Here is a 71,879-nt window from a genome sequence, read left to right as displayed (position 1 = left end):
CTTATATGAACTGTGACTCTGTAAAATCTTTGAAATTGTTGCATGTTTTGTTTACATTTTTGTTCAGTATATTAAGATGGCAAAGGGGTTAATTTAAACCTTTATGATTTAAAGTCGTTACACTTAATTGATATGCTGTTGCTTTGGTGTTGTGCTCATTGCATTAGAGTTGAATATTCAGAGCTGAACAGCAATTGAGTTAATCACTTTTATATATAGCCCACCTCAATACTCATATCAGTCCACCGCTAAGCTTCATATCATTGACTTGTTATGAATAATTATGGCTCCTGTTTATGGTTTGAGTTGTCATGCTGTATGGGTGGGTTATAATGCTGCTGCGGGAGTGATTTCCCTCAATGGTTCCTACCCAGTTGAATAAAGGATAAGTCAATGTTGTCTTGCCATAAATGACATCTAACTTTTCTCCGTCTCTGTCCAGGTAACCTGCTGCAGGACCCCATAGCACCCACTAACTCCCAGTGCCAGCACTATGTGTGTCGGGGCTGTAAGGGCCAAAGGATGCTGCTAAAGCCGTCCTGTTCCTGGTGTAAAGACTACTCCCGCTTCCAGGAGAACAGGCAGCTCTCCTTATTGGTCCACTGCTACAGGAAACTCTGCCTCTACATCGCCCAATCACCGCTCGCCCCGCACATCGCCAGTGCAGCCAGCGATTCGCCCGACCTCCTCGCCATTCTTAATGAGGGCCTTTCATTGGCCGAAAGCGGGCAGGAAGGGGAGGACACTGCGAGCCAGTCTCCCCCGACGGCCCCCTCAACGTCTGGCCTCAGACCTGATGAGGCTCTGGCTGAAGAGGAGAGGCAGGAGGGCCTTAGCCCTATGGGTGGGGTTAATGGGCTGCATGACTGTAACGGCCTGACCAATCAGGATGTGCCACCACCTGTTACCTTAGCTACAGGGGGAGGTGTTCTGAAGCAGGAGAGCTTGGGTGAGGAGCTACCTGTGTGTGTTGGCATGTTAGGTAGTGGGGAGGTGGGACTTTGTGACATAAGCACATTTGGGGAGGAGCTTAATAAACATGGCGGAGATACGCTGTTGTTGAGCGTGGAGGAGGTTCTTAGGACCCTGGAGCCCGAACCTGAACCGCCTGACCCCCAGCCAGACTTTCCCTCTGTTCCCCCCCACAATGGATCTTACTGCCATCCTACCCGTGACTCCCCTTGCCTCACCCCCTCCCTCCCCCCAGAGAACATCCCTAGACTTCCCCTGCCTCTCCCCCAGCCCATCCCTGTTCTCTCCCGCCTACCCCCTCGCTGCCACCGCAAGCGTTCACGCTCTGAGAGCGACAGTGAGAAGGTGCAGCCCCTCCCCATCGCCAGCATCCTCAGAGGCTCACCCCTGAGCACCACCAACGCCTCTCACCTCCCCAACCCAGCCACCACTGTCAAACGGGAGCCCAAACTTCACTCCGCCATCACCCCGCCTCACCTGGCACCCGTGCCCAACGGCGGGCCTCCAAAGTTGGGAAAGACAATGCTGGTGTCATCCAAGGGCCTGAAGAAGAGCCTGGAGCACCACGGGGGCCCTAAGAAGGCCTACTCCAAGGCCAGGCAGGGAGTCCCCAAGCCCCGCGCCCAGCCCCGTGACCGCCTGCCACCCCACGGCCATGCTCACCCTCTCTCTCACCCTCCCAGCCCCTCCAAGCCCCTGTACAAGAAGCCGGTGGAGAAGAAGGGCTGTAAGTGCGGGAGAGCCACTCAGAACCCCTCTGTTCTCACCTGCAGAGGGCAGCGCTGCCCCTGCTACTCAAACCGCAAGGTGAGTTACTATGGCTTGGTCTGAAATGACATTGTTCCCCTGTCCACATTTAGTTCACTGATTGTAAATTATAATAATATGAATATTTCTACTCCAAGGCATGTCTGGACTGTATCTGCCGCGGCTGCCAGAACTCCTACATGGCAAACGGGGAGAAGAAGCTGGAGGCGTTTGCGGTTCCAGAGAAGGCTCTAGAACAGACGCGGCTCACACTTGGCATCAACCTCACCTCCATCACCGCTGCTGCCCTGCGCAGCCCGGCAACCAGCAACACCCCACATGGCAACCAGCTCATCACCACGGCAACAGGAGCATCTGGGGTGACGGGAGTGTCCTTCCTGTCCAGTGTGGGGGCGGGTCATGAGGACAGGGGGTTTGATGATTCGCTGGACATGAGGTTCGACTGTTGAAGACATGTCCTCCTCAGACATTATTGACCAATGGGCTGTGAAGAGGGACCTAGAGGGGCGGGGTTAAGAATAAGGCAGCTACTGTGACGGGCGGGAGAGGAAGTGTGACTAAGAAACACATGCACACTGTCCAGCCAGCGCCCGGAATGTGCTTTTGGTCTTACGTACTGATGATGGAGGAAGAGGGATATCGTTACTGTATGTTCAGAGATTTAATTTTGTGAGGGTTAGAAGTTTTGTTTTGTACTATCAGTGATGTGTAGGGCATGACATTTCGGCCTGAGATGGACTTGTCGCACTCTTTGTCAGAGGGGTGGTTCAGTGAAAAGTGAATGTCCCAAATGGCATCCTATTCCCTAGATAGTACGCTATTTTTGGTTAGGGCCTCAGTTCACTAGATGGGTAATATGGTGTTTGAGGCTGGCCCTGGGTTTGCAAGACCCAGACACAGACAGACATCCATAGACTGGCTGTAATTTATGAACTTTTGTTTTTGTACACAGAACTTATCAAATTCCATTTAAAAGGACATTTTATGATATATTTTATAAGTTACATTAACAACAAACATTTGCAGTATTTATTGGAGGTCACCTAACCTGGGTAGTGGTTGGCCACACCCACGCCAGCTGCCAGCCTATCAGATCCAGTGTGGGCGGTTCGTCTAAATTATGTCGCTGTCCTGTTAGTGCTAGTTTCTGCTGTCTCCAACTGTCCTTTGGTTTCATTTTCCCTCTGGGCATTCAAAAACCTGTAATATAAGTGTAACATATTTCCACAAAAAAGAAAATCAAAACCTAAGATGTGTCTCTCTTTTCCACACTCAAACAGAAATCATATCAGACTATTTCAAGTCCAATAAGATAATCACAATTCACTTTACATTACTTAAAGGAAATAGTTTCATTAGTACACTGTTGATAGTCACAGAATATTAAGCATGTCGGTAATTAAGTTAACTATATCTACAACCAGTTAGCAAGTTGGACATTTCAGAGTTTCCTAGTTCCGACTAGCATGTGAACGCACCATAAATATCTTTGGTATGACCCTCTGGTTCTGTTGAGTCAGCTGCAGTCTTCAGTATCAACACTAGTTTGCGATGTTTAGTGATACACTGCCTGCACAACCCACATGGTTGCAGCAGAAACTCGTAAGCTTGTTACCAGGAGGTACATGATGTAATGTCCACTCATAACAGACAGCCTTGACCCAGCTGTTTTGTTGTGCTAGACTGTTACTGAAAGACTAACCTCTGAACGCTTTCAACTGTGTCTACTATACAGCTGTGGTAGCCTAATACTATACAGTACCAGATTTAACTAAAAAAACAAACATTTTCCACCATTTAGCAGACATACATTCTTTTCCAGAGCAACTTACAGAAGCAATTAGGATTAAGTACCTTGCTCAGGGGCATGTCGACAGATTTTTCACCTAGTTGGCTCTGGGATTCTGGCCCAACGCTCTTAAACGCTAGACTACCTGCCGCCAAAGCAGCTATGGTAGTGTACTCGTGTTGAGAAATGATTAGAGTGCATCCTTTTCATTTGTACAGTGTCTTTATTGTACACACATACTTACAGATTCCGTTCTACATTAGTCAGAGTACTAGTCGTTTTAGCTAGCATTCCACTACTTGCCACATGTCGTTTACCGAAAGAGTATGCCCCTCTTTGGCAAATTACACAGAGCACAAGACGTGGAATGAAATAGCTGAAAAGAGACAGCAACCAGGCTAATTCTACATGAACATGAGAGCAGTTGTACTTGTGCATGAGTCTGATTCATATTGATGAAAGATTTAGTGTGAGTCTCCATGGTAACCGTCGCCTACACAGCCCACACAAACACTATCTGGAGTCATGATTGTAGGGGCTGTGAAAACAATTCTTCCCCAAAAACATCTGCATATAATTCTCCTCTATTGAAGCGGCTAAACTGACAACCCTATCCAGACCCCTCTCTCCCCCTCTGTCTCACTGCATACTTGTCTGTTTGTATCTACAGATACATCTATATCAGTTCACCTGTCTGTCGGTGGGAGAATCAAGAAATATTTTAGTAAAGTCCTCAACATTACCCATGTCCTAGCACTGGTTCCAATAGCGACGGTAGGCCTGGGCTACAGTAGGGCCTCCTGGGTCATGGCCTGAAACATTTAAACTGAAACAAAAGTGAAAAAGTGCTGAATTGAACATGTGGTTGCAGGCAGTGTTGCTCAGGTGAGAGCTTGGGGTTGTGTTAAGAATGTAAAAGTCTACAATCAAGCAACATACATTCAATGTATTTACAGTTATAACAGACTCACAACACAAACACCCTACATTCAAATATTACATTAAAACCCATCTCTGAGAGTAAAAAAAAACAGGAAAAAGAGACTCATCCTTTTAATATGAAAAGAGCAGTAAGACAGTTATCCACAATCATCCCCTCGCTGATTCATTGTCGGTCAGTTGTCCTGAAGTTCTAAAGCAGACATTGGCCCCCGACCTCACGCCACTCATCTGCTTTTCATCTAATCAGCACAGGCCTGCTGGCTTCAGGCACAGCTAATTGGATGAGCCATGAGGGAAGGCTAGGCCATCGGCACCAGAGTGGAAGATAATAGGATAACCACACCAGCTCTGCTCACGCCTCCTCGCATGTCCAGCCTAGCAGTCACAGAGCTTAAAGCTTTGTACATCTGTACACCCATACAAACACACATGCTCACACACAGCTCTCAGAATGACCTGTCTGTCAGTACACACACACATATGGCTCCCAAACAGTGAGTATGCTGGTGTCCGTTAGCCCCAAACCATCCAAGCCACCATATAGACTAACCCCTGACCACTAGCTGATCAGGACAGCCCCGAAAAAGCTGCTCCTCTCATCCATGTCGATGGCGGAGGCGTTGCTAACGGTGACGAGGAGGCGGTCCCCGGTGGCCAATGGGAACAGCCCTCCCTGGTGGGCCGAGTGTAGAGAGAACTGGGAATCCCGGGACCAGCAGGAGGTACGGCTGGTCTTCATTAGCAGGATGGGTACTGGATAGGAAGACACCTGGAAGAGGGGGCACACAGCACCACCACTATACAGTAAGATATAACTGTTGAAACTGGAAAAACGTATTGGACAAGTTCAGATGGCACCTTAATTTCAAACCATTTTCTTGTTTAATGTCTACAAGCCCCCTGAACATGACCCTGGCCCTGTGAACTCACTTTCTTATAAACATACTGCAACATGGGCCTCCCCCTCTGCTCCCTCTCCTCTTCCACCTCTTCCTCCCCCTCCTCTCCCCCAGGGTGGGTGTGTCTGAAGTAGGTCTGGGCATAGATATAGTAGAGTCCTGGGCAAGGAACCACCAGCTCCCCATCAATCAATCGAACGTCCTGAAGGAATGCCAGCCCTTTATGCCCCTCCCACCACGAGATCTTCTGCCCCTGCACACGCCGCCCGGGAGAACCTGTGGCCAGACAGGAAGGAGACAGGTGTTAGTAGGCAGGGTCAAGGGTCAGGATTTAGACAGGGTTGGGTCTTAAGACAAAATAGAATCAGTTAAGAATAATATAGAACAGCTCTAGTGAAGTAATATTTGATATATAAATATATATGCATACCTCACATTCAACCCATAATAAGACTGTAATTAATACGATCAAAGTATTAAAATATTGATTTGACTCCATAAAGATGATTTAGCAATGGGTAAACAGGACTATTGTTGAGTTACATAAATGGTTTATCAAGAAAGGTTGGAAAGTTGATATTATCAAAGGCAGATATTTCATAACTTTGTAATGAATGAACTCACACAAGGCATAAACTTAAGTTACAAGGCATTATTAATCTGGGAATGATCAGAGAGATGGATACAAAGAATCCATGGAAAGAGAGAGAAGTCATAGCCTGAAAGGTCATGCCCCAAGAGTCCCTGGGGTGGAGAAAGAAAGTGCAAGAGTGTATCGCACCAGAGCAGATCAGGAACAAAGAGAAAGAGTCAATGAATCTGAGACTCCTTTATAAACATCTGATTGTTTGGATTCAAAAGCTGAGTTGTTAACCGATAGCATTACTGTAAAGTTAACATCTAATCAGATAGAGCTACAGGATGTTATCACAACAGAACCTCTGCTTCACAGACGTGTGTGACAGAATGGGGGTGTCAAGAGCAACACAGAGAAGGCTGATTTCCTGAGAAGACAATAAACCCTCTTGCCTACAGTAGACAGGGCTGGGTCTTAAGACAGAATAGAATAGGTTAAGAATTGAACAGCCTCAATCCCCTGAATACCTACTGTATTATGGAAAGTGTGCTGCTCTAAAATGCCATAGAGCTCAGTAACCAGAAGGTTGCTAATTCAAAGGTGTTTAAGGTGTTTAAAGTTTAGGGTGCCAAGTTCAAATTAAGGTCACAGTTATGAAAACGCAGGACACTAAAGAGGCCTTTCTACTGATTCTGAAAAACACCAAAAGAAATATGCCCAGGGTCCCTGCTCATCTGCGTGAACGTGCCTTAGGCATGCTGCAATGAGGTGTGGCTAGGGCAATAAATTGCAATGTCCGTACTGTGAGACGCCTACGACAGCGCTACAGGGAGACAGACAGCTGATCGTCCTCGCAGTTGCAGACCACGTGTAACAACACCTGCACAAGATCGGTACATCCGAACATCACACCTGCGGGACAGGTACAGGATGGCAACAACAACTGCCCAAGTTATGACAGGAACGCACAATCCCTCCATCAGTGCTCAGACTGTCCGTAATAGGCTGAGAGAGGCTGGGCTGGCAAAAGTGCTCTTCACTGATGAGTCACGGTTTTGTCTCACCAGGGGTGATGGTCGGATTCACGTTTATTGTCGAAGGAATGAGCGTTACACCGAGGCCTGTACTCTGGAATGGGATCGATTTGGAGGTGGAGGGTCCGTTAATGGTCTGGGGCGGTGTGTCGCAGCATCATCGGACTGAGTTTGTTGTCATTGCAGGCAATCTCAATGCTGTACGTTACCGGGAAGACATCCTCCTCCCTCATGTGGTACCCTTCCTGCGGGCTCATCCTGACATGACCCTCCAGCATGACATTGCCACCAGCCATACTGCTCATTCTGTGCGTGATTTCCCGCAAGACAGGAATGTTGTGTTCTGCCATGCCCAGCGAAGAGCCCGGATCTCAATCCCATTGAGCACGTCTGGGACCTGTTGGATCATAGGGTGAGGTCAATACCCCCCAGAAATGTCCGGGAACTTGCATGTGCCTTGGTGGAAGAGTGGGGTAACATCTCACAGCAAGAACTGGCAAATCTGGTGCAGTCCATGAGGAGGAGATGCACTACAGTACTTAACACAGCTGGTGGCCACACCAGATACTGACGGTTACTTTTGATTTTGACCCCCCCTTTGTTCAGGGACACATTATTCCATTTCTACTAGTCACGTCTGTGGAACTTGTTCAGTTTGTCTCAGTTGTTGAATCTTATGTTCATACGCATGTTAAGTTTGCTGAAAATAAACTCAGTTGACAGTGAGAGGACATTTCTTTTTTTTCTGAGATATTATAATCACTTTGAAGCTCTCTTCTCACTGTAGTGTACACACACACACACACACACACACACACCCACACCCACACCCACACCTGAAAAACATAGCACACACAAGTGTGAGTCTAACCTGCGTTCATTTAATACTCATCATCAGTATTCAAAGGGTTATACACACACACCCACACACATAGTGTCTCGAGTATGAAGGATGTAAACTAAAACATGTCTCACCTCCTCCCTCCCTCGCTGCTTTTGGAGCAAAGCTGCCAGTGACGTGGGCAGCAACTTTGGGGCGAGAAGAAGCCTGGTCCTCCATTGCCAGTGAGGGCAACACCCTGGACATCTCGTCTGACAGAGAGAGACAGAACATCAGTTAGCGTGGTCATCAGTCAGTGATAACAGCATAGAACTTGTAAAATAGACACAGGGAACAAGGTGCTGTTTTGCTCCAGTTGTATGACTTAGTTCTATAGGTCAGACAGGTAGTTACACTATATATACACAAAAGTATGAGTACACCCCTTCAAATTTGTGGATTCAGCTATTTTAGCCACACCCGTTGCTGACAGGTGTATAAAATTGAGCACACAGCCATGCAATCTCCATAGACAAACATTGGCAGTATAATGACCTTACTGAAGAGCTCAGTGACTTTTAACGTGCACAGTCATAGGATGCCACTTTTCCAACAAGTCAGTTTGTCAAATGTCCGCCCTGTTACAACTTCCCTAGTCAACTGTAAGTGCTGTTATTGTAAGTGGAAATGTCTAGGAGCAACAACAGCTCATCTGTAAAGTGGTAGGCCACACAAGCTCACAAAACGGGACCGGCGAGAGTTGAAGCGCGTAGCACATAAACATCGTCTGTCCTTGGTTGCAACACTCATTACCGAGTTTCAAACTGCCTCGAAGTAACGTCAGCACAATAACTGTTCTTTGGGAGCTTCATGAAATTTGTTTCCATGGCTGAGCAGCAGCGCACAAGCCTAAGATCACCATGCGCAATGCCAAGCATCAACTGGAGTGGTGTAAAGCTCGCCGCCATTGGACTCTGGAGCAGTGGAAACGCGTTCTCTGGAGTGATGAATCACACTTCACCATCAGGCAGTCTGAAGGACAAATCTGGGTTTGGCAAATGCCAGGAGAACGTTACCTGCCCTAATGCATAGTGTCAACTGTAAAGTTTGAGTCTGTTTTTCATGGTTTGGGGTTGACCTCAGTTCCAGTGAAGGGAAATCTTAACGCTACAGCATACAATGACATTCTAGACGATTCTGTGCTTCCAACTTTGTAGCAACAGTTTGGGGACGGCCCTTTCCCTTTGCATACAGAAATGGTTTGTCAAGATCGGTGCGTATGAACTTGACTGGCCTGCACAGAGCCCTGATCTCAACCTCATCGAACACCTTTGGGATGAATTGGAATGCTGACTGCGAGCCAGGCCTAATCGCCCAACATCAGTGCCCAACCTCACTAATGCTCTTGTGGCTGAATGGAAGAAAATCTCTGCAGTAATGTTCCAACATCTAGTGGAAAGCCTTCCCAGAAGAACAAAGGCTGTTATAGCAGCAAAGGGGGGGACCAACTCCTTTATTAATCCCCATAAATTTTGAATTGAGATGTTCAACAAGCAGGTGACCACTTACACGACATGACCAAAAGTATCTCACCTCTAACTGCTGAGGAGATCTCCCTCTGATATCGCTGAAACAGAGACTGGAGAGAGACAGAGAGACAAAGAGAGATAAGGATAAGATACAGGCAATTTGTTTAACACATTTCAAATAAAAGCACAAAACAGTACTGCACAAACTGTGTGTGTGTGTGTGTGTGTGTGTGTGTGTGTGTGTGTGTGTGTGTGTGTGTGTGTGTGTGTGTGTGTGTGTGTGTGTGTGTGTGTGTGTGTATGGGGTCTGTGTGTCTCTGGCCAGGTGAGTACATTCCAGTGCTGATTAAACCACAGCGGATCCCATCCCGGACGTCACCATAAAGACCCCATTGTATGTCTGAAACTCTGCTGAGGGGAGTGAAGTTGCTGATCTTAGGTCAGGTTTGCGTTTCCCCCCCTAATGGTTAAAGGCCCAGTGAAGTCAAAATGGTGTTTTTTCCTGTGTTTTGTAGCATATTGTACAACAACTGATGAAACTAACACTGTAAAAGTGTGAAAAATGATAGCTGTTATTACCTGATAGATCCTGGTAGAAAATACAATCTATACTGAACAAAAAATATAAACACAACATGCGACAATTTCAAAGATTTTACTGAGTTACAATTCATGTAAGAAAATCAGTCAATTTAAATAAATGCATTAGGCCTTAATCTATGGATTTCACATGACTGGGCATGGGTACAGCCATGGGTGGGCCTGGGAGGGTATAGGCCAGACCACTGGGGAGCCAGGTCCAGCCAACAATAATTTGTTTTTCCCCACAAAAGGGCTTTATTACATTGGAGGTAGCTTATGGTAGAGAAAGTAACAAAATTATGTGAAAAAAGCTCTGTTGGACATTCCTGCAGTCAGCATGCCAATTGCACACTCCCTCAAAACTTGAGACTTTAGTGTTGTGTTACAAAACTACAAATTTTAAAGTAGCCTTTTATTGTCCCCCAGCACAACGTGCACCTGTGTAATGATCATGATGTTTAATCAGCTTGTTGATATGTCACACCTGTGAGCTGGATGGATAATCTTGGAAAAGTAGAAAAGTAGAAATGCTCACTAATGTAAACAAATTTGTTTTGGATTTTTTTATTTGAGCTCATGAAACATGGGACCAACATTTTACATATTGTCCAGTGTACACAGGACTTTCTAATCAGCATATTTTGCATGGGTGGAGTTTTGGCTAGCTTGGTGACATTACTAGGCGGTAAATTAGACCAATAACAAAGAGAGTTCCAAACCTCTTTGCCAATAACAGCTAGTTTTCCCCTCCCAGGCAGACCAATCCCAGGCTGTTTTAGCAAAATTCTTACATGAGAAATAGTTTTTGTTAAAAAGCCATTTTTGTTTCTTTTTGACCATTTTTATGAAAACCTTTGTAATATTACATACAGTACTTACTTGTTACCCAGAAACGATTTGATACTGATATAAAAATGGTTGCATTGGACCTTTAAAATTAGGATTAAGGGAGAATAATCTGATCCTAAATCTGTGGTTAATGGTAAATTCCATAGGGAGCACCTCTGTCCTTTTTATTTTATTTAACTAGGCAAATCAGTTAAGAACAAATTCTTATTTACAATGACGGCCTACCCCGGCCAAACCCTAACAATGCTGGGCCAATTGTGCGCCGCCCTATGGGACTTCCAATCACGGCCGGTTGTGATACAGCCTGGGTCTGTAGTGACACCTCTAGCACTGAGATGCAGTGCCTTAAATCAAATCAAATCAAATGTATTTATATAGTCCTTCGTACATCAGCTGATATCTCAAAGTGCTCTACAGAAACCCAGCCTAAAACCCCAAACAGCAAGGATGCAGGTGTAGAAGCACGGTGGCTAGGAAAAACTCCCTAGAAAGGCCAAAACCTAGGAAGAAACCTAGAGAGGAACCAGGCTATGTGGGGTGGCCAGTCCTCTTCTGGCTGTGCCGGGTGGAGATTAGACCGCTGCACCACTCGGGGAGCCCTCCTGGAAGATCTGGGCTCCGTGCCGGGCAGATACCTACTCGATGAGGATATGTATGTGTGTGTGTGTGTGTGTGTGTGTTACCTTCTCTATGAGGGTGTGTAGTTGCTGTGTGACCTGCCAGCAGGGGTCTCCTCTCCCCTCGGTCGGGGAGCGCACATACCCCCCTCTGAGGTCAGACCGTGTCAGACAAGACACACTGCTCCTTGCAAATGTCTCCTTCATCTGAATAACACACACACACATTTAATTTCAATAATACACACCTCCTACATAACACAATGTGTATTGTCGTTGGGGGTACTTGAGGGACCGGAGTTGAGAAACAAACTGTAGTTTACTTCAGGGCCTCCCTTTTACACTGCAATGAAACTAATACTGCCATGTTCAAATGGAGTGACTGTCTAAAGTCCTTATAAGTAACATTCCTCTGTATATGTATTTTAGGTTTCAGTTTCCTACTGTATACAGGTTGGTAATGATTAACATCCACAAACACTGTTGACAATCACTGAGAGGCAGACAGAGAGAACTAGAGAGGGACAGAGGAAAGAGAGCTGGGGGAGTGCTAGGGGGAGGGAGAGAGGGGGGAGGGAGAGGGGGGAGTATAGGGAAGCAGAGAGGGGGGGATAGGGAAGCAGAGAGGGAGAGTCAGCATTGTTGCTCAATCATTATGGAAATAATCCAAGTTACTAAAGTACAATCAAATCAAACTGCATTTGTCACATGCTTCATAGACAACAGGTGTAGACTAACAGTGAAATGCTTCCCTACAGGTCAATTTCCAACAATGCAGAGAGAAAGAAAAGATAGAACATGTCATAGAAATAGAGTACAGCTGCAGGAGAGGATAACACAGAAGGCCTAACAAAAAGTCAATCATTTACAGTTTCACTAGCACTTGAACAATGCACTTGAGAACGCACTAAACCTTCCCTGCAAAAATAAGGTGAAACAACAAGCAAACAATAAAGCTGGAAAATTGGCATATCAATAGTCTGAGTTTTGGTTCTCTACACAGAACTCCCTTGTATCCCAGCACAGCACTACAACTCACAAACACTGTTTATTTTACATAATGCACTGGGCGTTCTCTGCAGTGCACACATACGCAATTTTTATTACAATATTATTTTTCCACCTTTATTTAACCAGGCAGGCCAGTTGAGAACAAGTTCTAATTTACAACTGCGACCTGGTCAAGATGAAGCAAAGCAGTGCGACACAAAAACAACACAGACTTACACATAAACAAACGTACAGTCAATAACCCAATAAAAAAAAAATCATGTTTTAACATTAAACAAACAATTCAGGTAATTAACTTGCAAGGCAACACGTTTTCCTGCAAAAGCTTTATTGGAGAAAACCTACTTTCTCCAACTGTATGCGCACTGCCACTGCGCAAGACATCGCATAAGCACAAACAACCCGTGTCAAATACATTTCAATTGCTTTCATCGTTGGCCTACAGACTTTGTTTGCCCGAAACAATGGGGCCAATGGAATAGTCCCAAAAGTGCAAATGTCAGGCTACATCAAGCGACCTCATATACTTTAATAGTAAGTGTCTGTATACTACACTCCTTCTTTCCTGGTTCTTACCGTGTTGAGGACGTTAGTGAAGTAGAGCACGGTGACGGTAACGGCCACCGTCTGCAGCAGAATGGCCGCGAGCAGCAGAACCCCGAGAAATGTGAAGCCGCTCGAGCCTCCCGCCATACCGACCACCGCCTCGCGCCCTGCTCTGCTACGCTCCGGTTTCAGAACAAAAGCGGTGAAGAGAGAGTAACTATAACTTCTGCCCCCCTTCCTCCCGCACAGAAAGAGAGAGGTAGAGGGAGGAGAGGGAAAGAGAGAGGGAGGAGCAGGCAAGGCCACGGTGAAGAACAAAAACATGACTTGAGTCATGGAGAAGATTTCGGTTCTGGCTAGAGCTGAACCAACACTGATACGCAGTTATTATTAGGCTAGTAAATCAGTCTGCTATAGACTATCTGTTGTTGATCACAGAGATTTTAGGCCCAACGCTATATGCCTATACATCTGCCCTTCTATTCAACCACTGTAGGTATTGCATATAGCTACGTGGCAATAATAAATGTTTATATTATTCCATTGTTCTATTCCAAACGAAAAACAGGATTATTCTGTTCGGTTTATACATGGATCTTGTTTCTCTGTTTCTGTATTGTAAACATCTGGCCTCAATCTGTGCTCCATGCATGCGTGTCCCCTGAGAGTCTCGGATTTATTCGGTTTCACTTGGTATTCTGAGTGTGGGGGGGTTCAGTCAGTTCCTTGTTCTTATTAGTTCCAGTTGAAATGTGTGTGTGTGTCTGTCCTCTCCCAGCCAGCTCTGTTTCGGGGACATGGGGAGGTCTGAGTGATAGAGTCATCATCATTATCCCTGCTGAGAGTGGGTGGACAGGAGTCACTTTATCTATGATGTTACACACACACCACAAGATAACTTTTTTACTCCCCAAATCCCTCCCTCTCCAATTTTTCAGTTCTTTCCCAACTTTGTCCTCTAAAAATACTCAACTACTAATGCTACTACTACTAATAATAATAATACTGTACTACTACTAATAATACTGTACTACTAATAATAATAATACTACTGTACTACTACTACTACTACTAATAATAATAATACTGTACTACTAATAATAATACTGTACTACTAATAATAATACTGTACTACTACTACTACTAATAATAATAATAATAATGTACTACTAATAATAATAATGTACTACTAATAATAATAATAATAATACTGTACTACTACTGCTACTAATAATAATAATACTGTACTACTAATAATAATAATAATACAGTACTACTACTACTAATAATAATAATACTGTACTACTACTACTAATAATAATAATACAGTACTACTACTACTACTAAATAATAATAATAATACAGTACTACTACTAATAATAACTACTACTACTAATAATAATACAGTACTACTACTACTAATAATAATACTGTACTACTACTAATAATAATAATAATACTGTACTACTACTACTACTAATAATAATAATACTGTACTACTACTGCTACTAATACTGTACTATTGCTAATAATAATAATACTGTACTACTACTGCTAATAATAATAATACTGTACTACTAATAATAATAATACTGTACTACTACTAATAATAATAATACTGTACTACTACTAATAATAATAATAATACTACTACTACTAATAATAATAATAATAATAATACTGTACTACTACTGCTACTAATAATAATAATAATACAGTACTACTACTACTAATAATACTGTACTACTACTAATAATAATAATACTGTACTACTCCTGCTACTACTAATAATACTGTACTACTAATAATAATAATAATACAGTACTACTACTAATAATAATAATACTGTACTACTACTAATAATAATACTGTACTACTACTACTAATAATAATACTGTACTACTAATAATAATAATAATAATACTGTACTACTACTACTAATAATAATAATACAGTACTACTACTACTAATAATACTGTACTACTAATAATAATAATAATACAGTACTACTACTAATAATAATAATACTGTACTACTACTAATAATAATAATACAGTACTACTAATAATAATAATAATACTGTACTACTACTGCTACTAATAATAATACTGTACTACTACTACTAATAATAATAATACTGTACTACTACTAATAATAATAATACAGTACTACTACTAATAATAATAATACAGTACTACTACTACTACTAATAATAATAATACAGTACTACTACTACTAATAATAATAATACAGTACTACTACTACTAATAATAATACTGTACTACTACTAATAATAATAATACTGTACTACTACTACTAATAATAATAATAATACTGTACTACTACTACTACTAATAATAATAATAATAATACTGTACTACTACTGCTACTAATAATAATACTGTACTACTACTGCTACTAATAATAATAATAATACTGTACTACTACTACTACTACTAATAATAATAATAATAATAATAATAATAATACTGTACTACTACTGCTACTAATAATAATACTGTACTACTAATAATAATACTAATAATAATAATACTGTACTACTACTGCTACTAATAATAATACTGTACTACTACTACTAATAATAATAATACTGTACTACTACTAATAATAATAATAATACTGTACTACTACTAATAATAATAATACTGTACTACTAATAATAATACTGTACTACTACTGCTACTAATAATAATACTGTACTACTACTACTAATAATAATAATACTGTACTACTACTACTAATAATAATAATACTGTACTACTACTACTAATAATAATAATAGTACTACTACTACTAATAATAATACTGTACTACTACTACTAATAATAATAATACTGTACTACTAATAATAATAATAATACAGTACTACTACTACTAATAATAATAATAATACTGTACTACTAATAATAATACTGTACTACTAATAATAATAATAATAATACTGTACTACTAATAATAATACTGTACTACTAATAATAATACTGTACTACTACTAATAATAATAATACAGTACTACTACTACTAATAATAATAATAATACAGTACTACTACTAATAATAATAATACTGTACTACTAATAATAATAATAATAATACTGTACTAATAATAATAATACTACTGAACTACTACTAATAATAATAATAATACGGTACTACTAATAATAATAATAATACTGTACTAATAATAATAATAATAATACTACTGAACTACTACTAATAATAATAATAATACTGTACTACTAATAATAATAATAATACTGTACTAATAATAATAATACTACTGAACTACTACTAATAATAATAATAATACTGTACTACTACTAATAATAATACTGTACTACTAATAATATTAATAATACTGTACTACTAATAATATTAATAATACTGTACTACTAATAATAATAATACTACTGAACTACTACTACTAATAATAATACTATACTACTAATAATAATACTACTGAACTACTACTACTAATAATACTGTACTAATAATAATAATACTACTACTACTACTACTACTAATAATAATAATACTGTACTACTAATAATACTACTACTACTACTACTACTACTACTACTACTACTACTACTACTACTAATAATAATAATAATACTGTACTACTAATAATAATTCTACTGAACTACTACTACTAATAATAATAATAATAATAATAATAATAATACTGAACTACTACTACTACTACTACTGATAATAATATGATACTGCTACTCTACTCCCCCACTCTCTATTTTCTGTTTCTTTCCCAACTCTCTCTCTCTAGACCTTGATGTTGACATGACCTCCTCAGAACTCTCTCCCAGCTAAACAATTCAGTCAACCGCACGGCTGTAACACACACACACACACACACACACACACACACACACACACACACACACACACACACACACACACACACACACACACACACACACACACACACACACACACACACACACAATACAGCTAAACAATGCATCCATGACCATTGCAGTAATATCTGGCACACGCACACTACAGGGGGGTGGAAGGCGGGAGACAATAGAATGGGCCAATTGAAAGATTGGGAATCAGAGAACCGACCAATGGCCAATGAGGAAATGTTGGGTTTTGTTTTTGGCATTGTTTATTTTTTCTGACGCCAGGAAAAACCCCAACTAATGTTGATATACTGACTGTGTGACTGTATGACTGTGTGTGTGTGTGTGTAACTAGCACCATTGTAGTGGGAGCTGCTAACTCAATGCCTCATTTCACTTCAGGAATCAGGCAGTCAGTCAGAACCAACCTACAATGTGGGGGGAGAGAGAGAGGGGAAGAGAGTGAGATACAATATCAGAAGCCCTTTTCTACCTGGTGCTAACATGTGCCCTTTGTCATGATCTGGTCCACATCCTCATTGTGCCCACATTTTTAGACAGGTGTAAACAATTAAAGGACACACAAATTTGATTGTGATCAGCTCATCCTGACCACCTCCTCAATCAAGTGTAAACATATCTGGATGGTCAAACCATTTAAAATATCATTATACCAGCCTCTAATTTCATTGACAGGTAGCACTGTTGACTTATTGCATCAGTAATTGTCTTAAAATAAATACATTCATATTATTTTTTTTAAAGAATATCCATTGGATAATTTGCATACAGCCCCAGCTTATATATGTAAGCATTTCACTGTTAGTCCACACCTACTGTTTACAAAGCATGTGACAAATAAGATTTGATGTGATTTCACTTTCTAGATCTGTCTACATTAGAAGATATCTAGGCACAATGCGTGCCTGACTACCTCCGGAGGTGGTCAGAAAAAATGTGATCACAATGCATCTTTTAATCATCTACATCTGTCTGAAAATGTGGGCACAATCAGAATATGGAAGTCATCTTTTTTAATTTAACTAGGCAATTCATTTAAGAACAAATTCTTATTTACAATGACGGCCTACACCAGCCAAATCAAGACGAAACTGGGCTAATTGTGCGCCGCCCTATGGGACTCCCAATCACAGCCAGTTGGGATACAGCCTGGATTCAAACCAGGGTGTCTGTAGTGACCCTTCTAGCACTGAGATGCATTGCCTTAGACCGCTGTGCCACTCGGGAGCCCAAGATAAAGGATGCATATTAGAACCAGGTATAAACGGGGCTAGATATAGACTGTCTTTATGTTGGTCTCTAGCACACTGCCCTGAAGCACACACTCTCACTCTCTCTAACCCTCTTCCTCCCATTCTCTCTCTCTCTTTCCCTACTTCTTCCTCCCTTACTCCCCCTAATTCTCCCTGTCAGGAAGCAGTGAACAATGTAACCTTTACTCTCAGTGATAACATTCTCCTCTCACATTACCCCATCGACTCCCACACTTCTTTTTTCACATCCTCTCCATTTTCATTCTGTAGGTTTTGTTTTCTTTTGAAATAATCATCCAGCAGCGTGTGATTAACAGGTTACTCCCCAGGGCACAGAGACTAACTTCCCAAACAAGGTCAGGGACACGCACAAACACACTGACATGCAGTCACTAACATGTAGTCACTTGCGTACAAACACACACACACACACTCAGATGTGTTGATCGAGCATGTACTGTACCTGCTCACTTTCTACTGGCATGTCACAGGTCATGTGATCATCTGATGGGTCAGGTTACCCTCTTCCTCTTCAGGGTATGAGAAAGAAAAGAGATAGAGAGACAGAGACCAGGAAAGAAAGGAAGGCAGAAGTTGAGAAAGAGAATGCGAAGGGAGAGCGTGAAAGATAGAAAATTAGAACAGGTTCCCTAATTCTCAATTTGGGACGCCATCTCCTGCCTAAAACCTTCTGCTACCATTCAATTCACACACTCCCATATAGCTGGCGTGCTAGTGTGCGTGTATGTGTGTGTTAGTGTATGTGTGTGCACTGTATTTATGTATAGTGTGTTAATTGTTGTTAACTGTCTGTGTGTGATTTTACCCTGTAGCAATAAAGAGACGTGCCACTCAGTTTCAAAACACCCTGGAGGTTCAAACTGCATTCTTTAAACTGGAACAGCACACACACACACACACACACACACACACACACACAAAATTGTTCTTTTTAACAGGAAGAACATTTTTCACCTCCTGAGTGGCGCAGCAGTTTAAGGCAATGCAACTCACTGCTAGAGGCATCACTACAGTCCCTGGTTCGAATCCAGGCTGTATTACATCCGGCCATGATTGGGAGTCCCATAGGGCAGCACACAATTGGCCCAGCGTTGTCCGGGTTACGGTTTGGCTGGGGTAGGCCATCATTGTAAATCAGCATTTGTTCTTAACTGACTTGCCTAGTTAAATAAAATAAAACATTTTTCACCTGTAAGTACACTGCTCAAAAAAATAAAGGGAACACTTAAACAACACAATGTAACTCCAAGTCAATCACACTTCTGTGAAATCAAACTGTCCACTTAGGAAGCAACACTGATTGACAAATTTCACATGCTGTTGTGCAAATGGAATAGACAACAGGTGGAAATTATAGGTAATTAGCAAGACACCCCCAATAGAGGAGTGGTTCTGCAGGTGATAACCGCAGACCACTTCTCAGTTCCTATGCTTCATGGCTGATGTTATGGTCACTTTTGAATGCTGGCGGTGCTTTCACTCTAGTGAGACCGAGTCTACAACCCACACAAGTGGCTCAGGTAGTGCAGCTCATCCAGGATGGCACATCAATGCGAGCTGTGGCAAGAAGGTTTGCTGTGTCTGTCAGCATAGTGTTCAGAGCATGGAGGCACTACCAGGAGACAGGCCAGTACATCAGGAGACGTGGAGGAGGGCGTAGGAGGGCAACAACCCAGCAGCAGGACCGCTACCTCTGCCTTTGTGCAAGGAGGAGCACTGCCAGAGCCCTGCAAAATGACCTCCAGCAGGCCACAAATGTGCATGTGTCTGCTCAAACGGTCAGAAACAGACTCCATGAGGGTGGTATGAGGGCCCGACGTCCACAGGTGGGGGTTGTGCTTACAGCCCAACACCGTGCAGGACGTTTGGCATTTGCCAGAGAACACCAAGATTGGCAAATTCACCACTGGCGCCCTGTGCTCTTCACAAATGAAAGCAGGTTCACACTGAGCACATGTGACAGACGTGACAGTCTGGAGACGCTGTGGAGAACGTTCTGCTGCCTGCAACATCCTCCAGCATGACCGGTTTGGCGGTGGGTCAGTCATGGTGTGGGGTGGCATTTCTTTGGGGAGCTGCACAGCCCTCCATGTGCTTGCCAGAGGTAGCCTGACTGCCATTAGGTACCGAGATGAGATCCTCAGACCCCTTGTGAGACCATATGCTTGTGTGGTTGGCCCTGGGTTCCTCCTAATGCAAGACAATGCTAGACCTCATGTGGCTGGAGTGTGTCAGCAGTTCATGCAAGAGGAAGGCAGTGATGCTATGGACTGGCCCGCCCGTTCCCCAGACCTGAATCCAATTGAGCACATCTGGGACATCATGTCTCGCTCCATCCACCAACGCCACGTTGCACCACAGACTGTCCAGGAGTTGGCAGATGCTTTAGTCCAGGTCTGGGAGGAGATCCCTCAGGAGACCATCCGCCACCTCATCAGGAGCATGCCCAGGCATTGTAGGGAGGTCATACAGGCACGTGGAGACCACACACACTACTGAGCCTCATTTTGACTTGTTTTAAGGACATTACATCAAAGTTGGATCAGCCTGTAGTGTGGTTTTCCACTTTAATTTTGACTGTGACTCGAAATCCAGACCTCCATGGGTTGATAAATTTGATTTCCATTGATAATTTGTGTGATTTTGTTGTCAGCACATTCAACTATGTAAAGAAAAAAGTATTTAATAAGAATATTTAATTCATTCAGATCTAGGATGTGTTATTTTAGTGTTCCCTTTATTTTTTTGAGCAGTGTATATTACAATACTGTGCTCAGAACAGGAGTTAGCTGAACCAATACACGCCACTGAAACTTCAGATCCATTTAGACTCAACATCAGATAAAATATATATTTTATGTACATATATTCATTAGTTTAAATTCTCTCCAGTGATAATATAAAACTTCACAGTTTTGAAGCTCAAACGGAGGCCTTTGTTCCCTACCAGTTTACAGTCAGTTGATTCTTGGAAGGGGTTTTCTAATCTGTAGGGCACAACAGTGTCATCATCTGTCTAGTAGTGGTATTACACCCAGGGTCAATAGCCAGGCCCAGAGCCATATGTCTAAATGTATGACTTTGGCCAGGCCTAAAGTACATTGAAATGTCCGAGTGGTCAACAAATATCAGGAAAAAGGAAAACACAACATAATACGCCAAACCAACAGCTACGTACATTGTGTGAGAAAAGAGGACAGATCTTTCTAAAATAAAAGCCCATTTGGAATACCTGGAATTCCTGGTTCACATGGCTTTATATCTTCACATAACACAAACACCTGATCCTTTGACGGATTTAGAACAGACAATATTCCTTATACTAAAAACACACACGTTCTATGGTCAATGTTCTCTCTGCACATAACATATCTTCACACTGGGCACAGATGTCATTTCAACGTGTAGTTTTGATTTACATTTGGTTGAGTTGTCAATAACGTAAATTCAACGTGAAATCAACAAACAATTTCACCATGTCATTGGATTTAGGTCAAAAGTTGGGTGAAAAAAATAACAAAATTCCCTTAGGTTAATGACTTTTTGCAAATCCAATGAGTTTTCCATCACAGATTTTTTTTAAGTGGAAAAAATGTTGATTCAACTATTTTTGCCCAGTGAGTTACTTCATTTCTAAAATAATATCTATAAAAAATACTGTTCAGCCTGTCTGGTGTCATGCCGTGTCAGATTCTCTCTTAGTGGTCCTATACCCTGGTAAAACACTGTTCCTCGGGGGCTGTAGTTAAAACATGTGGTGAGGTCTGTTTTTGGCCCTCTTCTGCCTGCTTCTCTAAGCTTGGAATGGTCAAATAAATAAATACAACATATTATTGCACAACCCAGAGATTCCACACAGATGTGTATGCTGGTCAGTCTTTCAGTGTATCAGACTGTTAGCATTCAAAGCTTTAAATCAGTTTCCATAGACAGCTGACAGTTCACGGTCTTTACATTGAACAACCACAGGATCAGCTAGGTAGTCAAAAGGAAAGAGGCATGGGAGGTGTGGTTGTCTGGTTGCCTGGACATTTTAGTCCGAGTGGTGCTCCTATTGGGTTCTAGGTTGTGATCTTATAGTTTTGATTCTCAACATAACTTTGGGTTCCATAGGGTTCTGTCGTGGTCTAGACTACTATATTAGATGGTCTGGTCACACAAATTTCCTAAGTGGCAAAGGTCCAGATGGGTATTGTCATCTGTCGGCGTAGTAAAAAACCCGCCCTTCGCAACGCATGTAACTCTAAACTGTTCAAACAATTCACACCCCTTCTGCTGGCGGAGAAAAAACGTAGCAGTTTTAAAGCACATTGTTTGCAATTCCACACATTTTGACATGGGGCAAAAAAACTGTTGCTGTTTTAAAGCAAATTTCCTGCAATTCTACACATTTTGCCATGTCTTCTTATGTGTGTTCATATGATACCTGAGTGATTCAACAAAATCCATGGGGGCCCCCTTGGGGTCGAGTCCCCTGCCCATGATAACTACTCAACAGCAGTAAGTTAAAAGCCTGATTGATTTCTTAAAAAATAGATTTTAAACACACTGTCCGTATCGACCCTCTTCTGGGTCCGGTTCCAGACCGCAGTCCGTCTGTTGAGTATGGCTGTTCTAGAGGTTGTGGTCTAGCCACTGGATGTAGTTGTCCAGACTCCTCTGGCCAACGGAGGACAAAAACGGCCAAAAGGAGAAGACCATGCAGCCGTGGAAACCGTCGTCATAGTGAACACTGGTAACCGTGACGCCCGCATCCTGTAGTCTCCTGGCGTACATCAACCCATCGTCCCTCAGAACATCGAACTCACACGTCATCACGTACGCTCGCGGCGTTCTACCCAGAATCCCATGTTCTGCAAGCAACGGTGCCGCTCGCACATCCACCAACCCCGGCACTATCCCCGTGACCTCCCGCGACCCAGTCTCTGTGCCAACGGGCCGGTAATGCTTTTGGTGTTTGGCCGCGAGCAGGGAGGTCCAGTTGAGATGAGAACGGATGGAAGGAGAGATAGAGGGATGAAGGAGGGAGGAGGGGGAGGAGAGGAGATGAGGGAGGAGAGAGGGATCAGCCCCCAGGTAAATCAGCCAGAACCTAGAGAGCGAAAGGAAGGTTAGTAACAGGTGTGTGTGTGTGTGTGTGTGTGTGTGTGTGTGTGTGTGTGTGTGTGTGTGTGTGTGTGTGTGTGTGTTGTACCTGGCCATGAGGTGTCGGTGCAGGATGGGTACGTTGTGATTCTGTTGGTAGGACGGGGTGTTCAGGTCTAGAGCCTGGAGGACTGGGTAGATCAACGCCTGGATACTGAACTTCACACTCATACTGTCATCTGCAGAAATCTGTGGCCAGAAAGAAAATGTGAGTGTGTGTGTGTTTATGTGTGTGTGTGCATGTGTGTAAGTTTACATGTGTGTACCCGCTGGGCCACGGCTGCAGCGAGGTTCCCCCCAGAGCTGTCTCCAGACACCCCCACCCTGGCTGGGTTGACCCCAAAGCGCTGCAAGACCTCTGGGGACAGGAAGGCCCTGGACGCTGCTAGAGCATCATGGTACTGGTCTGGAAACACTGAATCAGGGGCCAAGCGGTAACTATGGTAACAACAATTAACACACCATAAGTTAAGTTTTTATAAGTGCCTTGCTCATGGGCACAATGGTAGCCTTCCGGTTTCCAGTTCGGTTCCCATATGATTTATGTAGATATATATTTTTAAAGTATTATTCTGATACTCACTCAACCGACACAACGACTGTATCCAGCTCTTCAGCCATCCTCCTACACAGCAGGTCATAAGATCTCATTCCTACACATACAAATGCAGAATATTTTGTGCATAAACACATATGGAATGTTTAAAAAGACACTCTAGCACACACACACTTACGTCCGCTGCCAAGGGCCCATCCCCCACCATGGAAGTAAAGCACTCCCCTCCTGAGCTTGGCTCCTCCTCCAACTGGCTGGAACACTCGTGCGGGCACGCCCCCCAAGGCGGAGTCAGTGACACGTACAGTAGGACTAGACCATGGCTCAATCACCTCCAACCGAGACACCACAGAGTTCAACATATGGACACTGTGACACACCCCTAGAGCTTGCGCCGCATCACCCTGGAACACACACACACGCTCAGTTTAATATCTGCACACAGTGATGGGATGTATAAACTACAACCAGCCATCCAGATATACTGTATAGGGTGTGGGGACTGGTACTGCAGGTCTCAGTGTGATCAGTGTGTGTAATCTTCTACAGTATTACTAATAAGCTCGGTAGGTGTTTGGACTGGTAGTTCAGGTTAGGTAGAGACACAGGTTAAGGCGTGTTGATGACTCTCAGCCACTCCCCACTCTCTATTTCAGTGTTGACCACTGTTGCACAAGGCCAGTGACCACTGTGACAATTTTCATTATTTATTTATTTGAATGGAGTCACTACTGAGACCAAGGTCTCTTCTGCAAGGGAGCAAGGAGCCCTGCATATACACCATTTTCCCCAAAAAATAACACACAATGTAAAAAAATAATACAAATAGTCAAGAAAAACAACCACATTCCACAACAAGGAGGTCTCCAATCTGTTCTATACATGGGCTGCAAATGAACTAAAATCAGTTTTACCCAACTCTGAGGAGACCAAAGGGATTTTCAGGGTTAGCCATCCCCGAGATCGGATATAGTAACTAAAGATGAATAATGATGTTAGGCACGGCGGGAGTTTTTGTAAGATAGATTTATAGATAAAAAGAGATTGATGAATCAACCTACGTGACTTCAGAGGGCCAGGCTACTTTCTGGAAAAGAATGCAGTGTACTCAACTTATCACCACACAAGGCCTGTGTGTATGTCCTTATTGTAGCTGGCCAATGATAGAGGTTCAAAGTTCAGACAGTCTGGTCAAGTAAAGGCCTATAATGTCATGCTACTATTCTCCAACCCAAAACACTATTACCAGAGGCGTCATGCCCATAGGGGGCACAGGGGTATGTGCCCCCACAAACATATCATTTGTTTTTCTTTTTTCTCTGTAACACTACTAGCCACTTAGCAATTATTTGAAGCTGGGTTTAACTAGCCCAGATAGGTTCCCAATCTCCCAACCTCATAACTAGCTACCAAGAAGCCATTTCAGGCTATCAATCAAGTTAGACAAGCTAGCTTGTCCATCATCTTAGCTGGCATGCCTGCTGGCAAGGTTGGTAGACTTTAGAAAAGCAATGTACTGAATAAGACCCAGATATTAGCAGAGATGCAGAGAAGCATATTTAGTTTGTTTAAAAAAAGAACCACTAGTCAGCAGGATACAGATAGCTCAAGAGGTATACTTAGATATGATGAAATATAGTTGTATTGGCCTCCCACGTGGCGCAGTGCTAAGGCGCCACTACAGCCTGGGGTTCACCACTACAGCCTGGGACCCCATAGGGTGGCACACAATTGGCCCAGCGCCGTTTGGGTTAGGGGAGGGTCGAACTTTGTTTCCTCCGACACATTAGTGCGGCTGACTTCCAGATTAAGTGAGCAGAGTGTTAAGAAGCAGCGTGTTTTGGCGGGTCATGTGTTGTTCTATGTGTCGAATTGCTATGCTTTATCTTGGCCAGGTCGCAGTTGCAAATGAGAACTTGTTCTCAACTAGCCTACCTGGTTAAATAAAGGTGAAATAAAAAATAAATAAAAATATATATATTTCAGAGGACGCATGTCTCGACCTTCGCCTCTCCCAAGACTGTTGGGGAGTTGCAGCAATGAGACAAGGTCTTAACTAAATTGAGGAGAAATGGGGTAAAAAAATATATAAAAATTATATAGAAATAGACCGATTGTTTTTACATAGAATTAAGCATATTTATTATGGCTCAAGATTGCAGGGGAAAGCTGTCTCAGTTGTTTGAAAAATGTTCAATTCTCAAATGTATTCCCCAGACCATATACCTTACATACTTTGTGCCCCCACAGATTTTTGGGGTGCATGACGCCCCTGATTGGTGCCCTTAATGGACTGTCAAGGTACTATAGGTTATTTGACTGTCCTGTGGGCTGTATGACCTGATGGGACTCATAGGCTAACCAGTTCACTGCACTAATGTCATGAACCGACTAATTCTAGTATTCAATACTATTTACTGCAAAACACCTGCCTTAACTAATACGTTCTATTCTATTTTCAAGTCATTACCAGTCAGTCCTACCGCATGTATGAAGCTCCGGAACAGCGCGTCCAGCAGAATGAGCTTCCAGGGCTCGCTCACCGCACTCGGTAACGGAGTATAGACGTAGTAGGCAGCCGCCACCGACAGCAGCACGCCCCCGGACCAGCGGAGCCTCATAACTGCAGGGAAAACGGACTGTCACCGGGTCACGTTCACCCGATAAAAGAGATGTGAATTGAATTCACGGTGACTCGTTTTCTTCTGTATCCCCGTGGTTGGTAGAGGTCGGTTTAACATTGGGGGTAAACCAGAAACGTAGACAAGAATGAGGATTAATAGTGGTGTCAGAATAAAAGTCCTGTTATGATTAATTTTTTTATTGGATTCCAAGTATTTTTGTTCAACAAGCCCATTCGAGTCCAGTAGGCCTACAATATAAAATCAGATATAAGAGCATCTGTTATCAATATTATACCTTTCAAAATAGGCCTAGATGTTGTGGATTTCAGTTTGAGGTGGCTTTTATTTTGAAGTTTGCTCCCGGCTTTTGCTTTCGAAAGTTAGCTGCATTTACGTAAAAGCTGATAAGAAATCCTCAGGATTGCGTAAAGAGACGCGTAGCGCTCATGGGAACTGTAGTTTACACTAGTCAAACACAACTACAACAAGATGGAGAACTTGACAAATGTTTCGTCAGGAATAATTGAATACGTTTGAAGGGACAACCACAAAGTAGATACATGTAATTCATAAGGAGTGACAATCAGTGCTGGGCTTGAACGTCTACTCACCCGTAGCATGAAGGCACAGAGTTTCTAAACCCAGTAAACCCAGAGACGCAACATCGCAAACTGTCACGTTTTCATGTTCGTCAAAAACAACTTTAAGGAATGCCTGATTTGACGTTCGCATTTCGGCATGACACGTCCATTACACCCGCCGACGTGTTTATACGCATCAGTTTAACTAGCCAACGAAGCCATGACATCGCCTACAAGTGTTCTCGGTGATTTCTATTGCCGAAGCAGTTTCTGCCTATCTTCACATTGTACTGTCTTTGATAAAAGTCTCTTGCCTTTTTATGTGAAAGTGTCATTCTCTTCTTCTGCCACTAGATAGCATCATCTAAATGGCCTCAAAAATACACTGCCTTCTGAAAGTAATTCAGACACCTTGACCTCAAAATGTTGTTTACGTTAGAGTCTTATTCCTCATCAATTTACACACAATACCCCATAATTACAAAGAAAAAACAGGTTTTTAGACATTTTTGCAAATTTATATATTTATATAAAAAACTTTAATATCACATTTATGTAAATGTTGTCTTAGGTCTCTCTTTATGTAGTGCTGTGTTGTCTCTTGTCACGATGTGTGTTTTGTCCAATTATTTTTATATATATAAATATATATATTTATTTATTTTTGATCTCAGTCCCCATCCCCGCAGGAGGACTTTTGCCTTTTGGTAGGCCGACATTGTAAATAAGAATTAGTTCTTAACTGACTTGCCTAGTTATTAAATAAAAAAATGTAAGTATTCAGAGCCTTTACTCAGTACTTTGTTGAAGAACCTTCGACAGCGATTACAGCATTGAGTCTTCTTGGGTATGATGCTACAACCAAGTACAATGCTTTTATTTTTTATATTTTGTTTATATTTAGGAATAACTTGTTCCTTGCGACACATTCTGAAACTAACTGCAGCTTTTTAAGTGTTGCAGTGATTTCACTCACTGTAGTAGCTGACATGTATAGTGTTGAGTCATCCGCATACATTGACACACTGGCTTTACTCAAGGCCAGATTTTAAAAAAAAAAACATATTTTTTTTTACTAGGCAAGTCAGTTAAGAACAAATTCTTATTTACAATGATGGCCTAGGAACAGTGGGTTAACTGCCTGTTCAGGGGCAGAACGACAGATTTGTACCTTGTCAGCTCGGGGATTCGAACTTGCAACCTTTCGGTTACTAATCCAACGCTCTAACCACTAGGCTACCCTGGCATGTCATTAGTAAAGATTGAAAAAAGTAAGGGGCCTAGACAGCTGTCCTGGATAATTCCTGATTCTACCTGGATTATGCTGTAAAGGCTTCCATTAAAGAACACCTTCTGTGTTCTGTTAGACAGGTAACTCCTTGTCCACAATATAACAGGGGGTATAAAGCCATAACATATATGTTTTTCCATCAGCAGACCATGATCGATAATGTCAAAAGCCGCACTGAATTCTAACATAACAGTTGCCAGAATCTTTTTATCATCAATTTTTCTCAGATAATCATCAGTCATTGGTGCTTACTAAGGGTCGGTAATAGGCTGATTGGTCGGCTATTTGAGCCAGTAAAGAGGGCTTTCCTATTCTTGGGTAGCGTAATTACTTTTGCAACCCTCCAGGCCTGAGAGCACATACTTTCTAGGAGGCTTAGATTGAAGATGTGGCAAATAGGAGTGGCAATATTGTCCGCTATTATCCTCAGTAATTTTCCATCCTCCTTATAAAACAAGCTTTGTTTCCAGAAGGTATCAAAATTGTCACTAAACGTTACACCAACAGAGCTGCAATAGTCCCGTAGCCAGTTATGGAGGGCTAAAAGTCTGCTGAACCGTTCAATGCCACGATTTAGGGAGGGCAAAGGACCCAATCAGTTTTTTTTAAATCAATCTTCAGTTGTTCCGAGTTGCCCTTCATAATGTCATTGAATCTCACATGAACTATGATATACTAAATTTCATGATGCAGGTTTAAAATGTTTGGGAGCAGCTTATTGATGTCCTGTACTCATGCTCCTAGATAGCACAACGTTTTTGCTCCAGGGACATTTCTCACCATTGAACTGCCCAATACAATGGCCGGACAAAGGGATGGAGATATCCGCCCATTACTACCCCTCATACAATTCGTTGAACCTTTTACAGGCCCACAAGAAGCAGGATAGCATACGCCCACTGCTCCCGGTTATAGGTCCAGACCTCCCACAGCAGGCAGTGCCCTGTCAGATCCAGAGAGAGGGAAAGGAGCCGAACTCAACGATGAAGTCTCTGCTGGAGTCAGCATAGTTGGAGTCAGCACAGCCGTTGTAGACACAGGCAATCCCGGCGATGAAGCCACAGGTAGATCAGGCACCAGAACGAGAAGCTATTCCTTATGTCAATCTGCTCCGAACCTCTCGCAGACACTCCAGTCCTCTTAGCAGCATGCCACTGCCTTCGGTTTCCACGACTTGTGACATGGGACCAACACTAATTGGAACAATCCTCTTGCTGTTCTCCTTCCACTCTACTACAAGATGGAGGGACAAGAAGATGGAGACGACTTCCTCTGCAGGCAAGTTCAAGGTAGCAAAGGCCATTCGGGTAGGGACAGATGACATGGCGGGTATACCTCCGTCAGGCCGGAATGGCGTCCAGTCACAGGAGTTAAGAATGAGAAAGTTCCAATTTGCGTTTTCCGCATAACTTCATGCAGAATTGAAATGTGCTCTCTAAGGATAGCTACCTCATTCCTGTAAACCTCTGCAAGCAAACAATTGCTGCATTGTCAATATTGTTCCAGATAAGAATGTAATAAACACAGCTTCTACATCGCTGGAAACGTTAGTTTGCTATTCTTGTCACGACTTCTACCGAAGTCGATGCCTCTCCTTGTTCGGGCGGTGCTCGGCGATCGATGTCACCAGTCTTCTAGCCATCATTGATCTATGTTTCATTTTCCATTGGTTTTGTCTGGTCTTCTTACACACCTGGTTCCAATCCCATTCATTATATATTGTGTATTTAACACACTGTTTCCCCTCATGTCCTTGTCAGAGATTGTTTATTGTTATGTTCATGTTTTATGGATTGGTGTGCAATGGGTTTCTTGTATCCACATTTTATTGTGGACTTTGGTTTTGGAGTTTTTGTTTTGAGTTCTTAAAATACTCCAGTTATACCAAGTTTGATTCTCCTGCGCTTGACTTCCCTGCCACCTACATACACGACGTGACAATTCCAGGCGATGTGGGCTCCATTGCAACCTAGCTAGCTAGCTGGTAGCTGGTGTTGACATATAGCCAAAAATAAAAACAAAATAAACATCGGAAACAACAGCGCGGAACAATAGGTCGAGGTGTGTTGAATTGTGTTTGGGAAATAAAGATAGACATGGTTTTATAAAGGTAGTGGTCATATTTAATTCAGTACAGAAATTTGTAGGTGGCTTAACTTACCCTGTCCTGGGACTAAACTTGTGTGCCAAGAGACCACTCTTTTTGGAAAAGCTATATGTTTTCAAAACTGCAATATGTACATGAATTCAGATTATGTCCGGGGATACACAACATCCTGAAATATACAGCACCAGTCAAAAGATTGTGTGCAAAGCTGTCACCAAGGCAAAGGGTGGCTACTTGGAAGAATCTCAAATATAAAATATATTTTGATTTGTTGAACACTTTTTTGGTTACAACATGATTCCATATGTGTTATTTCATAGTTTTGATGTATTCACTATTATTCTACAATGTAGACAATAGTACAATTATAGAAAAACCTTTGAATGAGTAGTCCAAACTTTTGACTGGTACTGTGTATATACAGTTGAAGTCAGAAGTTTACATACACCTTAGCCAAATACATTTAAACTCAGTTTTTCACAATTTCTGACATTTAATTTGAGTAAAAATCCCCTGTCTTAGGTCAGTTAGGATCACCAATATATTTTAAGAATGTGAAATGTCAGAACAATAGTAGAGAAAATAATTTATTTCAGCTTTCATTTCTTTCATCACATTCCCAGTGGGACAGAAGTTTACATACACTCAATTAGTATTTGGCATTATTGCCTTTAAATTGTTTAACTTGGGTCAAATGTTTTGGGTAGCCTTCCACAAGCTTCCCACAATAAGTTGGGTGAATTTTGGCCCATTCCTCCTGACAGAGCTGGTGTAACTGAGTCAGGTTTGTAGGCCTCCTTGCTCGCACATGCTTTTGCTTCTGGTTCTGCCCACAAATTTTCTATAGGATGGAGGTCAGGGCATTTTGATGGCCACTCCAATACCTTGACTTTGTTGTCCTTAAGCCATTTTGCCACAACTTTGGAAGTAGGCTTGGGGTCATTGTCCATTTGGAAGACCCATTGGCGACCAAGTCTTAACTTCCTGTCGATGTCTTGAGATGTTGCTTCAATATATACACATAATTTTACTACCTCATGATGCCATCTATTTTGTGAAGTGCACCAGCCCCTCCTGCAGCAAAGCACCCACACAACATGATGATGCCATCCCCGTGCTTCACGGTTGGGATGGTGTTCTTCAGCTTGCAAGCATCCCCCTTTTTCCTCCAAACATAACAATGGTCATTATGGCCAAACAGTTCTATTTTTGTTTCATCAGACCAGAGGATATTTCGCCAAAAAGTATGATCTTTGTCCCCATATGCAGTTGCAAACCATAGTCTGGGTTTCTTATGGCGGTTTTGGAGCAGTGGCTTCTCCCTTGCTGAGCGGCCTTTCAGGTTATGTCGATATCAGACTCATTTTACTGTGGATGAAGATATTTTTGTACCTGTTTCCTCCAGCATCTTCACAAGGCCCTTTGCTGTTGTTCTGGGATTGATTTGCACTTTTCACACCAAAGTACGTTCATCTCTAGGAGACAGAACGCGTCTCCTTCCTGAGAGGTATGACGGCTGCGTGGTCCCATGGTGTTTATACTTGCGTACTATTGTTTGTACAGATGAACGTGGTACCTTCGGGCGATTGGAAATTGCTCCCAAGGATGAACCAGACATGTGGAGGTCTACAAATTTTTTTCTGAGGTCTTGGCCGATTTCTTTTCATTTTCCTATGATGTCAAGCAAAGAGGCACTGAGTTTGAAGGTAGGCCTTGAAATACATCCACAGGAACACCTCCAATTGACTCAAATGATGTCAATTAGCCTATCAGAAGCTTCTAAAGCCATGACATAATTTTCTGGAATTTTCCGAGCTGTTTAAAGGCACAGTAAACTGAGTGTATGTAAACCTCTGACCCACTGGAATTGTGATACAGTGAATTATAAGTGAAATAATCTGTCTGTAAACAATTGTTGTAAAAATGACTTGTGCCATGCACAAAGTAGATGTCCTAACCGACTTGCCAAAACTATAGTTTGTTAACAAGGAATTTGTGGAGTGGTTGAAAAACTAGTTTTAATGACTCCAACCTAACTGTATGTAAACTTCCGACTTCAACTGTATATATGTATATACTACCATTCAAAAGTTTGGGGTCACTTAGAAGTGTCCTTGTTTAAAAAAGAAAAGCAAGAAATATCTCCATTAAAATAACATCAAATTGATCAGACATACGGTGGAGACATTGTTAATGTTGTCAATGACTATTATAGCTGGAAACGGCTGACTTTTTTATGGAATATCTATATCGGCGTACAGAGGCCCATTATCAGCAACCATCACTCCTGTCTTCCAATGGCATGTTGTGTTAGCTAATCCAAGTTCATTGTTTTAAAATGATAATTAATCATTAGAAAACCCTTTTGCAATTATGTTAGCACATCTGAAAACTGTTGTTCTGATTAAAGAAGCAATAAAACTGGCCTTCTTTAGACTAGTTGAGTATCTGGAGCATCAGCATTTATGGGTTCAATTACAGGCTCAAATTGGCCAGAAACAAAGACCTTTCTTCTGGAACTCATCAATCTATTCTTGTTCTGAGAAATGTAGGCTATTCCAATGCGAGAAATTGCCAAGAAACTGAAGATCTCCTACAACGCTGTGTACTACTCCCTTCACAGAACAGCGCAAACTGGCTCGAACCAGAATAGAAAGAGGAGTGTCTAGAGTGTCTTGTTTGAGAAACAGACCCCTCAGAAGCCCTCAACTGGCAGCTTCATTAAAAAACACAAGTCTCAACATCAACAGTGAAGAGGCGACTCCAGGATGCTGGCCAATCAGGCAGAGTTGCAATGAAAAAGCCATATCTCAGACTGGTCAATAAAAAGAAAAGATTAAGATGGGCAAATGAACACAGACACTGGACAGAGGAAGATTGGAAAAAAGGGTTATGGACAGACTAATCTAAGTTTGAGGTGTTCGGATCACAAAGAAGAACATTCGTGAGATGCAGAAAAAATGAAAAGATGCCATCTATCAAGCATGGTGGAGGCAATGTGATGGTCTGGGGGTGCTTTGGTGGTGGTAAAGTGGGAGATTTGTACAGGGTAAAAGAGATCTTGAAGAAGGAAGGCTAATACTCCATTTTGCAACGTCATGCCATACCCTGTGGACCGAGCTTAATTGAGGCCAATTTCCTCCTACAATAGGATAATGACAACAAACTATGCAATAACTATTTAGGGAAGAAGCAGTCAGCTGGTATTCTGACTATAATGGAGTGGCCATCACAGTCACTGTATCTCAACCCAATTTTTTAATTAGCTAGATAAGTAATTTAAGAACAAATTCTTATTTACAATGACAGCCTACCAGGGAACAGTGGGTGAACTGCCTTGTTCATGGACAGAACAACAGATTTCGACTTTGTCTGCTTTGATCTAGAAACCTTTCAGTTACTGGCCCAACACTGTAACCACTAGGCTACCTATTGAGCTGTTGTGGGAGCAGCTTGACCGTATGGTACGTAAGAAGTGCCCATCAAGCCAATCCAACTTGTGAGAAGTGCTTCAGGATGCATGGGGTGAAATCTCTTCAGATTACCTCAACAAATTGACAACTAGAATGCCAAAGGTCTGCATATGTGTTATTTCATTGTTTTGATGTCTTCACTATTATTCTACAATGTAGAAAATAGTAAAAATATTGAAAAACCCTTGAATGAGTAGGTTTGTCCATACCTTTGACTGGTACTGTAAGTAGATATCTGTGTTAGAAAGAGTACTATATTTTCTTTTGACAGAGTGATGCTGAAGGTAACAAAACTTACCACACTCTCACCTACTGCCTCCTATCCTTCACAAACAGACAGACTGACATAGAGAGGGAAAGGGAGTGTGGAGAGAGAGATAATTGAAAGTAACAATTAACCTATTGGAATGATTTAATTGCATTGCCTTGACAACAGTCGTACCCAATACCCATTTATGCCAATAAAGCTCATTTCAATTTATTTGAGTTGAAAGAGAGAAAGAGGGAGGCTGAATTCCCTAACAATTGTCCTCCACCTAATCTTCCCACCTAACTGTCCTGACATGTTCGAGCAGGAGGGTTACAATAGCATGGAGCTTAGACTAGAAAGGATTGTAATACAGTGCTGTAGACTGCTGGAGTAATATCATAACAGCACACTAGAATCCTGTCCTGGCAGGCAGGAAGGTCCATTATGTCATTATCAGATTGAAACAGAGCCAAAGTTTTCTGCTAGAGAATGTTACATTGGCACTATGGCACTCAGTCTAGCTGTAGCAACCCTCAATGTGAGGGCACTACAGCCTCCACCCAGAGGTCTGGACCTCGTGAGCTTGTCCTATAGTAGCAAGGTTGCCAGTTCAAGCCCTGTGTTGGCTGTTCTTGCTCTATCACCACAACACCATGATTTCTTAGCAGTTGGTTGCATCATGCTCACTCCATCTCGATTTTTTGTAACTGCTTGTATTGTAACAGGAACAGGTAGGAGAGGAAATGTGGTCATGAGAGCAGACATTCTGTTGAACCGGAAGGGTGATTACTTTCTCCCTTCCTCCCACTCTCCCCCTCTCCAGGCTGCCTGCATTGATCCTTTTATTAAATAACTGTCTTGCTCGGACTTTATGCAGACACACTGGACTCTACCCCCACAGTCGCACATAGACTGACACCCCTATACACATATACACCCACACACACATAACATGCACACACATGCATACTGATGCCACACACACACACACCCACACACTCACCACATACAGTGCCTTGCGAAAGTATTAGGCCCCCTTGAAATTTGCGACCTTTTGCCACATTTCAGGCTTCAAACATAAAGATATAAAACTGTATTTTTTTGTGAAGAATCAACAACAAGTGGGACACAATCATGAAGTGGAACGACATTTATTGGATATTTCAAACGTTTTTAACAAATCAAAAACTGAAAAATTGGGCGTGCAAAATTATTCAGCCCCCTTAAGTTAATACTTTGTAGCGCCACCTTTTGCTGCGATTACAGCTGTAAGTCGCTTGGGGTATGTCTCTATCAGTTTTGCACATCGAGAGACTGAATTTTTTCCCCATTCCTCCTTGCAAAACAGCTCGAGCTCAGTGAGGTTGGATGGAGAGCATTTGTGAACAGCAGTTTTCAGTTCTTTCCACAGATTCTCGATTGGATTCAGGTCTGGACTTTGACTTGGCCATTCTAACACCTGGATATGTTTATTTTTGAACCATTCCATTGTAGATGTTGCTTTATGTTTTGGATCATTGTCTTGTTGGAAGACAAATCTGGTTTTCTTCCAGAATGGTCCTGTATTTGACTCCACCCATCTTCCCATCAATTTTAACCATCTTCCCTGTCCCTGCTGAAGAAAAGCAGGCCCAAACCATGATGCTGCCACCACCATGTTTGACAGTGGGTATGGTGTGTTCAGGGTGATGAGCTGTGTTGCTTTTACGCCAAACATAACGTTTTGCATTGTTGCCAAAAAGTTCCATTTTGGTTTCATCTGACCAGAGCACCTTCTTCCACATGTTTGGTGTGTCTCCCAGGTGGCTTGTGGCAAACTTTAAACAACACTTTTTATGTGATATCTTTAAGAAATGGCTTTCTTCTTGCCACTCTTCCATAAAGGCCAGATTTCTGCAATATACGACTGATTGTTGTCCTATGGACAGTCTCCCACATCAGCTGTAGATCTCTGCAGTTCATCCAGAGTGATCATGGGCCTCTTGGCTGCATTTCTGATCAGTCTTCTCCTTGTATGAGCTGAAAGTTTAGAGGGACGGCCAGGTCTTGGTAGATTTGCAGTGGTCTGATACTACTTCCATTTCAATATTATCGCTTGCACAGTGCTCCTTGGGATGTTTAAAGCTTGGGAAATCTTTTTGTATCCAAATCCGGCTTTAAACTTCTTCACAACAGTATCTCGGACCTGCCTGGTGTGTTCCTTGTTCTTCCTGATGCTCTCTGCGCTTTTAACGGACCTCTGAGACTATCACAGTGCAGGTGCATTTATACGGAGACTTGATTACACACAGGTGGATTGTATTTATCATCATTAGTCATTTAGGTCAACATTGGATCATTCAGAGATCCTCACTGAACTTCTGGAGAGAGTTTGCTGCACTGAAAGTAAAGGGGCTGAATAATTTTGCACGCCCAATTTTTCCGTTTTTGATTTGTTAAAAAAGTTTGAAATATCCAATAAATGTCGTTCCACTTCATGATTGTGTCCCACTTGTTGTTGATTCTTCACAAAAAAATACAGTTTTATATCTTTATGTTTGAAGCCTGAAATGTGGCAAAAGGTCGCAAATTTCAAGGGAGCCGAATACTTTCGCAAGGCACTGTATGCTGCTGCAACTGTCTTTAATCTATCCTGTAGCCTAGTCACTTTAGCCCTACCTACATTGCCTTCGGGAAAGTATTCAGACTCCTTGACCTGTTCCACATTTTATTACGTTACAGCCTTATTCTAAAATGTATTAAATAAAATAAAAATCTCAGCAATCTACACACAATAACCCATAAAGACAAAACAAAAACAGGTTTTTAGACATTTTTGCAAAAAATAAATATATGAAAAACATAAATGTTTTATTTACATAAGTATTCAGACTCTTTGCTATGAGGTGTATCCTGTTTCCATTGATCATCCTTGAGATCATCCTTGTCTATATAAGGTCCCACAGTTGACAGTGCATGTCAGAGCAAAAACCAAGCCATGAGGTCGAAGGAATTGTCCATAGAGCTCCGAGACAGGATTGTGTCGAGGCACAGATCTGGGGAAGGGTACCAAAACATTTCTGCAGCATTGAAGGTCCCCAAGAACACAGTGGTCTCCATCATTCTTAAATGGAAGAAGTTTGGAACAACCAAGACTCGTCCTAGAGCTGGCCGCCCAGCCAAGCAATCGGGGGAGAATGGCCTTGGTCTGGGAGGTGACCAAGAACCCGATGGTCACTCTGACAGAGCTCTAGAGTGCCTCTGTGGAGATGGGAGAACCTTCCAGAAGGACAACCATCTATGCAGCACTCCACCAATCAGGCCTTTATGGTAGAGTAGCCAGACAGAAGCCACTCCTCAGTAAAATGCACATGACAGCCCGCTTGGAGTTTGACAAAGGACACCCAGTAAGGGGAAAAAATGATTTCATCCATTTTAGCATAAGGCTGTAACCTAACAAAATGTGAAACGTCAAGGGGTCTGAATACTTTCTGAAGGCACTGTATATTTACAGTACATAGCTATCTCAATTGCCTCATACCCTGCACATCGACTTGGTACTAGCACTAGCAGTATATAGGGCTCCTGAGTAGCGCAGCCGTCTAAGGCACTACATCCCAGTGCTAAAGGTGTCACTACAGACCTTTGTTCGATTCCTGGCTGTATCACAAACGGCTGTATTTGGGAGTCCCATTGGGTGGTGCAAAATTGGCCCAGTGTTGTTTGGGTTTGGCAGGGGTAGGCCGTCATTGTAAGTAAGAATTTGTTCTTAACTGACTTGTCTAGTTAAACATTTTTATGCAAGTTTAGTGAAATTAAGGTTAAATAAAAATAAATATTGCCATGTTATTTTGTACTCTGTAAATATAGCCTTGTTATTTCTACTCCCTGTATATAGCCTTGTTATTTTCTACTCCCTGTATATAGCCTTGTTATTTTCTACTCCCTGTATATAGCCTTGTTATTTTCTACTCCCTGTATATAGCCTTGTTATTTTCTACTCCCTGTATATATCCTTGTTATTTTCTACTCCCTGTATACAACCATGTTATTTTCTACTCCCTGTATACAACCATGTTATTTTCTACTCCCTGTATACAACCATGTTATTTTCTACTCCCTGTATACAACCATGTTATTTTCTACTCACTGTATACAACCATGTTATTTTCTACTCCCTGTATACAACCATGTTATTTTCTACTCCCTGTATACAACCATGTTATTTTTACTCTTTATTTTTATTCGTAATTCACTGTTTATTTATTAATCATGTCACTATTTAATTTAAAAAAAATGGTTATCTTAACTTTAACTCTGCATTGTTGGAAAGGACCCATAAGTAATCATTTCACTGTTAGTCTACACCTGTTGTCTTCCAATCATGTGGCAAATACACATTTATTTGACATTTCTCTGTCTCTCTATCTTTCTCCCTCTCTCTCTCTCTTTCTCCCTTTCTCCCTCTCTCTTTCTCCCTCTCTCTCTCTTTCTCCCTCTCTCTCTCTTTCTCCCTCTCTCTTGCTCCCTCTCTCTCTCTTTCTCCCTCTCTCTCTTTCTTTCTCCCTCTCTCTTTCTCGCTCTCTCTTTCTTTCTCCCTCTCTTGGAATGCAAGGCTCCTCTGGACTGTATTGGTACCCACTGCGCAAAATTATTCATCTGTAAAAATAAAAAAGTGTGTGTATGTGTGTGTATGTAGAGACTGGGTTGCTTTCAGAGTCCAGCTTTTGTTTATGGTTGCATCATTTCTGGTAGTATTCGTCGGCTGAACCAATGAACCACCTTGCTGCAGTGGTTTTAACAGCAGCAGGGGAATAAATAAGGGTGCGTTCCAGATACACACATTGAGCACTGCAGACCTGCAGACATCAGTGACGTGGTTGCTGAGACGCTTCCCCGGACATCGTAAAGATTTGATATTCTGTGCAAGTCAACTTGCCTAATGTGCGTTATCTGGAACGCACCCACAACCTTCCACTTATCCCCGCTCCCTTCCCAGAACAGACCTCATAACCATCCCCGGGTGAGACAGTGCTTTGGCAATGTAAACATGTTTCCCATGCCAATAAAGCCCTTGAATTGAATTGAATTGAGAGAGAATGCGATAAAGGCAGTATGTGGGAGTTTCAATCCGCCTCTGTGTGGAAGGTTAATGGCTGTCATTTATTGGTGAATCTTCAACACAACTGATTTCTGATTACCAGAGGAGATAGAGAAGGGGAGGGAAGGAGAGCGAGAGAGGTTGCCGCAATCAATATTTTATTCACTGCACGTCTGGGCAGCTGAATACACACAACAGCATTGACTCCCTTTCTTTCTTCATCTCTCTCTCTCTGACTGGGGGACATAAACCTATTGCGATTGACAGGTTAGTTGCATAATTTATTTTCACCAGCTGAGAGGCAGAGCGAAAGAGAGAGAGAGAGAGAGAGAGAGAGAAAGCAGAGCGAAAGAGAGAGAGGCAGAGCGAAAGAGAGAAAGCGGAGGGGGCGTGGCGTGGCGTGGCGTGGCGTAGTGTAGCGTTGTGTGGTTGGGCAGATGGTTTCTTCTGGCTCACTTGCACTCGACGTTTACTCCTCAAACCGATCACCGGGAACCCCTAATTTACCAGCCTTCAACCGTGTGTAATTAATTACCCGATTCTACTTAATGAGGTAGCTATGTTTTCATTTTCACAACCTATATGTAGGGTATTTGCCTATGTTGTGTATATTGTCATAAACTCCGGTTAAATTCTTTCCTTGATGACGAAGATTAATGTCTAGAAAAAGTTGAGGGAGTCTGTCCCACTCCATGGTTAATTCGTATTCGAAATCAAACAAGCAAACAAACTCTTATCCTCCAACCGTAGAAAAACATCTGACTGGTCGACTCCCTTGTCAGATCGAATCAATGGGTATGGTCAGGGTTGGCTAGGTTACCTTCTAATTGTAATAATTTACAGTTACTAGTTACCTGTCCAAAATTCTAATCATTAACGTCATTTTTGGATTAACCAAACTCATTAACATCATATAAGTACTTTATGCTACTTTTCGAGTACTTTCCGTAAGAGGCATTAGAAGAAGACACGACATCTGTAAATAGCCCACCGAACTACCTCTTCCCCATGTTATTTATTTTTGCTGGTTTGCACCCCAGTATCTCTACCAGCACATCATCATCTGCACATCTATCACTCCAGTATTAATACTAAATTGTAATGATTTTGCCTCTATGGCCTATTTATTGCCTTCCTCCCTACTCTTCTACATTTGCACACACTGTACATAGATCTTTCTATTTTTCTTTTATTTTGTGTTATTGACTGTACGTTTGTTTATGTGTTTGTTTATGTGTAACTATGTTGTTTTTGTCACACTGCTTTGCTTTATCTTGGCCAGGTCCCGGTTGTAAATGAGAAATTGTTCTCAACTGGCCTACCTGGTTAAATAAAGGTTACATTAAAAAAAGTGCATTTGGTGTGTCATCATATTGGTCTCTGGCTGCTATGACGACACACCATCATGGAGTCTTAAACTTGCTCCTTTTTTCAATGCTGAATTGAAAGTCATTGAAAAACAGAAAGGTATCATGTATTTTATTCCACAAAATTCCTTTCTAAATGTAAAAGTAATTCAAGAAGTAACATCTAGTTTTTCAAAAGTATCTGTAATCTGATTACAATACTTTTTGCTGGTAACGTAACTGATTATGTATAATTACGTATAACTGATTGTGCAGGGGCGACCGGGATGCTGCAGTACAGTAGCCCACTGCAGATGGCCAGCTTCTTGTGTGTGCTGATTTGAAATCCGGGACACAGCACCAATGTAGGTGTAACGGATGTGAAATAGCTAGCTAGTTAGCGGTGGTGCGCGCTAAATAGCGTTTCAATCGGTGATGTCACTTGCTCTGAGACCTTGAAGTAGTGCTTTGCAAGGGCCACGGATTTTGTGGAGCGATGGGTAACGTTGCTTCGTGGGTGACTTATTGATGTGTGCAGAGGGTCCCTGGTTCGCGCCCGGGTATGGGCGAGGGGACGGTCTAAAGTTATACTGTTACATAGGCAACTGGGTATTGAACCTGGGTTGTCGCCCCTGTTTTACCCCACTGATCTAAGGCCAAGTAAGGCACTTGAACCAGAATCTGTAGCACACTTAGGCTTTAGCAGAAGTAGTGTTTAGCCATCACCCCACCACTCTGGGGTGGGAGAGAGGAAGTTACGAAACAGACCGTCCTGAAAAAGTCTTATTTTACAAACGAAAAACCTAGCTCCTATTAAGGCACTTGTGGAGATCAGAGAGGATCTGAGGAAATAATATGCAGATATTACATTTAGCCAACCAAAGGGGGGGAAGGAAAGAGAGAGTTGATGAGATGGGGAGAAAGCGAGAGGGATGGAGAGTTTATTGTGGTGTTAACTTATCTCTCTCCTCTCTGGAATGGCATTCTTTATAACTTGTGTGTGTGTGTTTTAAAGAAAATACCTGCTTTTTCAGCGTGGTTGAATGTTCCCTATATGTCATTTAGGGTGAAGATAATTCACTTGGAACCACTTGTCTTTTCTCTTCAGGAAAGACACCCAGGCAAACACTGTATAGGTGTGTTTAGTTGACTTTATGGGTGTGGGCAAAAGACATACACACCTCGTGGCCCAACATTGTTTGCGGATACAGTGAGCTCAAGGAGCAGTAGGTGTGGGGGACAGGTCCAACCTTAGAACAACATTATCAGTTATATGTAATGACATGGACATACACACACACGCACACACAGTAAGGAAGTGTTGCGTGTTGGTGCACACAGTTCACTGTTTGTGTCCAATATTGGAATGTGAGCGAGTTGGTCATGAGATGGGCATCAGGGAACCTAGTCTCCCAACAACCATCAGCTGATCCCATTTCAAACCCCACCTGACAGGATCTGAAATGATGGTTTTACCAATCTTCCAAGATATAAATTGGCTGGTGATGGGCTATAGGGTCTCTCTCGATCCTTCCTTCTCTCTCCTTTTCTCTCTCTCTCTCCACATTGAAAGGGGAAGTGGTGTCTGTCTAGTCAGAAGTGTCATAGGGTTGCAGGAAGTGAAGTGGGGCTTGTGATTCTGCATCACTGTATCATCAGATTGTTTTCTACTCAGATATGACCTAATCTACCAGCTGCAAAAACATAAACACTGTGTATTTAACACATACACACACATGACCCTGTGCAAAGATAGTGTTTGTGTGTGTGTCGTTCCTCTCTTGCAGGACAGGGGAAGCTTTTAATTCCAGGTGCATGTAGCTCAGTCTACCAGAAGATGGCAATGGTACCATAGACATGCATGTAAACAAACACTAGTGTTGTGTGCAAAATAGTGGGTTGTGGCCAGTTCCTCATGGATTACAGCCAAACACCGTTAAACAGAGTTGTAGTTATTTGGTGCTAAGTCTTTTTAGGGGCTGCAATGGAAAAACATTTGGGAACCTATCAACATTGCAGAAAGTAAATTCTGTATCGTCACAAACCCATGCTAGGTCTAATATGTTTTGCAGTTAGTTGGGTGTGTATCTTACGAGTGTAGGAGGATTTGGAAATAGGCAGATGAATGTGATTCTGTAGCAGGGTGATAACATGTGATATTGCTAATTTGGAAAGTAAATAACAAAACATGTTTGAGCACTTAGAAGTTTCGGAGGACTGAGGGAGGGGGAGGGCATCTGATGATTAGCCATATGCTGGGATATCATAACAAGAGCTGATCATGCAAGACCTTTAAATATTCTACAGTGTGCATGTGCCCGTGTGTGCTGTAGAGACAGAGATAAGAAAACAGCCTGCTACCATGTCTAAACAGATTATTACAAAGCAACTGAACTCCGCTGTTTGAAGTGGCTTCCTCTCTTCTCCTCTCCTCCTACCCTTCATCTGACCTGATATGAAAGGACTGTATAGGAGTTAGCAGATTTCCATTGTGCAACCTCCTCCTTATAGGGACTTTTACTTATGCAGTTCTTTCACGTAAGTGCAGATGAAGGATGGAGACTGTACTATTGACATGCACTCAGGAGTAATACAGCAATACTCTGGCAGGCAAATCAATGATCATCCAGATCAGGTGACTAACCTGATCAATGACCAGCCATACTCAACTGGTGGATGTTGCCCATATATAAAACAAATATTCTGTTGGGATTTTAACTTGCTACTGTTGAGAGTTGTAATAGTAGAATTGAAATTTGGTAGGGCATGGTATGTTTTCCTCTTGTTATGTCATTCACTGACAGACCTTGCTTAGAGATATTTCAGTTGATCAACAACTGACCATGTTAGATAGATGGGTAAATTAGGCTAACCAGTTATCTAAATCTTGTAATTATCATTGCAGATTACTCTACCCCCCAGGGGGCCCACATTGATTTTGTTGAGTCACTCGGTTATCATAACACACGGTCCTGGGCAAAATGTGTAGATTTGCAGGAAATTATCTTTAAAACTACAAAAGAACACAGATATTGTACAGAGGAACTCTGCCTAGAAGGCCAGCATCCCAGAGTCGCCTCTTCACTGTTGACGTTGAGACTAGAGGTCAACCGATTATGATTTTTCAACGCCGATACCAATTATTGGAGGACAAAAAAAGCCATTACCGATTAATCGGACGATTTTATTTATTTATTTGTAATAATGACAATTACAACAATACTGAATGAACACTTATTTTAACTCGATATAATACATCAATAAAAATCAATTTAGCCTCAAATAAATAATGAAACATGTTCAATTTGGTTTAAATAATGCAAAAACAGTGTTGGAGAAGTAAAAGTGCAATATGTGCCATGTAAAAAAGTTAACGTTTGAGTTCCTTGTTCAGAACATGAGAACATATGAAAGCTGGTGGTTCCTTTTAACAGGAGTCTTCAATATTCCAAGGTAAGAGGTTTTAGGTTGTAGTTAATATAGTTTTATAGGACTATTTCTCTCTATACCATTTGTATTTCATATACCTTTGACTATTGGATGTTCTTATAGGCACTATAGTATTGCCAGTGTAACAGTATAGCTTCTGTCCCTCTCCTCACCCCTACCTGGGCTTGAACCAGGAACACATCAGCAACAGCCACACTCGAAGCAGCGTTACCCATCGCTCCACAAAAGCCGCGGCCCTTGCAGAGCAAGGGGAACAACCACTCCAAGTCTCAGAGCGAGTGACGTTTGAAACGCTATTAGTGCGCACCCCGCTAACTAGCTAGCCATTTCACATCGGGTTACACCAGCCATTAGGCTGATAGGCTTGAAGTCATAAACAGCGCTGTGCTTGCGAAGAGCTGCTGGCAAAACGCACAAAAGTGCTGTTTGAATGAATGCTTACGAGCCTTCTGTTGCCTACCATCGCTCAGTCAGGCTGCTCTATCAAATCATAGACTTAATTATAACATAACACACAGAAATACGAGCCTTTGGTCATTAATATGGTCGAATCTGGAAACTAATTTCGAAAACAAAACGTTTATTATTTCAGTGAAATACGGAACCGTTCTGTATTTTATCTAACGGGTGGCATCCCTAAGTCTCAATATTCTTGTTACATTGCACAACCTTCAATGTTATGTCATAATTACGTAACATTCTGGCAAATTAGTTCGCAATGAGCCAGTCTGCCCAAACTGTTGCATATACCCTGACTCTGCGTGCAATGAACGCAAGAGAAGTGACACAATTTCACCTGGTTAATATTGACTGCTAACCTGGATTTCTTTTAGCTAAATATGCAGGTTTAAAAATATGTACTTCTGTGTATTGATTTTAAGAAAGGCATTAGTGTTTGTGGTTAGGTACAGTCGTACAATAATTGGGTAGAGCGTTGGACTAGTAACCGAAAGGTTGCAAGTTCAAATCCCCGAGCCTACAAGGTACAAATCTGTCGTTCTGCCCCTGAACAGGCAGTTAACCCACTGTTCCTAGGCCGTCATTGAAAATAAGAATTTGTTCTTAACTGACTTGCCTAGTAAAATAAAGGTAAAATAAAAATAAAGGTAAAAAATTGTGCTTTTTTCGCAAATGCGCTTTTGTTAAATCATCCCCCAGCGTTGCATCGATTATATGCAACGCAGGACATGCTAGATAACTGTAAGTCGCTCTGGATAAGAGCGTCTGCTAAATGACTTAAATGTAATGTAAATGTAATAACTACACATGGTTGATGTTATTATTAGTTTAACTAGTGATTATGATTGATTGTTTTTTTATAAGATAAGTTTAATGCTAGCTAGCAACTTACCTTGGCTTCTACTGCATTCGTGTAACAGGCAGGCTCCTCATGGAGTGCAATGAGATGCAGGTGGCGAGAGCATTGGACTAGTTAAATGTAAAGGTGCAAGATTGGATCCCCCAAGCTGACAAGGTGAAAATCTGTCGTTCTGCCCCTGATCAAGGCAGTTCCTAGGCCGTCATTGAAAATAAGAATGTGTTCTTAACTGACTTGCCTAGTTAAATAAAGGTATAAAACAAAATATTATTATTATTTTATTTTTTGATTGTTAAAATTGGCGCCCCAAAATATCAATTTCCGATTATTATGAAAACTTGAAATCGGCCCTAATTAATCGGCCATTCCGATTAATCGGTCGACCTCTATTTGAGACTGGTGTTTTGCGGCTACTATTTAATGAAGCTGCTTGTTGAGGGCTTGTGAGGCATCTGTTTCTCAAACTAGACACTCTAATGTACTTGTCCTTTTGCTCAGTTGTGCACCGGGGCCTCCCACTCCTCTTTCTATTCTGGTTAGAGCCCGTTTGTGCTGTTCTGTGAAGGGAGTAGTACACAGCGTTGTATGAGATCTTCAGTTTCTTGGTAATTTCTCACATGGAATAGCCTTCATTTCTCAAAACAGGAATAGACTGACGAGTTCCAGAAGAAAGTTATTTGTTTCTGGCCTTTTTGAGCCTGTAATCGAACCCACAAATGCTGATGCTCCAGATACTCAACTAGTCTGAAGAAGGCCAGTTTTATTGCTTCTTTAATCAGAACAACAGTTTTCAGCTGTGCCAACATAATTGCAAAAGGGTTTTCTAATGAGTAATTAGCCATTTAAAACGATAAACTTCGATTAGCTAACCAAACGTGCCATTGGAACACAGGAGTGATGGTTGCTGATAATGGGCCTCTGTACACCTATGTAGATATTCCATTAAAAGTCAGCTGTTTCCAGCGACAATAGTCATTTACAACAGTATCAATGTCTACACTGATCAATTTCATGTTATTTTAATGGACAAAATATGTGCTCTTTCAAAAATCAAGGACATTTCTAAGTGACCCCAAACTTTTGAACGGTAGTGTATATATATTTTTTCTTTCTTTACAAATTGATACTAGGAGTCAAATATTGATATAATATCGTCCAAAAATAATGTTGCTATAGTAACTGTATTGACCCCCGTCATCCGGACGTCTTTGGAAAGTCATCAATGAGTCACATGATCTTGTGAGCTAAGGCTAGGATGGATTCCATTGTCAATACCACAAAGGCACATACACACACTTACACGTGTGTGGTGTGTAGACAGACAGTTCCCAGGGATAGGAGATCCCAGACATGAATCTTACCCCCAGCTCCCCATTGGCCATCTGTCAGTAATTGACATGTCTTTGTCCAATAGTTCTACCCTAGGCCCCACCTCATCCTCCCTCCCTCTATTCCTTCTCACATTCACTCCAACTCGCAGCTAGAGTACAGTGAGATCTGCCGTCTTCCGAAACAGAGAGAGAGAGAGAGAGAGTGTGTGTGTGTGTTTTATCTGACGTGAGAGAATAGGACAGGCTTGGAAATCATGGGGTTCCCACACCGTGAGTGGGTACAGGTCAGTGAAACACTGTCACTGTGTGTGTCTCACTCTCTCTTTCTATTCATCTTTCTCTCTCTCTCGGTCTGTCTTTTCATAGCTCCGGAAAAGGTGTGTTTTGTTACTGTTGGCTTTCTTTTATAATTGAAGTTGCTGTGGGTGGGTGGGTGTGTGTGTGTGTCTTGCATGACTTTGTCTGAGCATGTTTGTGAGAGAACTCTGCATGCTGCCACCTGGCTGGTGAGAGATCCAGTTTGGTCGGCCTTGGCCTCCTCAATTCGAGTGAGTGCTGGCTGTACATCTAGTGTTGTCCCTTGGACTCAAGTATGCAACACAATTTCATAAGAAACTGTATCAGTCAACTCCTATTGACCCACAGTAGACTACTAGAACTTGTTTCTTGGGCAGAAATATAAACTGATATATGAACTTTTTTATTTTAAAATTTTATCTTTCATTTGCCACCCTCCTTTCTCTCCTCCTAATCTTCCTCCTTTCTCAGTGGCTACTCCCTGCAGCACCGGTCTAACCGGACCCATTGTTAAATGTTTGTCACAGTGAATATCGCAGCTGCACACACCTCACACTTCTCTCTCAATAGAGAAAGAAATACTTATTTTTTTTTTAAATGAAGAGTTGGGGGAGTTTCTCTTCTACTTTCTAAAACAATTCTGCAAGTTCATAAAGACACACAGTCCAGAGGTGTGTGTGTGGGTTTAGGGGGTATGGTATTAGTTGTAGGTGGCTTTCCTGCTGTCGTGTCCTTATTTACAGAAAACAACATTTATAGAGCACAGTGTGTGTATGTTTTTAATACCTACATGAAAGTGTGTGTGTAGAGTAATATAATACGGTACATGCAGGTAACGGAAGCATGAGTATTTGCATGAAGTGAGCGTTATTTCCATACGGAGTGAATGAGTGAAAGCAGAGGGAGTGAATGGAAGTGTGTGTCGACTCTCTCTGTTTCGCCAGGAAACATTTTAGGAAATTAATGCCATGATAAAGGGGAGACCTTGCCAGGAAGGCGCACCCACACTCACACACATGCTTGCACATGCAAGCACACACACACACACACTGCAGCTCTGTTGGTAGGACACCAGATTGCTGATCTTGCCATGCTCTTTTTCTGGGCCAGTCTGTTTGGAGCCATCACTCTAATCTCTCACTTGTTTCACCATGTCTGAGCAGCTCACCTGCCTCAATGTTTCTGTCAATACACACTTACTCTCAGATAGTCATAAACGTGTTCAGGAGCGCGTGTCTGACCTGTTTTAGATTATTTGAATCTGCTGTTTAGGTTTTAAAGAACACACACAAATACACGCACACAAATAATGCTGGATTAAACATCACACTGCTGTGTCATACCTCCACCGTTGTCCTGTTTCTCTCTGATAATCCTATTGTTTAGTGCCTGCTCTGTGACCAGAGAGGGAGAAAGGGATGTAGAGAGATGAGATATAATTAACTTTATATTTAAATAAAGCTGGAATCCATAGCTGTGAAACTCCCAAGTCCATTTGCAATATTACAACAAAGATGCTACTTCAAACCAAGAACATTGTTTTTTTCCCATCAGACATTGACAACGATGCTCCATTTCCTAAACTAAATAAAAACAAATGCACCTGGGGTGACTTTCATCTTATGCAGATCTCAAATCAAGTTGTGTTTGTCAGATACTTCATAAACAACAGGTGTAGATGTAACTGGTGTGAAATGGCTAGCGGGATGCGCCCTAATAGCGTTTCAATCGGTGACGTCACTCACTCTGAGACCTTGAAGTAGTTGTTCCCCTTGCTCCGCAAGGGCCGCGGCTTTTGTGGAGCGATAGGTAACGATGCTTCGAGGGTGTCTGTTGTCGATGTGTGCAGAGGGTCTCTGTTTCAAGCCCAGGTAGGGGCGAGGAGAGGGACGGAAGCTAAACTGTTACATAGACTAACAGTGAAATGCTTACTTACGGGTCCTTCCCAACAATGCAGAGAATAACAGAAGTAATAAATCCACAATAAGTAACGTTAACTGGGCTATATACACTTAGTACCCGTACTGAGTCCATGTGCATGGGCACGAGGTAATTGAGCTCCTTGCAGTCTGATGCCAAGCAGTGTTGCAGCCAGTCAAGATGCTCTCATTGGTGCAGCTGTATAACTTTTTGAGAATCTGAGGGCCTATTCCAAATCTTTTCAGCCTCCTGAGGGGGAAGAGGTGTCGTCGTGTCTTCTTCATGACTGTCTTGGTGTGTGTGGACTATGATAATTCCTTAGGGATGTGGACACTGAGGAACTTGAAGCTCTCAACCTGCTCCATTACAGCCCTGACGATGTGGATGGGGCCATGTTCTGCCCTCCTTTTCCTTTAGTCCACGTTCAGCTCCTTTGTCTTGCTGACGTTGAGGGAGAGGTTGTGGGTGAACAGGGAGTATAGGAGGGGACTAAGCAGGGGACTAAGCACACACCCCTGAGGGGCCCCCGTGTAAAATATTGTCCCATGTACATTGTGTAATTTACTGATGGGCCCGAATTAGCCCCATGGGGATATCCCTGGTCATTACGATCGGGTCGTGTACAGCTGCGCTCTGAATGGATGATTACTTGGGTGCTGCCAGCTGTGGGCATGTGGACAGGACTGAAATAAACACAATCCAGGAAAAACTGTTCTGTTGCCTTCATTATGTGACATGCCATCTTTTCCTAATCATCTCGCAAATCTCTGTTGTGACTTTATGGTCAAAATTATCCTATTTACACTTTAGTCAATTTTGACACTATAATATATTTTTTTTGATGCCACATATGCAATTTTCAAAAGGAGAAGTTTATTTTTTGGTTGAGTTGGACTTTAAGGAGAGTGGAAGCAGCCTTGTTATATTTTAGCATTAAGCCGTGGCTTACAGAGAAGACAGCCTATGGCAACAGTGTGTGAATTCCATTGTGTTTCCTCCTCACCTCGTTGTCTTTAGCCTGCTACTACAGGCCATTCCTGATGTGCTGCTATTCACCAGTTCCCATTCAAACACTCTTACCAGCCTTTATCTGCATATTTACACACACATACAACCTACTGCCATGGGGGTAACAGTAACACTAAGGTTGCAGTCAGACTCCATAAACTTGTCATTAATGTCATGTTGTCTACCTGGTCTCTCTGTCTGTCCTTGTCTCTTCCTACCTCCCTCCCCCTCTGCCTGTTCACCAGGTGAGCCCTGGGCGCCGAGCGTGCTAGCCAATAACCATGCTGCGCCAATCTGAGCCTACCAATAGCACGTTGCACCTGGTTGCTACGGATATGAGTGAAATTATGGAGAATTTGGACACTCGTGAGCTGTACCTAGGAGACGGGGAATATGACACTACAGACTTTAAACTCCCAGGTAGGGTGTGTGTGTGCGCAAATGTTTTATTCATTGATTGATGGATTAGTTTATAAGAAGACAGTTTTACCCATCTAACTATTTATAACCTATTCATGAGCAACAAAGTGTGTGTAGTGTGGGCAGGTAAGTTTTGCTCAAGATGTTGTGTGGGGAATGTTATGTCTTAGAGATGTGTGTGTGTAGTGTAGTTTCTGATGTGTGTGTGTGTGTAGTGTAGTTTCTGATGTGTGTGTGTTCCCCCAGAGGAGCGTCGGGGCTTTGCATCTGTCTACAATACTGTGGGGTTTAAGGAGGCAGAGGTCAAGGTGTTTCTCTCCTCTCCCATCACCGCTAAGATACTAGAAGTGGAGAGATTCACCTCTGCACAGGACCGCTTCAATATCACATCACAGCGCAGTGTCAACAAGGTACACACGCACATACCTCAGCAAAGCACCACAACACACACAAATGCACACACACACTCACTCAGCCACACCTTTTATATTTTTCCTGTCTGTGTAGAGTCTGCCTGCGGTATTTAAGATTGAAATGAGACATGGAGAGTTCAGCTGGGTGGTCAAGAGGAAGGAGAAACACTTCATGGACCTCCATAGAGAACTGCTCCGATACAAGACTTTCATGAGAATACCACTACCCTCCCGCAGGTACACACACACACCTGTTTGTTTTACTACCCTTGTGGAGACCAAAAAATGGATTCCTATTTAATATAAACATTTTACTAACCCCTAACCCTTAACCCTTCACCCTAATCCTAACTCTAATTGGAACTCTAAACCTAACCCCTAAGCCTAAAATAGCCTTTTTACTTCTGGGGACTGGCAAAATATCCCCACTTGTCCAAGTGTTCCTTCTTTTTACAACTAGGATAGTAAAACCAAAAACACACACACACACACAGGTAGTATCAAAGATGTTGAAACTGAAAAGACACTAACAATTTCCTATTGACTCCCTCTTTCTCTCTCCTCTTTCTCTCCATCCTCTCTCTCTCCCCCCCTCACTCTCTTCCAGCCACACAGTGAGAAGGCATAGTGTTCGGAGATCAGAGGTCAGGGCCATGCCCACTCTGCCACGGGGGAGCGGGGATGAGCTGGCCCGGGAGGAACAGGTGTCCAGCAGGAGGGTACGCCATTCGGCAAACACATTTGTCAATCACCTGTTAATCACCTGCTTTACTCTTCCTAACACGGTATGTCTTTATTGATTACAGAAAGCATTGGAAGACTACCTGAACAAGCTGCTGAAGATGTCTATGTACAGAAACTACCATGCTACGGTGAGAGACACACACACACACACACACACTGCTGGAGATGTCCACGCTACGAGGATATGTCCAACTTTCAAATGTTCTTGTTTCTCTTAGATGGAGTTTATAGACGTCAGCCAGCTATCCTTCATCCATGATCTGGGACCTAAAGGCTTGTGAGTAACTCTACACTATCTACTGTAACTAACTACTCATCACCACCATGATACTTCAGTCAGGAAGAGAAGTTTTCTACTTGTTCTCTTCATTTCCCCAGAGAAGGGATGGTGTACAAGAGGTCAGGTGGTCATCGTATCCCAGGACTTAACTGCTGTGGTCATAGCAAGATGTGCTACCGCTGGTCCAAACGGTCAGTACCCTGAATTATAGATGAAATATCAAGATGTGCTACCGCTGGTCCAAACGGTCAGTATCCTGAATAATAGGTGACATATCAAGATGTGCTACCGCTGATCCAAACGGTCAGTATCCTGAATTATAGATGAAATATCAAGATGTGCTACCGCTGTTCCAAACGGTCAGTACCCTGAATTATAGATGAAATATCAAGATGTGCTACCGCTGGTCCAAACGGTCAGTATCCTGAATTATAGATGAAATATCAAGATGTGCTACCGCTGGTCCAAACGGTCAGTATCCTGAATTATAGATGAAATAGCAAGATGTGCTACCGCTGGTCCAAACGGTCAGTACCCTGAATTATAGATGAAATATCAAGATGTGCTATCGCTGGTCCAAACGGTCAGTACCCTGAATTATAGATGAAATATCAAGATGTGCTACCGCTGGTCCAAACGGTCAGTACCCTGAATTATAGATGAAATATCAAGATGTGCTACCGCTGTTCCAAACGGTCAGTACCCTGAATTATAGATGAAATATCAAGATGTGCGACCTCTGGTCCAAACGGTCAGTATCCTGAATTATAGATGAAATATCAAGATGTGCTACCACTGGTCCAAACGGTCAGTATCCTGAATAGTAGATTAAATTTCAAGATGTGCTACCGCTGGTCCAAACGGTCAGTATCCTGAATTATAGATGAAATCTCAAGATGTGCTACCGCTGGTCCAAACGGTCAGTATCCTGAATTATAGATGAAATAGCAAGATGTGCTACCGCTGGTCCAAACGGTCAGTACCCTGAATTATAGATGAAATATCAAGATGTGCTACCGCTGGTCCAAACGGTCAGTACCCTGAATTATAGATGAAATATCAAGATGTGCTACCGCTGATCCAAACGGTCAGTACCCTGAATTATAGATGAAATATCAAGATGTGCTACCGCTGATCCAAACGGTCAGTATCCTGACTAATAGGTGAAATATCAAGTTGTGCTACTGCTGATCCAAACGGTCAGTACCCTGGATTATAGATTAAATATCAAAGTCTGAGAATGATTCTATCCTCCTCTGGAGTCCAGATGTTGTCTCATATCTCCTCTTACTGCTCCAGCTGATACTGCTGAGCTGTGCTGTAATAATAAACTCTAGTGTCTGTCTAGCTGGTTGGTGGTGAAGGATTCGTTCCTCCTCTACATGAAGCCAGACTCGGGAGCCATTGCCTTTGTTCTCCTGGTGGACAAAGAGTTCTGCATCAAAATGGATTCCAAAGACACAGAGACCAGACACGGAGTACGGATTGATAGCCTTTCCAGGTGGGTGGGTTGGAGTAAGATGCTGGTCGTAAAAATAAATACAAAAGTAGGTTGCTACCTCACCAAGGAGTATTGAAAAAAACAGAATCTACAGAAATGATTCAGACAAATCATTGAGTAAAAAGGAGTTTCAACAATCATTGTTTTTGTGTGTGTGTATATTTTGAAGGGCCCTGGTGTTGAAATGCAGCAGCTACAGACATGCCAGGTGGTGGGGTCAGGCCATCGAGGGCTTCGTCCAGAAGCATGGCTCTGCCTTCCTGACCGACCACCGCTTCGGTTCCTTCGCCCGACAGGAGCACAACATCCCAGCCAAATGGTATCCACGGTTACACCACAATCATTAAACCACGACACGTTTAATACAGTCAGAGTTAAATAACTCCCCAGTCTGAACATTAAGTGAGAACAATGCAGAATATATATTTAAAATGGGAAATTACTCTGGGAATGTATTTTTTCAAGACACATTTACTGTACACACCAAAGTCCCAGTAGAGCATAAAGGCCAGCTAGTGTGGCAGGTGGGTTATCCCAGGTAATCCCAGGTACACTTTGGCCCAGGTACAGTTTGGCCCAGTTACAGCCCTCGAAGATATCTGTCTCACTGGAGTAACCTGACACAAAGAGAGGGAAAATGACACTGGGGTTCTCATCACCTGTCACCTGCTGGGGCAACACTATACTGTCTGTGTGAGACATGGGGGGGGTGTGTGCAACAGTGAAAGTCTGTGGGTGGGTGTATGCTTGCGTGCGTGGGAAGGTTTGTGTGTCTGTTTACCCGGGAGAGAGAGTGAGTGTGTGTATGAAAGAGAGACCGCACTGTGTTTTAAGTGTGTGGCTATAATATAACTCTGTTTATAGGTATGTGAATGGGAAGACCTACATGGCCGACGTGGCAGACGCTCTGGAGGAGGCTGAAGAAGAGATCTTCATCACTGACTGGTGGTACGTGTGTGTGTGTGTGTGTGTGTGTGTGTGTGTGGAGAGCACAGAGCGGTCACACCTCCAAGGCAGACTGTGGTCAAACAGATGGGTTACAATCAGAGACCTGGAATACTGTTACACCCACCCCACACAGCTGTCAGCCGCCAGAGCCTGGTTTACCCTCAGAGCCTGGTTCCTCTCTAGGTTCCTTCCTAGATTCCTGCCATTCTAGGGAGTTTTTCCTAGCCACCGTGCTTCTACATCTGCAATGCTTGCTGTTTGGGGTTTTAGGCTGGGTTTCTGTACAGCACTTTGTGACATCGGCTGATGAAAAAAGGGCTTTAAAGAATAAATTTGATTGTATGTGTGTGTTTTCAGGCTGAGCCCTGAGATCTTTATGAAGAGGCCGGTTGTCGAGGGAAACCGCTGGCGCCTTGACTGCATCCTGAGACGCAAAGCGGTGAGCAACAAAATGCTGTCTCATTGGTCCATTTGCACCCCTCAAACTGCCTTAGTGTGGATCTTATCATTGATTAAATTATTTGATTATGTGGTGATTAGTAACGGTGACTGTCTTTCTGTCCCTATAGCAACAGGGAGTGCGTATCTTTGTGATGCTGTATAAGGAGGTGGAGCTAGCTCTGGGCATCAACAGTGAATACAGCAAGAGAACACTAATGCATCTCCACCCCAATGTCAAGGTAGGTGTGTGTGTGTGAAATGTGTTTACAGTGTGTTTATAGTTGTTTATAGAGCATAGGAGATTGGTGGCACCTTAATTGGGGAGGACGGACTTGTGGTAATGTCTGGAGCGAAATCAATGGAATGGTATCAGATGCATGAAAGGCATGGGTTCCATGTGTTTTTGATGCCATTCCATTCACTCCATTCCAACCATTATTATGAGCCGTCCTCCCCTCAGTAGCCTCCACTGGTATAGAGGTATCCTTTTATGTAGTAAAAGTGTGTGTGTGTGTTTCTTCTGTAGGTGATGCGTCATCCGGACCATGTCTCCTCCTCTGTATACCTGTGGGCGCATCACGAGAAGATCATCATCATTGACCAATCAGTGGCCTTCGTGGGTGGGATCGACCTGGCTTACGGTCGCTGGGATGACAGAGAGCACCGTCTGACGGACGTGGGGAGTGTGACGCGCTCTGTAGCCCTGGAGCAGGTCAGACACACAACCACACACACAGTCTGAGTGTCACATGATCACTAGCCAACATAGAGCATGTGAGGACCAGACATCCACACCAACTTTCCTCTCGCTCTGTCTTTCTGTCTCCTGCCTCCTGTCTCCACAGGCTGAGGGATCCTCCTTTAAGATGGCCACCGCACCGACCAGTAGTTCTGCCCCAAGCAATGGGAAGGGTGCTGCTGCCCTGGTAGTGGACTCTGGGGACCAGCCCAAGTTGAAGGGTCTGGGGAGAATTAGGAGGACAGGGTTCAGTATGAAGAGACACCTGCAGAAACATGGACTGGCCCACGCCGACTCTGTTAGCAGTGTGGATAGCTCAGAAGAGAGTGAGTCCGTACATGCACATGTCATAAACGCACGCAGAAGCTAAACGTTGCCCAAATTGTTGTATTTTATGGAGTCATTTGCTGCTTTGTGTATCTAACCGTCATGCCTAACTCTTCTCTACTAACAACTCAACACAACGCTACATTGATGCTGGTGCTCTGCTTATCACTTGGTAAACAATACCAATGTTCGCATAGCAAACTACTCAGTTCACGCTAGTTCACGATAGAAGAATCAGATCTGAAGCATCCGTTTAGAACTTCCACTCACCACCAAATATGGTGATGAGAGGAAGTCCAACGGACTGTGGGAGAAGATGGAGCTAGATTAAACTTGCCGGACATTCTGCTAACTTTCAGATCGATAAATCTCGATGCAGTTATCTGTTCCCAAAACTAGAATTTGCCAAAGTAAAAAGAAAATGCGTTGTTTAGAAGGAGTGAAAGGGCAAATTGAGTTATTGCACACACGGAATTCACAGAGAAGGAAAATATGCAACTACATGCTAAAACGCGCCAATAGGATCTGGCTAGCTCTGCTTGGCTCTGCCCACCTCCTTGCTTGTTCTGCCCACTGTGCTTCATTTGCTCCCATTGGAAACAACGCCGATGAGATTAGTTACCAGTATCTTTGGTACTATAATAATAGCTCGCTATCCCCATTTTGGTCTGGAGTCTCCCAGAATTAGAAATTCACGCACTTGCACGCATTTAGAGACCACAGTACTTCAGGTGCAGAGAGAGGGACAGGACCATAGTCTGCAGAGGTTAAATGGCAGTCTGTGTGTCCAGGTTGGGCGAACAGCGTCAACAGCCAACACAATCTGATCCTTACTAGAGGGGTGGAGCTGAGACTGGCCCCTCCCATTGGGTTGGCACAGGCTGGTGAGTGAGTCTCTGATTGGAAGATGCGCTGTGGGATCGGGGCTTCAACTGTCCCGCTGCTAAACTCATCACCCAGTGTGCTTTGCAGTGTTTATCACGTGTGCCTCTCTGAAAGAGTGCAAATATCTCAGGGGCCTCATTTATAACCGTTGTGTAAATTTTATATGAAATATCTGTGGACTGAGCATGCGCCAAAATATTGAGATTGATCAACTTGGCGCATGCCTGCCATAAATAGGCAAGTTTCCCATTATAAATCAGACCTGCAGAAACTGCGTGTATAAACAAGCATTATATAATTCCGCCTGAAAACACTCATCATTCATCTATTATGGTGACAACGCCCTTATTTGCTGTATACTTTGTAATTCTTGTAATTAGGCCAAGACAGTATCTAAAGGAAATAGCAATGGCGAACTTGATCAATGTCTTTGGAGATTTTGGCAGAATGTTTTCTTTCGCGGTGACATTTGCTGTATCTGACCGTGTCTGAAAGACAAACTATTGAACATTGTTGTGGACCTGTGAACAGATCGTTTGAATTCACTAATGTTTTGCATTTTCCTGAACCTAAATATGCTGCACTGCCGGCGAATTCTAAAACATTGTCTACTCAGGAAAAAAAAGTAAACTACAGTGGGCCTACCTACAGTGGTAGTTAACACACTTCAATGCTAAATATCAACTGTCTGTTCACCTGTTAAGCTCTATGTTATAAAACTTGCTCCCATTCGGATGCAGAGAGCAATAACCTGAAAGTACAATAGCCTATCTATTAGGCATAATGAGAGATGCGCATGTTAAGTTATTGCATGGCTACTTCAGGAATATGAGCTCATGCCAGAAAAGGTGAGGAATTTATTCTGCTATGGTATGTATATATCTATGTATTATGTAGGCTATTATGTTTATAATTTAAATATTATTTACTCAAGAAATGTTATATTAGGCTACAATATTCAGACGTAGTCTACAAACGTCAATGGAAAAGGTGGACCATCGGTCCGCATAGAGCAAAATACTTAAAAAGCATACCTGTTTATTTACTACTGTGAAGTGGGTCCAATTAAGAGAGATGGGAAGAATGGTAGCCTATCCTACCTTGTTGTAGACCTATAGGCTATTTCAGATGTAGTGAGTATAAAAACATCCCAGTCAGACAAGTTTTTAGTCTGCAATGATTGTGGAAATGAAATAAACAATAGGAAATAGATGATTATTTCAAATGATTTTAGAATGCAAAGATAAAATAGATTTTTGCTCTTCTAACTAATGGCAAATGAGTGCATCTTATTTTATTTAGCTACTTGTTCTAAATAAGACTGTCATATATTGTCAATGATGTGCGTACTGGGGGCGGAGTCAGGTGCAGGAGAGCAGAGAGGTGTGAACAGGCGCACACTTTATTTAGGCAGGAGAAACCAACAGACGGACGCCACTGCGTCCAAACCTCCAGCCAATGCAAAAGTGCAAACGCGCAAACAGTCACAATAATATGTACAAACAAATAAACATATCTCGTGAAATAAAACACTGAATAAACACATACCAGTATAGCGCATCAAAATAGACACGTAACACAAAACAATCTCACACAAGAACATGAGGGGCAACAGAGTAATAAATACATGTAGTGTGATTGGGGAATGAAAACCAGGTGTGCAAGGAACAAGACAAAACAAATGGATACATGGAAAATGGAGCGGCGATGGCTAGAAAGCCGGTGACGTCGACCGCTGAACGCCGCCCGAACAAGGAGAGGAGCTGACTTCGGCGGAAGTTGTGACATATATTCCTGCAAAGGCTAGTCTACTGTTGCCTATTTGCAATGCAATACGTCAACCAATAGAAACTGTGCGTACACATGGTCTGAAATTTACGGGAGGATAATAAGCATATTCTAACATAAATTTCAGTTTTTATAAATGCAGACTTTTGCGTGAAAACTGGTGCACGCATGCTTTGGGGCATATTTTGTGTGTATGGCAATGTTTATAAATGAGGCCCCAGGTCTTTCTGCACCGTGTGGCGTGGCCTGGTGTGGCATGAGTGTGTGTGCTCATGTCAAGACTTAGTTTGTACAAGGTCAATAAGCATCCCCCATGTTGCAGACTAGGCCCTCTGCAGTGTGTTTTTATGGTGGAAGAATTTCAAGGAATGTGGAGGAGGCAAAGACCACCACCCAGACACATTATCCCTTAAAATGGCAGCTTACTGCAGCTTGCACACACATCTGGTTGTGGTTATGCCTAGGAATGTTCAGATGTTTTCCTCAGATCACTATGTTTTTACTACTGTGAATGTTGTTAATCTGAGCAGTACTCAACTGTGTAGCTAGACTCAGACAAGACCGCTGCTGCTGGTAAATGAGCTGACATATCTGTCTGAAACAGGATGGACTGTGACTCTGTGTCATGGCTGTCTGGGTGTGGGGTGTGTTCTCTCTCTCTGTGTGCGTGCGTCCGTCCGTCTGTCCAGGGACTATTTTGACTCTCAACTGTCTTTCTGTCCACTGTTTGTTTAATGCATTGAGGAAACAAATCCTTATAAAACTAATTTAAATCTTGAAACTAACTACTTATAGTAACCAACCTTTCTCTCCTTGGAGTCTCTTCTGATTTCAACTGAAATGTGTCTTCCGCATTTAGCCCAATCCCTCTGAATCAGAGAGGTGCTGGGGGACGCCTTACGCCTTTGTCGCCCCTGGAAAAGTGGGTTAACTGCCTTGCTCAGGGGCAGAACAACAGATGTTTACCTTGTCAGGTCAGGTATTCAATCCACCAACCTTTTGGTTACTGGCCCAACGCTCTAACCACTAGGGTACCTGTTGAAGGCATTCAGTTGAACAACTGACTAGGTATCCCTATCCCTTTAACTTCTATGTGTCTGTGTCTGGCCTTTAGAGACGGTGCGTAGCATGCAAACAGGAATAGGAGGAGTAGGAGAGTTGGTTGGAGATACAAGGTTCTGGCATGGGAAAGACTACTGCAACTTCGTATACAAAGACTGGATCCAACTGGACAAGCCCTTTGACGGTAAGCACATCACCTGAACACACACTTGAACCTGGTCATAAACACACACCTACCTGTACATCACTGTATCCCGTCTCGCCAGACTTCATTGACAGACACACCCACCCCAGGATGCCGTGGCATGACATCGCCTCCGTGGTTCATGGGAAGGCTGCCAGGGATGTGGCCAGACACTTTATCCAGCGCTGGAACTTCTGCAAGGTCAGACACAGGTCACAGTGATGTCAATAAGAGTCAGAGGTAACATGTCTGACTCCTTCACAATTTCTGTACAAGAACAGCATTTTGGTAATTGATCATTTCTCTCTCTGCCTTGCATCCCCCCTTTCACTTCCTCTTTGTCTGTCTCTCTATCTGGCTCTAGATAATGAAGCCAAAGTATCGTTCTCTCTCCTACCCGTACCTCCTGCCCAAGTCTCACACTACCGCAGGAGAGATCAGATACCAGGTCCCCAACTGCATCCCTGCAAAAGTACAGGTAAACGCACACTAACACACGCACCATCCAACACACACAAGTTTTATGGCTTGAAAATCCAACTGCATATTTCCACTCTCTTCCTGTCTATGTCCACTGTCAGATCCTGCGCTCAGCATCCGACTGGTCAGCTGGTATAAAGTACCATGAAGAATCCATCCACAACGCCTACGTCCACGCTATCAAGAACAGCCAACACTACATCTACATAGAGGTACTGTTGTACATATACAGTACATTACATAACACTACATAGGCGTTATGTAGTGTAACATGCTTCTATATCCTGCTGTTTCTCAGAACCAGTTCTTCATCAGCTGTACTGATAACAGACATGTCTTCAACAAGATAGGAGACGCCATCGCTGAACGCATCATCCAAGCATACAAGTAACCTGCCCCTCTCCACACGCACAAACATGCACACGTGCAGTACCAGTCAAAAGTTTGGACACACCTATTCAAAATTTCTACATTGTAGAATAATAGTGAAGACATCAAAACTATGACAAAACACATATGGAATCATGTAGTAACCAAAAAACTGTTAAAGCAATCAAAATATATTTGAGGTTCTTCAAAGTAGCCACCCTTTGCCTTGATGACAGCTTTGCACACTCTTGGCTCTCTAGCTTCACCTGGAATGCTTTTTTTTACACATTGTTTTTTTCTGGTTACTACACGTGTTATTTCATAGTTTTGATGTCTTCACTATTATGTAGAAAATAGTCAAAATAGAGAAAAACCCTTGAATGAGTTGGTGTCCAAACTTTTGACTGGTACTGTACACACACACATATGTACACACACACACACGATATGACACGTACCGTAGAAACACACTCATTGAGAATAACCAGCTCCACATGGCAACTGTTCGGTTTGGCAACAGCAGCTTTCATGAGGATGTTCCCACTGTTTAAGGTCACATCTTTCTCCGGGGGGGAAATAAACTGTGTGTGTGTCCTTTTAGGGAGGGTAAGAAGTTCAGAGTGTACGTAGTGACCCCCTTGTTGCCCGGCTTCGAAGGAGACATCAACACCGGAGGAGGCAGTGCCATTCAGGCTGTCATGCACTACAACTACAGGTGTGTGAGCGGCACGCCATCAAATTAGACATGTCTGTCTGTGTAATGTATCTCTGCTGTAATATAAGGGGATTCAGAAAGCTGTGGCCAGAGGAGGCTTGGGATGGCACTTGGGAGGCCAGTTAAAGGGTTTATATCTACCTCTGTTTACACAGAGTAGACACTGAGAAGACCTGCCTTCACTTTACAACCACAGCAGTAAAGTGTCTGTGTGTGTACTCCACGCATGGAGATGGACTTTATGGGTCAAATTAGTATCCTTGTGGAAACACTACATCACACACTGGCTAGGCTGTCTACACATCGCTCCCTGTTCCTGTGACTCATAAATCTAGAAGTGGCAGGTACTAGAGTTAACATTCTCTCACTCTCTGTAGAACCATGAACAGAGGAGATTGTTCCATCATATCTCAGCTGAAGAGAGAAAGTAAGTTGAGTGTGTGTGTGTGTGTGTGTGTGTGTGTGTGTGTGTGTGTGTGTGTGTGTGTGTGTGTGTGTGTGTGTGTGTGTGTGTGTGTGCGCGCGCGCACACAAGGGTGACGGGAAGTTCATGCCAGTTTCCACATTACACAGTTAGGCTACCCTCTTCACCAGAGTGGCGTCATACTGACCAGTACAAACAGCCAATCATAGTTTAACACACACCATCTCAGTGCAAGAGGCGTCACTACAGTCCCTGGTTCGAATCCAGGCTTTATCACACCTGGCCATGATTGGGAGTCCCATAGGGCAGTGCACAATTGGCCCAGGGTCGTCTGGGTTTGGCCGGGGTAGGCCGTCATTGTAATTAAGAATTTGTTCTTAACTGACTTGCCTAGATAAATAAAGGTTACACCTAGCCGAACACACACCTACTCTTTGATTAACATTAGACTGTCTCCTTATGGTTCCTGGTTCTGCTTTTATTTATGGTTCTGTGTGTGTTTCATTGGACTGGTTCTGTGTGTGTTTCAGTGGACTGGTTCTGTGTGTGTGTTTCAGTGGACTGGTTGTGTGTGTGTTTCAGTGGACGAGCAGTGGATGAACTACATCTCGTTCTGTGGTCTGAGAACCCATGCTGAACTGGAGGGACGCCTGGTCACAGAGCTCGTCTACGTCCACAGCAAGATGCTCATCGCAGACGACAACACCGTCATCATAGGTGGGTAGGTTTGGATTTGTGTGTATTGTTTTGTATTGTTGAGTATTATTGCACTGCTGGAGCTAGAAACGTAAGCATTTCGCTACACTTGCGATAATATCTGCTAGAATATGCATATAATTGACAGCTTTGGATAGAAAACACTAACGTTTCCAAAACTGTAAAGATATTGTCTGTGAGTATAACAGAAGTGATGTTGCAGGCGAAATCCTGAGAAAAATCCAATCCGGAAGTGCCCCAGGTTTTGAAAGCGCTGCGTTCCAATGACTCCCTATTCAGCTGTTAATCAACGATCTTACGCTTTCTACGTATTCCCCAAGGTGTCTACAGCATTGTAACGTAGTTTTACGCATTTCTGTTGAAGAATAGCCGTAGGCAGCCACATTGCGTAAGTGGTCACATGGTGGCTCCGAGAGAGATTCTCGCGTAAAATACAGAGGTAGCCATTACCTATTTTGCCTTCAAAAATAATATTTTGGGAAAAAAATGAATTTTTGCTGTCTACCTGGGAGTCTCGTGAGTGAAAACATCTGAAGTTCATCAAAGGTTCATCAAAGGTTCAAACGATTTAATTTGATTGCTTTTCTGATTTCCGTGACAAGTTTGCCTGCTGCTAGCAAGGCATAATGCTATGCTAGGCTATGATAAACTTACACAAATGCTTGTCTAGCGTTGGCTGTAAAGCATATTTTGAAAATCTGAGATGACAGGGTGATTAACAAATCGCTAAGCTGTGTTCCAATATATTTCACTTGTGATTTTCATAAATAGGAAGATTTTCTAGGAAGATTTAGGTCCGTTGCGTTACGCTAATTAGTGTCAGATGATGATAATGGTCCCGTTCACGGGCTGGGTGTCACTACAGGTTAAAACTCGTTTTTCAACCACCACAAATTTCTTGTGAACCAACTATATCATTTTGGCAAGTCGGTTAAGACATCTACTTTGTGCATGACACAAATAATTTTTCCAACAATTGTTAACAGACAGATTATTTCACTTAGAATTCACTTTATCACAATTCTAGTGGGTCAGACGTTTACATACACGAAGTTGACTGTGCCTTTAAACAGCTTGGAAAATTCCAGAAAATTATGTCATGGCTTTAGAAACTTCCGATAGGCTAATTGACATCATTTGAGTCAATTGGAGGTGTACCTGTGGATGTATTTCAAGGCCTACCTTCAAACTCAGTGCCTCTTTGCTTGACATCATGGGATTTTCTTTTAAACCAGCCAAGACCTCAGAAAAGAATTGTAGACCTCCACAAGTCTGGTTCATCCTTGGGAGCAATTTCCAAACACCTGAAGGTACCAGGTTCATCTGTACAAACAATAGTATGGAATAATAAACACCATGGGATCACGCAGCCATCATACCGCTCGGGAAGGAGACGCGTTCTCTATATAACCCTACTAGAGATCAACGTACTTTGGTGCGAAAAGTGCAAATCAATCCCAGAACAACAGCAAAGGGCCTTGTGAAGATGCTGGAGGAAACAGGTACAAAAGTATCTACATCCACAGTAAAATGAGTCCTATATCGACATAACCTGAAAGGCTGCTCAGCAAGGAAGAAGCCACTGCTCCAAAACCACCATTAAAAAAGCCCGAATACGGTTTGCAACTGCACATGGGGACAAAGATTGTACTTTTTGGAGAAATATCCTCTGGTCTGATGAAACAAAAATAGAACTGTTTGGCCATAATGACCATCGTTATGTTTGGAGGAAAAAGGGGGATGCTTGCAAGCTGAAGAACACCATCCCAACCGTGAAGCACGGGGGTGGCATCATCATGTTGTGTGGGTGCTTTGCTGCAGGAGGGACTGGTGCACTTCACAAAATAGATGGCATCATGAGGAGGTAAAAGTATGTGGATATATTGAAGCAACATCTCAGGACATCAGTCAATAAGTTAAAGCTTGGTCGCAAATGGGTCTTCCAAATGGACAATGACCCCAAGCATACTTCCAAAGTTGTGGCAAAATTGCTTAATGACAATAAAGTCAAGGTATTGGAGTGGCCATCACAAAGCCCTGACCTCCATCCTATAGAATATTGTCGTGACGTTGTATTGGTTAATGTGGCAACTGTTGCTCATCGAATGATTATACGTTTTAATTACGTGATTAACTGAATCAAGCAATTATTAACTCATTAACTTGAGGCTCCATGTGAAAACTAGTTTTGATTTTCTATTTCTCAAAATAACTCAAAGAATATTAGAATATCGATTTTACAACAGCCGCTAATTAACCAGTTGCCTCTATTAGTCTCATAATCTGAACGTCGTATAGCCATTGAATCTTCACGGACCCGGGTCCCACTAATGAATTCGTGCCACACCAATTTTTATTGAATATTTATTTACTAAAATGCTAAAACGATGATAAAAGATACACATAGACAAAACACATTATAGGCTAATGATTAGAACTATTGTAAAGTGGCTGTTCCACTGGATGTCAGAAGGTGAATTCACCAATTTGTAAGTCGCTCTGGATAAGAGCGTCTGCTAAATGACTTAAATGTAATGTAAATGTAATTTAGTATAACGGGCCAACACACTATGGCGCGTATTACCCACAATGGGAATTTCAAAAGAGAGAGAAAAAGTACACAAGAGAAATATACATTTGGGTGAATTTGTCAGCTATGCTATTCTAACCCTATCCTTGCCTCAAACCGCCGCCCTCATGGGTCAGAATATATAATGATGTAATTACTGTGGTGATGATCTCCGGGGATTCTCTGCGTGGACCGTTCCGTTGTTCGATGACGCACTGCTCCTGCGCGTCTCTTTGGTCGTCCTCCCGGTATTCGTGTCCTTTGTGGTTTAGGAGTCTGTTACCTCACCCCTTTCTCTTGAAGGGGTCTTCTGAGGACAGACAGCTCTGTAGCTCAGAGCTCACATACATAGGAATGAAACCCTTTAGATACCACGATTCGATGGGAGATGGAGGCTAGGTGGTGCGACTTGAATTCACCCTCTTAGACACAGCTACTCATCCATAGCTCGGGTAGAAAAGGATTTCTTTGTCCTCAAACTTGCGTTGCGTTCTGTGTTGGTTTGACTTTTCAGACCCTGCTGCAGCTGGGGTCACGTAGTCTTATCGTAAATTCTATACTCACAAGTTTTATACCCTTGGGTCAGAAGTGGGCATAACCGCCTTTAGGGCAATTCTCTGGGAGTACCAAGTTAATGAGGCAAGGGTTAGGTTTTCTTAAATCCAATTTTAGACAACTAACTTAACATTTCATCTTCCCCAAAACATTCTCTTTGATTTGGATATTTTCCATACAACGTACAATGTGTAAACATCAAACATATATTAGGAAAACCCTTCACATTCCAATGTTTTCGTAATAACGTCATCTATTAACCTTTTTAATAACAGAACAAAAATGACATATATTTTCATATTCCATCTATTGTCATGACCACCATTGTGGCTGACGGAAACCATTGTTCCAAAGTGTCTTTATTTAATGTTTAATGTTTTGAGGTTGGTTCTCTATAGTGACAGGACAAAGGAATTTCTCTGTGGCCTGAGATTTACAAGGGGCGTGGGGCAATAAACCCCCCCATGTCTTGTGGTTGAGAGATAATCTGTAGGGTTGGGGTCTCCTGTAACCTGACCATATCGAGAGAGTCATGACAACATTTATGGGCAGAACTGAAAAACCGTGTGCGAGCAAGGAAGCCTACAAACCTGACTCAGTTGCACCAGCTCTGTCAGGAGGAAAGGGCCAAAATTCACTCAACTGATTGTGGGAAGCTTGTGGAAGGCTACCCAAAACTTTTGACCCAAAGTTAAACCATTTAAAGGCAATGCAATTAGTATTGAGTGTATGTAGACTTCTGACCCACTGGGAATGTGATGAATGAAATAAAATCTGAAATAAATAATTCTCTCTACTATTATTCTGACATTTCACATTTTCAAAATGAAGTGGTGATCCTAACTGACCTAAGACAGGGAATTTTTACTCTGATTAAATGTCAGGAATTGTGAAAAACTGAGTTTAAATGTATTTGGCTAAGGTGTATGTAAACTTCCGACTTCAACTGTATGTGACCAATAAAATTGTATTTGATTTCTGTGTGCAAATTGGGATTAATGTACGTCTGTAACCTAAGCTTTACATTACCATCTGCTGGTCAGTGTTATTACTGCATCCATCCATCCATCCACCAACTCATCGCCAAAGAAGAGATTGAGAAAGTCCTATTGACAGACACAAAGGACCCACGCACACACAACACTTCCTCTGTGTGTGTTGTAGGTTCGGCCAACATCAACGACCGCAGCATGTTGGGGAAGCGTGACAGCGAGGTGGCGGTGATCGTCGAAGACTCGGAGACCGTTACCGCGGTGATGGATGGACAGGAGTACCAGGCTGGTCGCTATGCACTGGCACTACGTCTAGAGTGCTTCAGGTGTGTGTCTGTGTGTGAGCCTTCAAGTGCTTTGACTTACGACCTCACTGAGGAATCAACTCTTCTCTTTAATACTGAGACTTTTTCCCTTCTCTCTTCCGTCACTCCCTCCATCCCTCTCTCCCGCCTTCCATCAGGACTATCCTAGGGGCCCATACTGATCTGTCTATAGATGTGTCTGACCCTCTCAGTGATCACTTCTACAAGGAGATTTGGATGACCACCTGTGCTCGCAACGCCACTATCTATCAGAAGGTAGCTAACAGACACACAAAAACACTCCATCTACCAGAAGGTACACAAACACTAACATGCAACATTAGAACCAACCCCATCAGTATTATGTCATAATGCTACTATGCTTTGCTATCACAGAGAGTACAGAGTTGAACTTCTCCCTCTTTCCCCCCAGGTGTTCCGGTGCCTTCCCTCCAGTGATGTCAGGAACATTCTGGAACTGGAAGGCTATCTGGCCAAGCCGGGGTTGGAGAGGGAGGATTCTGCACGCGCTCATGAGGAGCTGAAGAAGATCCGTGGCTTCCTGGTCCAATTTCCGCTCTACTTCCTATCTGAGCAGAATCTACTTCCTCCCATCGGCTCCAAGGAGTCCATGGTCCCCATGGAGGTTTGGACCTGAGACCGAGACCAGAGACTACACACACACTCCACATTCTATACCAGAGAACTCTACCAGTGTCTGGAGTGATGAGGTCATTCCACTCTGGAGTGTGTGTCTGAAAAGCAGACAGCACCTTCACGTTTACATTAAAAAGAAGATAACAAAGGAGGAGGAGAGGACAATAGAGTGATTAACTGTGTGACCTTACACATACCTGTCTGTGTAGTTTAAGGGAATGTAACGGACTGCTCTGTAACTGTTCTGTACTGTTTACTAACACTATGGATCGCCGTGAGGGCTGGAGAACGCAGCTCAGACTCCTCTGCGTGATGTTTCTATGAAAACATACTAAGGCCTTAGAATAATGTAAGACAAAAAAAAGACAAGAGGGAGAAAAAAAAGAGTGTGATATCGGAGACTGTTAGAAAGGGAGGGGGGTGAGAGAGAGCTCTGTGCTCTTGCAGTCACATTGTGCAGGTGAAATCTTAAAGCCCTGCCCTTAACACCAAAATGAAATCACATGAACTCAACACAAGTGCCAATTATTGATACGGTAATGTTAATGCAGTATACCTTCTCTTACATTCCTCATATTCATTCTGTGGATTTCAGACTATGACCTTAAGGATCTCTGTTTCTACTAGCGTGCCTTTAGGTTTCTAGAGGGCTAGACACCCTATGCAATAGCAAAACACAAAGGGACATTGTATTCCATCTTGGAATGTTGTATGATGCTGCACGTAGCTGTTAGCATGCTAGTTATTCACTGCACGTATCCATTAGCATGAAAACAAGTCAGTCTGCTGTGTGTTGCTGATAACTTGTCATGTTAGCTACCAGTCCATGCAATCATTAGCATGCTAGCTAGAGTCAGTCCATTTTTAGCTACACCCGGCATGTAGCTACAGTAGCAAGGTTGGTCTTAACTCTAATTGAAGACAGTCAGTTCAGGAAGTGATTTTGTATTAAAATAAAATTGAAATAAATAGCTGCTTCTTTTCAGTTTGAGAAGTCGTTGAAAATAAATGCTATTTTTTTCTGATAATTGATTTGTAGTTTACTTTGAATTGAGCCCAATCCTGGTAGCTAACTGATATGCTTACCGTTTGCTTGCTAGTAAATGACTGGACTGTGGTCATTATACCAAAATTAAGTTATCTTCTTACTTTACTGAGTGTAACAGTTCTGTCAGAGATAAGAGGTCTCCATGGGAGGAAGTCCCAACTCATAACGGTCTCATATCAGAATGTATCAACAATGCTCTGTCCCCCTTTCTCTCTGTTCCTTCTCATTTATTTTCTCTGTCCTGTCGTTGTTCCTCTTTAGGACATTTCTCTTTCACTCTACCTTTCATTAGCCTGTTTCTATAAATTGCACTTTTTGCACAGACTGATTGTGTCTTGTAGGAAAACCCAAATACTGATAATTCACGTATTTAATTATTTGTGCGTTGATGAAATGAATATTAACTATTAAACATTTCTGTTTTTTTCTCAGTGTCCTGGTGTGTCTTATTTATAATACAACCAAAATAGTCTGAGACAATTTTCATTTACAAAGATGTATTTATGTAACCTCTATTTCACTAGGCAAGTCAGTTAAGAAAGAACAAATTCTTATATTACAATGACTGCCTGCCCCGGCCAAACCTTCTCTTAACCCGGACAATGACTGCCTGCCCCGGCCAAACATTCTCTTAACCCGGACAACGACTGCCTGCCCCGGCCAAACCTTCTCTTAACCCGGACAATGACTGCCTGCCCCGGACAAACATTCTCTTAACCCGGACAACAACTGCCTGCCCCGGCCAAACCTTCTCTTAACCCGGACAACGACTGCCTGCCCCGGACAAACATTCTCTTAACCCGGACAACGACTGCCTGCCCCGGCCAAACATTCTCTTAACCCGGACAACGACTGCCTGCCCCGGCCAAACCTTCTCTTAACCCGGGCAACGACTGCCTGCCCCGGCCAAACATTCTCTTAACCCGGACAACGACTGCCTGCCCCGGCCAAACCTTCTCTTAACCCGGGCAACGCTCGGCCAATTGGGGGACTTCCGATCACGGCCGGGTGTGATACAGCATGGGATCAAACCAAGGTCTGTAGTGACGCTTCCAGCACTGAGATGCAGTGCTTTAGACCGCTGGGCCATTTGGGAGCCCAATGATGATGACCTGGCCAGAGGCAAAACATTGCAATGAGGAGCCCTGTCTGTTTTCACAGGGGCTAACAATTCAACTTAACCTGATAAAGCCTTTATAATCAGCCCTCATCTCTTAGAGAATCTCCACTGCCGGTGGCCCTGTCCCTCTGTTATCCTATCTCACACCTCACTCTACCCATAGAGGATGCCTGGTTGTTCTTTAAAAGTGCCTTCCTCACCAACTTAAATAGCATGCCCCATTCAAAAAAATTTAGAACCAGGAATGGATATAGCCCTGACTGCTCTTGACCAGCACAAAAACATCCTGTGGCGTACTGCATTAGCATCGAATAGCCCCTGTGATATGCAACTTTTCAGGAAGTTAGGAACCAATATACACAGGCAGGTAGGAAAGTAAAGGCTAGCTTTTTCAAACAGAATTTTGCATCCTGAAACACAAACTCAAAACGTTCTGGGACACTGTAAAGTCCATGGAGAATAAGATCACCTCCTCCCAGCTGCCCACTGCACTGAGGCTAGGAAACATTGTCACCACTGATAAATCCACTATAATTGAGAATTTCAATAAGCATTTTTCTACAGCTGGCCATGCTTTCCACCTGGCTACCCCTACCCCGCTCAACTGCCCTGCACCCCCACAGCAATTTGCCCACGCCTCCCCATATGAAACTAATTTTTGCTATCGTTCTTTTTTTACATCCGTTATTAGACAGTGGCAACGATGATTATTATGAACATGGTATTTTGCCTGCTAATGCCTGCAATGCAATGCAGTGAAGAAAACGATGACAACAATAACGTCTAATGTAACTGGCCTCTCTAACAGTACAACTGGGCCCAGCTTGGCCCCCCCAGTTGAAATGGTCTAGAACCGCCACTGCCTTCTCCGCAATGCAATCTGGTTTCAGAGCTGGTCATGGGTGCACCTCAGCCACGCTCAAGGTCCTAAATGATATCACAACCACCATCGATAAGAGACATTACTGTGCAGCCGTATTCATCGACCTGGCCAAGGCTTTCGACTGTCAGTCACCATATTCTTGTCGGCAGACTCAACAGCCTTGGTTTCTCAAATGACTGCCTCGCCTGGTTCACCAACTACTTCTCTGATAGAGTTCAGTGTGTCAAATCGGAGGGCCTGTTGTCCGGACCTCTGGCAGTCTCTACGGGGGTGCCACAGGGTTCAATTCTCGGGCCAACTTTCTTCTCTGTAAACATCAATGATGTCGCTCTTGCTGCTGGTGATTCTCTGATCCACCTCTACGCAGATGACACCATTCTGTATACTTCTGACCCTTCTTTGGACACTGTGTTGATTAACTTCCAGACGAGCTTCAATGCCATACAACTCTCCTTCCGTGGCCTCCAACTGCTTTTAAATGCATGTAAAACTAAATTCATGCTCTTCAACTACTCTTCACTACTTTGGACTGTTCTGACTTAGAATATGTGGACAACTACAAATACCTAGATGTCTGGCTAGACTGTAAACTCTCCTTCCAGACTCACATTAAGCATCTCCAATTCAAAATTAAATCTAGAATCGGCTTCCTATTTCGCAACAAAGCATCCTTCACTCATGCTGCCAAATATACCCTCCTAAAACTGACCATCCTACCGATCCTCGACTTCGGCAATGTCATCTACAAAATAGCCTCCAACACTCTACTCAACAAATTGGATGCAGTCTATCACAGTGCCATCCGTTTTGTCACTAAAGCCCCATATACTACCCACCACTGCGACCTGTACACTCTCATTGGCTGGCCCTAGCTTAATACTCGTCGCCAAACCCACTGGCTCAAGGTCATATACAAGTATTTTCTAGGTAAAGCCCCTCCTTGTCTCAGCTCACTGGTCACCATAGCAACACCCAGCAGGTACAGTGCCTTGTGAAAGTATTCGGCCCCCTTGAACTTTGCAACCTTTTGCCACATTTCAGGCTTCAAACTTAAAGATATAAAACTGTATTTTTTTGTGAAGAATCAACAACAAGTGGGACACAATCATGAAGTGGAACGACATTTATTGGATATTTCAAACTTTTTTAACAAATCAAAAACTGAAAAATTGGGCGTGCAAAATTATTCAGCCCCTTTACTTTCAGTGCAGCAAACTCTCTCCAGAAGTTCAGTGAGGATCTCTGAATGATCCAATGTTGACCTAAATGACTAATGATGATAAATACAATCCACCTGTGTGTAATCAAGTCTCCGTATAAATGCACCTGCACTGTGATAGTCTCAGAGGTCCGTTAAAAGCGCAGAGAGCATCAGGAAGAACAAGGAACGCACCAGGCAGGTCCGAGATACTGTTGTGAAGAA

At 42.7% G+C, this 71,879-nt stretch overlaps 4 protein-coding genes across 8 annotated transcripts in view; 2 read left to right on the top strand and 2 right to left on the bottom strand.

The window, feature by feature from the left end:
- Positions 1-3,388, top strand: part of LOC135522777 (E3 ubiquitin-protein ligase MSL2-like) — a 7,276-nt gene extending 3,888 nt beyond the window's left edge. For both annotated transcript variants that reach the window (XM_064949361.1, XM_064949360.1), the window contains exons 2-3: positions 443-1,779; positions 1,878-3,388. In XM_064949361.1, the coding sequence (XP_064805433.1) occupies positions 443-1,779; positions 1,878-2,189 (1,649 nt within the window). In that variant the 3' untranslated portion in view covers positions 2,190-3,388. The remainder of the gene's footprint in view (positions 1-442; positions 1,780-1,877) is intronic.
- Positions 3,389-3,732: 344 nt separating this feature from the next.
- LOC135522778 (tumor necrosis factor ligand superfamily member 10-like) lies at positions 3,733-13,275 on the bottom strand. Its single transcript, XM_064949363.1, has 6 exons — positions 12,966-13,275; positions 11,445-11,585; positions 9,395-9,440; positions 7,957-8,073; positions 5,402-5,646; positions 3,733-5,240 (listed from the first exon to the last, which is right to left on the bottom strand). Exons 1-6 carry the CDS (start codon positions 13,269-13,271, stop codon positions 5,031-5,033), a joined length of 1,065 nt encoding a protein of 354 aa, XP_064805435.1. The 5' UTR covers positions 13,272-13,275; the 3' UTR covers positions 3,733-5,030.
- Positions 13,276-20,955: 7,680 nt separating this feature from the next.
- Positions 20,956-26,583, bottom strand: LOC135522776 (neutral cholesterol ester hydrolase 1-like). 2 transcript variants are annotated; one of them, XM_064949358.1, is made up of 6 exons: positions 26,298-26,583; positions 23,993-24,218; positions 23,842-23,911; positions 23,525-23,696; positions 23,308-23,447; positions 20,956-23,205 (listed from the first exon to the last, which is right to left on the bottom strand). In XM_064949358.1, exons 1-6 carry the CDS (start codon positions 26,433-26,435, stop codon positions 22,728-22,730), a joined length of 1,224 nt encoding a protein of 407 aa, XP_064805430.1. In that variant the 5' UTR covers positions 26,436-26,583; the 3' UTR covers positions 20,956-22,727. The 2 variants fall into 2 exon arrangements, with proteins under 2 accessions (XP_064805430.1, XP_064805431.1); XM_064949359.1 differs by having other exon boundaries at positions 26,285-26,374.
- Positions 26,584-39,661: 13,078 nt separating this feature from the next.
- LOC135522774 (phospholipase D1-like) lies at positions 39,662-68,880 on the top strand. Of its 3 annotated transcripts, none has more exons than XM_064949355.1 (26): positions 39,663-39,773; positions 50,136-50,310; positions 50,557-50,720; positions 50,818-50,960; positions 51,331-51,442; positions 51,530-51,595; positions 51,686-51,744; positions 51,846-51,938; positions 53,096-53,248; positions 53,418-53,567; positions 54,113-54,196; positions 54,554-54,635; positions 54,766-54,876; positions 55,164-55,349; positions 55,483-55,702; positions 59,491-59,622; positions 59,705-59,823; positions 59,987-60,100; positions 60,204-60,314; positions 60,401-60,489; positions 61,073-61,186; positions 61,564-61,613; positions 62,193-62,327; positions 66,616-66,769; positions 66,907-67,024; positions 67,182-68,880. In XM_064949355.1, exons 2-26 carry the CDS (start codon positions 50,172-50,174, stop codon positions 67,404-67,406), a joined length of 3,123 nt encoding a protein of 1,040 aa, XP_064805427.1. In that variant the 5' UTR covers positions 39,663-39,773; positions 50,136-50,171; the 3' UTR covers positions 67,407-68,880. The 3 variants fall into 3 exon arrangements, with proteins under 3 accessions (XP_064805429.1, XP_064805427.1, XP_064805428.1); XM_064949356.1 differs by lacking the exon at positions 39,663-39,773 and adding an exon at positions 46,814-46,949; XM_064949357.1 differs by lacking the exons at positions 66,907-67,024; positions 67,182-68,880 and having other exon boundaries at positions 39,662-39,773; positions 62,193-62,331; positions 66,616-66,746.
- The last annotated feature ends 2,999 nt before the right edge of the window (positions 68,881-71,879 follow it).

This window comes from Oncorhynchus masou, chromosome 30 (assembly GCF_036934945.1).
Source record: "Oncorhynchus masou masou isolate Uvic2021 chromosome 30, UVic_Omas_1.1, whole genome shotgun sequence".
In the NCBI taxonomy this organism is placed as follows: Eukaryota; Metazoa; Chordata; class Actinopteri; order Salmoniformes; family Salmonidae; genus Oncorhynchus; species Oncorhynchus masou.
The sequence above is the reverse complement of the archived record's forward strand: the minus strand, read 5'-3'. Positions and strand labels throughout refer to the sequence as shown.

Coding starts and splice junctions, on each gene's coding strand:
- LOC135522778 (XM_064949363.1), bottom strand. CDS start 13,271: ATGACTCAAGTCATGTTTTTGTTCTTCACCGTGGCCTTGCCTGCTCCT. Junction 11,586..12,965: donor TCACTAACGTCCTCAACACG/GTAAGAACCAGG, acceptor TGTGTTATTCAG/ATGAAGGAGACATTTGCAAG. Junction 5,241..5,401: donor TGCAGTATGTTTATAAGAAA/GTGAGTTCACAG, acceptor CCCCTCTTCCAG/GTGTCTTCCTATCCAGTACC.
- LOC135522776 (XM_064949358.1), bottom strand. CDS start 26,435: ATGAGGCTCCGCTGGTCCGGGGGCGTGCTGCTGTCGGTGGCGGCTGCC. Junction 24,219..26,297: donor TCCGGAGCTTCATACATGCG/GTAGGACTGACT, acceptor TGTGTGTTCCAG/GGTGATGCGGCGCAAGCTCT. Junction 23,912..23,992: donor ATGGGCCCTTGGCAGCGGAC/GTAAGTGTGTGT, acceptor TTGTATGTGTAG/GAATGAGATCTTATGACCTG.
- LOC135522774 (XM_064949355.1), top strand. CDS start 50,172: ATGCTGCGCCAATCTGAGCCTACCAATAGCACGTTGCACCTGGTTGCT. Junction 60,315..60,400: donor AACACTACATCTACATAGAG/GTACTGTTGTAC, acceptor GCTGTTTCTCAG/AACCAGTTCTTCATCAGCTG. Junction 66,770..66,906: donor CTACGTCTAGAGTGCTTCAG/GTGTGTGTCTGT, acceptor GCCTTCCATCAG/GACTATCCTAGGGGCCCATA.